Source organism: Oenanthe melanoleuca, chromosome 21 (assembly GCF_029582105.1).
Source record: "Oenanthe melanoleuca isolate GR-GAL-2019-014 chromosome 21, OMel1.0, whole genome shotgun sequence".
In the NCBI taxonomy this organism is placed as follows: Eukaryota; Metazoa; Chordata; class Aves; order Passeriformes; family Muscicapidae; genus Oenanthe; species Oenanthe melanoleuca.
In genome coordinates this window covers 865,244-929,220 of record NC_079354.1, presented here as the reverse complement: position 1 = coordinate 929,220, position 63,977 = coordinate 865,244, and the positions used below count along the sequence as shown (strand labels likewise).

The 63,977-nt window shown below is 53.6% G+C and overlaps 2 protein-coding genes across 2 annotated transcripts in view; both read right to left on the bottom strand.

Annotated features, from left to right (window-relative positions):
* Positions 1-4,165, bottom strand: part of KLHDC7A (kelch domain containing 7A) — a 4,887-nt gene extending 722 nt beyond the window's left edge. The window contains exon 1 of the mRNA XM_056508339.1: positions 1-4,165. This exon is cut by the window's left edge and continues 722 nt beyond it. Within this exon, the coding sequence (XP_056364314.1) occupies positions 1,144-3,723 (2,580 nt within the window). The 5' untranslated portion in view covers positions 3,724-4,165 and the 3' untranslated portion in view covers positions 1-1,143.
* A 5,204-nt stretch (positions 4,166-9,369) lies between these two features.
* Positions 9,370-51,085, bottom strand: IGSF21 (immunoglobin superfamily member 21). The gene is made up of 10 exons (XM_056508132.1): positions 50,762-51,085; positions 28,544-28,656; positions 22,005-22,126; positions 19,837-19,955; positions 18,925-19,040; positions 16,962-17,409; positions 12,494-12,579; positions 10,444-10,636; positions 10,323-10,361; positions 9,370-9,519 (listed from the first exon to the last, which is right to left on the bottom strand). Exons 1-10 carry the CDS (start codon positions 50,823-50,825, stop codon positions 9,446-9,448), a joined length of 1,374 nt encoding a protein of 457 aa, XP_056364107.1. The 5' UTR covers positions 50,826-51,085; the 3' UTR covers positions 9,370-9,445.
* Between the last annotated feature and the right edge of the window lie 12,892 nt (positions 51,086-63,977).

Below are 63,977 nucleotides of genomic sequence, written 5' to 3'. Positions count from 1 at the left end.
CGGAGAATAGAGCTCTGAGGAGGAGGGGAGAGATAACGAGATAAGGAGATGAGAGATAACGAGGCCAGCCCCGAACTCCGTCCCCAGAAAGGGCTGAGCCAGGTGAGGTGTCCCAGCGAGGCTTTGGGGACCCCACCTCCACCCTAAACCACCCCACCCGTGTCCGGGTCAAGGTTCAGCAGCTGGAGCCTAAGCCAGGTCTGAATCAGGTCCTAAATCAGGTCCCGGACAGCTGGAGCCCGCGGGGATCCGGGATTTGCTGCCACCCAAACAAACACGACCCGGTTTAAACTCCCCTGAGCAAACGAGTCCGCCCAGCCCCTCCCGGCTCTTCCTGGAGCCTCCGGGCTGCGGCTCCGGCAGCGACCGAGGGTTTGATCCATCCTGGATCCTGGGGAGTGGGAACGGGCCAAATCCAAGGGTTTGATCCATCCTGGATCCTGGGGAGTGGGAAGAGGCCAAATCCAAGGGTTTGATCCATCCTGGGGTGTGGGAATGGACCAAATCCAAGGGTTTGATCCATCCTGGATCCTGGGGTGTGGGAACGGGCCAAATCCAAGGGTTTGATCCATCCTGGATCCTGGGGAGTGGGAAGGGGCCAAATCCAAAGGTTTGATCCTTTCCTGCATCCTGGGGAGTGGGAAGAGGCCAAATCCAAGGGTTTGATCCATCCTGGATCCTGGGGAGTGGGAAGAGGCCAAATCCAAGGGTTTGATCCATCCTGGATCCTGGGGAGTGGGAACGGGCCAAATCCAAGGGTTTGATCCGTCCTGGGGAATGGGAAGGGGCCAAATCCAAGGGTTTGATCCATCCTGGATCCTGGGGAATGGGAAGGGGCCAAATCCAAGGGTTTGATCCTTTCCTGGATCCTGGGGAATGGGAAGGGGCCAAATCCAAGGGTTTGATCCTTTCCTGGATCCTGGGGAATGGGAAGAGGCCAAATCCAAGGGTTTGATCCATCCTGGATCCTGGGGAATGGGAAGGGGCCAAATCCAAGGGTTTGATCCTTTCCTGCATCCTGGGGAGTGGGAAGAGGCCTAACCCAAGGGTTTGGTCCTTTCCTGCATCAGGGGAATGGTAACAGGCTGGGTCTGTGGAGGGCTTGGATCGCACGGCCGGAGCTGGGGGCTCCCTGGGGACCCCTCAGAGCCTCGGGGGCTCCGCGCCCCGCTCGGGCAGCACCAGCACGGCGGGCAGGAGGCTGCCGTGGGGCGCCGGGAAGGGCCGCAGCTCCTTGGCCCCGAATCGCGGCGAGACGGGGTCGGCGAGGAAGCGCAGGTGGAAATCGCGGCCGAGGCAGTGGACGAGGCCGCCCAGGGCGGCTCCGCGCAGCGCGGCGGGCTCGGGCAGGGCGCGGCTGCCGCAGCGGTACCACAGCCCGGCGCTGGCGCTGCACCGCGACACGGCGACATCGGTGCCACCCGCGCCGCGCCGCAGCTGGAAGCGGTACAGGAAGCCGTGGGCGCTCAGCAGCTCCGCCGTCCCGTCCTGGTCGCCGACGGCCGGGCCGGTGGCCCAGCTGTCCCTGCGGGCGTCGTAGCGCAGCAGCAGCGAGCGCAGGGTGCCCCCGGTGACGTAGATGTCGCCGTCGCACGCGGTGGCCGCGTGGGCCACGGCGAAGGTGTCCCTGGGCAGGGCGGCGGCGAACGCCCAGCGGTCCCGCCGCGGCTCGTAGCGCTCCACGGTGGCCAAGCACTCGCCCCCGATGGCGTAGAGGTGGCCGTCCAGGGCCACCAGCCGGCAGCGCGGCCGCGCCTGGCGCAGGGGACAGATGTCGCGCCAGGTGTCGCGCAGGGGGTCGTAGCAGAGCACGCGGCGGGAGGGGCTCCTCGCCCGGCCCGCGCCCTCCCCGCCGGGCACCACGAACAGGTAATTGAACATGGGGCACACGGCGCAGCCCCGCCCGGCCACCTCTGCCGGCAGCGGGCACAGCTGGCGCCAGCCGTCCTCGTCCTCGTCGTAGTAGCAGAGGCGGCCGGGGCGGTGGCCGGGCTCGGCCGGGGGGACATCGGCCACCACCAGGCGCGGCCTCCCGCGGCCCCGGAGCCGCAGCAGCAGCTCCCGCTCGCCCGCGTTGAGGTGGCCGTAGATGTGCGGGGAGCGCAGCACCTGCAGCAGGTGCCGGCTCATCACCTGGAGAGCCTCGTCCTGCAGGGCCCGCAGCTGCCGCGCCTTGGCCCAGCGCAGAACCTCGGAGCAGTTCCCCAGGTGCACCCGGGAGGGCGGAGACCCTTGGGAGGGCTCAGGAGCCGCAGCTGGAGCCCCGCCGGGCAGCCGGGGCGCGATCCCGAGGGTGCTGCCGCTGCGGCCGGGGGAGGGCGGCTCGGGAGGTCTCTCCGTGGCCTCCTCTGCAGCTCTGGAGGAGTTGGGATCGGGAATTCCCAAAGCTGGATTGTCCCGCTGGGTTCCGGAGCCCTGCGGCTCGGCCTGGCCCCGGCTCTGGGATGTCCCCGCGGGGACGAAGGGCAGGGACGTCCTGGACACGGACTCGGAGACGGACTGCACGAAGTAATCGTAGACTTTGCCCCGCAGGCCAGGCCCGGGCGAGCTGCCCCTGTCCTTGTCGCGGCGCTCCGGGATGAAATTCTCCTCCACCTGGATCTTGGCCACCGAGGAGAAGCAGTAGGAGGTGTCCGAGCCCGCCTCGCCCGCCGCCAGCAGCAGCCCCAGGCTGGAGGTGACGCTGAGGCTCCGGGCTGTGCCCGTGCTGCCCTGGCCGCTCCTCCCGGCCCCGGCCGGGTCCTGCTCCGTGCTCTGGGCGCATCCATCCCCCGCAGTGCGGCCATCGCAAATCCCCGGGGAGCCCCCGGAGCTCGGGGCGGCCGCGTCCCTGTCCCTGTCCCTGTCCCTCCCCGCGGGGCTGCCCCGGGCTGCGGCCTCGGCCCCGGGGCCGTGGGAGCCCAGATCGCTTCCCAGCTTGTCTCCTGCCTTGCTTCCCACCTCGCTTTCCAGAGAAATTCCCGGCTCCCTTCCCACCTCCACTCCTGCCTTGCCTCCCAGCTCACTTCCCACTTTGCCTCCCGGTTCGCTTCCCTGCTCACTTCCCAGCTCCATTCCTGACTTCATTCCCAATTTATTTCCCAGCTCGATTCCCGGCTCATTTTCCTGCTCGCTTCCCGGCTCATTTCCTGGCTCCATTACCAATTTGCTTCCTGGCTTCCTTCCTGGATTATTTCCCGATTTGCTTCCCGGCTCTTTTCCCAGCTCGCTTCCCGTCCTGCTCCCGGGATCATTCCCCAGCTCAACCCCTGCTCCGCTTTCTGATTTAATTCCCAACTTCCATCCCAGTTTAGTTCCCACCTCCCTCCCTGTCCTGGTCTGTCCGAGCGGGGCTTTCCTGGGAATCATCACCAGCTCCGAACCCACCTCCTCTCCTTCCTCCTCCTCCTCCTCACTCCTTGGAAAACTCTTCTCCCCCCGGAGAGCCGCGTGCCGCATCCCGAGGCCATTCCCAGATTTGTCCCCACCGTCCCTTCTCCTCCTCAGAGCCCCATCCCGCTTTTCCCCATCCCCATCCCGCTTTTCCCCATCCCCATCCCGCTTTTCCCCGTCCCCATCCCGGCTTTCCCGCTGCTCTCCCGGCGGGATTTTTCCCGGGGGAGGGGAGCGGTTCCTGTAAAACCTGAAGGCCAGGGACAGGAGCAGCAGCGCGGCCGCCGACAGGAGCAGCTTCCCGGGCAGCTGCATGTCCGAGTGCCAGGCCGGGGGCACCCGCTGGGGCATTTTTCCACGCGGGAATGCCGAGGAGCCGATTAATGATTTGCCGGGAGAGGCCGGAGCGCGGCGGGTTGGGACAAGGTGACTTTGAGCGGGCAGAGCTGGCGGGAGGTTTCCGGAGGAGCCGCGAATGTTTGGGATGGGCCGGGCTCCAGGGAAAGGTGCAGCCCAGGGAAACCGCGAGAGAGAGAGGCTCGGGCAAAGAAAAACATCCCCGGGGAGCTGCTTCTCCTTCGCGGCGCTTGGAAAAGGGTCACGCAACGAAAAAGGAGGAGGAAGAAAAAAAAAAACAGTTGTTCTGCCCAGGAAAGTCTCCTCGTCCCTCGGTGCTCCCGGAAAAGGGAGGGAGCAGCGGCCCGGAGCCCTTTGGGCTGATGCCGAGCAGCTGCTCCGCCGCACGGCCGGGTGACGAATTCAGCGCTTGATTCAGTGATTAATTAATTCAGGGATTAATTAATTCGGCGGCCCTGTTTTGCCGCGCGCTGCCTAACGAGGGCTGACGGGAAAGAGCCCCGGAGCTTGTGGGGTCTCTCGGAGCTGGTGGGAAAGGGGGAAAATCCCTGGGCTGGGGGGAAATCGAGGCTGGAGCTCGGCTGCAGCTGCGGGCACGAGGAGAGGAGTAAAAGCAGGGAGAAATTCGGGACGGGAGTTGTCATTCCTGAGGGATGCCACAGGAATCGGTGTCACCGTGGGGAAACTGAGGCACGGCAGAGCTGCGTTCTCCCCCTGGGAAGGCGCTGGTGGTGGATCTGCTCCTGGCCTGAATTCTAAAAATTCCAGGGAATTCTTGTCCCCAAAGCTTGGACGGTGGTGGGGGAAAGGCGGGAGCCTGGGGAATGGCATCGATTCCCAGCGCTGCCAAGGGAGAGGAATTCAAAGGGATCCAACCCAGCTCCTGCTCCCCAAGGGAACACCCGAGAGAGGCAGAAAAAAAAAAAAAAAATCCAAAACGGGGAAAGAAAAAGCAAAAACGGGGGTGGGCGCTCAGGAGCTCGCTCCCTGCTGGCTCCATCCCAATCCTGTGGGATCTTCCCAAGGGATGAACCCGGGGGATGTGGGGGTGACGTGGGGATGTGGGGACGGGCCTTGCCAGGGGTCTGCAGTGGGGGGTGGGAGCCCCTCAACGTCCCAAACCTCATCCCAGCAGCGCAGCCGATCCCCAGCAGCCGCTTCCCGAGATTTTGGGATGGGTTGGAGCCTCTGAACCCCCTCGGGGCAGGTTCTGCGCCATCCCTGAGTGTTGAGCCCCTGCCCAGGCTGGGATGCTGAAATTCCCGTGGTGCAGGGGATGGGGCTGGGCCCTAAACACCAGAAATGTTTTTATATCCCTGAAGAGGATGGAAAAGGAGCACAGGAATGACTGGGCTGGTTCTGTCCCCTGTGCTCAACACACCGAGGGCTTTAGGGGAATATCTGGGATGCTGTCCCCTTGTGTGGGGAAATGCAGCAAAAAGGGGAATTAAGACATTTCGATTAAATCTGGGTTTTGGAGCTCCAAAACAGCTCCAGCCAAACCCACCCAGCCTCTCTCCTCCATCCTATTTGTGACAGAGCCCCAAAATCCATCCTTGGAGGGCTCGGTGTGGCCAAAATCTTGGGAAAAGGGGAATTTCTCCCGTCTGGGAAGTGCCGGAGCGGAGGGAGCGGGGCCGCGTGTGGAGTCTGGGCACGCGTTCAGGGCTCGGCTAATTGGGAGCGGGTCTGGCGGCCGCGACCTCCCGGGCCCTTCACCGCTCCCTGCCGGGGCTTTCATCCCGCGCCTGGATCTACAAAGATCGCGGCGCTCGGGAGTGCGGGAGGAGGAGGAGGATGAATTATTCATGCGCTCGGCAGAGCCGTGAACGCAGCCGGCACCGCGGGGGGAGAGGGGGAGGCACCGAGCGCGGCTCCCGCTGACTTTCCTGCGGGGCCGGAGCATCCCTGGCTGCCGCTATCCCAAAGAATCCATGGATTCCGCTGCATAAATCCCCATTTCTCCCTGCCTGCCGTGTGAGGGGAGCGGGAGAAGCAGCGCTGACGTCTCGCTGCTTGTGACTCTAATTGAGCGTAATTACCTCTTCCAAATCTGCTCAAACCTTTTTTTCCAAGTTCCCTGGAACTCGGGAACATCGATAACGCCGCTCCTTTGGGGTTTTCAGCTGCCTCGTGAAGGCGCTGCGGTTGTTTTTTTTCTTTCTTTCTTTTTTTTTTTTTTCCCGAGCTAATCAGATCTCCTCGGAAGGTTGTCAGGAGCGGATCTGTCAGCTCTCATCAATAATGGAACAACCGGAGCAGCTCCTCTCCCCTCCAGCCTCCTTCTGCATTATTCACTGCCAGCGCCTCAAACAACCGTCGGGAATGGGGGGAAAAGGGATAAATTGGGGTCCTGGAGGGGACAGGTGGGTCCAGCACAGCGTGGATGGTTCCCTCTGGTGGGGTTGTGGGATGGAATCCCTTTGTGTCCCTCCTTTTGGAGGGAATTTGGGAAAACAGGCAGCAGCTCTGATTTAAAACGAGGAGAATCTCCAAAATCCCCTCTCTCATCTGTCCGTGCCGGCTCTGGGGATGTCCCCACCTTTGGCCAATCCACCCACACCAGAATTCCTGGGAAAAGACCTGAGCATCCCAAATCGGGGTGGATTTGGGATTGAGGGCCCACCGAGCCCGGTGTTCATGTCCCAGCCACTGGATGGTTCCTTTTGATGGGATTTTGGGATGGAATCCCTTTGTGTCCCTCGTTTTGGAGGGAATTTGGGAAATCAGGCAGCAGGTCTCCTCCAAAATGAGGAGAAACTCCCAAATCCCCTCTCTCATCTCTCTGAAGGTCCCAACCTTTGGCCGATCCATCCACACCAGAATCCCTGGGAAAACGGATTTTCCCAGCGCATCCCAAATAGGGATTTGGGATGCAGACCCACCGCGCCTCTGGCTGGGGACATCCTGAGGTGGCACCGAGCGCAGCCCCGCCTCTGGAATCGCTCCTCTTTTCCAGGGTTCCGGGAACGCTCCTCATTTCCACGGTTCTGGGCTAAATCCGCCACATTTGCATTTAAATGGAGCTTCCGGCGGCTGGAAATGCTCGATTTTCCAAGCGAGGAGCGCTAATGGCTGTTTAATCCTGGCGGTTGTTTAATTAGGGCGGGATGAGGCCCCTGGAGCGGCTCCGATGCGTGAGGAAGGCGAGAAGGATCCACGGGAGAGCGTGGGGGGAAACCGAGGCAGGGAGAATTCCCGAAGAAACGGCGCTTCCTCTGAAAAAAACAAGATTTTCTGCTCATCCGTGGAGTGAAAGCGCAGATCAGGGCGCTTGGATTCGTTCCTTTGGGATGGAAGCCAAACATTCCAGCCAGTCCCGATCCCAATTGCTCGCAATCCGAAGGATAAAACTCCAGGATTTTTTATGGGAAGGAGCTCTGGAGCTGCCATGGGTTCGCTCAGCTCCTGAACGCTGAAATCTGCTTAATAATAATTAATCATCGCGGTAATAATGATGCTCAGTGCTCGTGCGGGGCTTTGGGAAGATGAGGCGCCGCACGGATAATCCTCCAGGATTACGAGTTCCCGGAGGAAAAGTTCTGTGAGTGCCCCATCCTTGGGGTCCTGTCCCCCCGGGACATCCTGGATGCTCCAAAACGAGGAGAAGCAGCCTGGAAAACCTCCAGGATCGGGGCAAAACCACCTGGATTCTGCCAAAACCACCCGGATTCTGCCAAAACCCACCTGGATTCTGCCAAAAAACAGCTGGATTCTGCCAAAACCCACCTGGATTCTGCCAAAAAACCACCTGGATTCTGCCAAAACATACGCGGATTCTGCTAAAAACCCTCCTGGATTCTGCCAAAAAACCACCTGGATTTTGTTTCAAAAACCACCTGGATTCTGCCAAAACCGCCTGGATTTTGCCAAAACCACCCGGATTCTGCCAAAAACCACCCGGATTCTGCCAAAAACCACCCGGATTCTGCCAAAAACCACCTGGATTCTGCCAAAAACCACCCGGATTCTGCCAAAACCCACCTGGATTCTGCCAAAACCCACCTGGATTCTGCCAAAACCCACCTGGATTTTTTTTCAAAAACCACCTGGATTCTGCCAAAACCCACCTGGATTCTGCCAAAAAACCACCTGGATTCTGCCAAAAAACCACCTGGATTCTGCCAAAAACCACCTGGATTTTGTTTCAAAAACCACCTGGATTCTGCCAGAACCGCCTGGATTTTGCCAAAACCCACCTGGATTCTGCCAAAAAACACCTGGATTTTGTGCCAAAGACCACCCGGATTTTGCCAAAAGCCACCTGGATTTTTGCAAAACCCACCTGGATTCTGACAAAACCCACATGGATTCTGACAAAACCCACATGGATTCTGACAAAAAAACACTTGGATTTTGCAAAAAACCACCTGGATTCAGCCAAGAACCGCCTGGATTTTGCCAAAAACCCACCCGGATTCTGCCAAAAACCACCTGGATTTTGTTTCAAAAACCATCCGGATTCTCCCAAAAGCCACCCGGATTCTCCCAAAACCCCCCGGATTCTCCCAAAACCCCCCGGATTCTGCCCGGAGCCATCGTGCCGCGGGACTGGCGCCTCCCCGGGCTGGGCAGGGTGGGATGGGCGGATCCAGCCCGTTTCCATGGCACAGCTGGCCACAGCTGGCCACAGCTGGCCGCGACCCCGGCTCGGTGTCACCGCTGTCACTTGTCCTTCCTCAGGCAGCGCCGTGCCCGGCCCCGACTCCCAGCGCAGCCAGAATCCCTCTGGATGATCCCAGGGATCCGGGGCTCGGGGGCTCCTGGCAGGGCTGGTCCTCGCCCTGGGGAGGTCTGGAGCACCTCAGGGAAGTGGGAATGCTGCACTTGGGTTTTTCCAGGGAAAATGTGGTCCTTGAATCCCGGAGTCCTTCTGCTCCCCTTTCCAAAACCTTGCAAAGCCCCAAGGATGGAGCTGGGAACCCCAGGATGGAGCTGGGAACCTCAAAATGGAACTGGGAACCTCAAAATGGAACTGGGAACCCCAAGATGGAGCTGGGAACACCAAGACAGAGCTGGGAACCCCGAGACAGAACTGGGAACCCCAGGATGGAGCTGGGAACCTCAAAATGGAACTGGGAACCCCGAGATGGTACTGGGAACCCCAAGACTATGCTGGGAACCCCAAGATGGGGCTGGGAACCCCGAGATGGGGCTGGGAACCCCAAGATGGAGCTGGGAACCCCGAGATGGAGCTGGGAACCTCAAAATGGAACTGGGAACCCCAAGATGGTGCTGGGAACCCCAGGATGGTGCTGGGAACCCCAAGATCGAGCTGGGAAGCCTGAGGCAGAGTTGGGAACCCTGAGACAGATTTGGGAACCCCAAGACAGTGCTGAGAATCCCAAGGCAGATCTGGGAACACTGACAAGGAGCTGGAAACCCCGAGATGGTGCTGGGGACCCCAAGACAGAACTGGGAACCTCAAGGTGGAGCTGGGAACCCCGAGATGGAGTTGGGAACCCCAAGACAGAACTGGGAACCCCAAGACGGAGCTGGGCATCCAAGCACAGGTAAAACACGAATTACGACCTTCTCCCAGGAGAGGTTTTCCTTTTTCCCTTTAATTCAATCATCTGAGGAAGCCAAGACACGGAAAGAGACCGAGACTGTCGAGAGTATAGAAAAAAAAACAGAGCAGGAGACCGGATGGCTGGAGGCAGGAACGGCAGGAGGAGCTGGCGGGGAGGAGGAGGAGGAGGAGAGTGGCGGAGCTTCACGTGAGCTCCAGGATCACTGTCAGGGTGAGCGCCAAAACGAATCTGAAGCCGCAGTGGCCGGGAAGTGAACCTGGAGAGGAGGAAAAAGGGATCAGGAGTTCCTGGAGCTGCATCCCAGAGCAAACGGGGGCACTGCTGGTTAGGAGAGGGACCCCCCCTCAAACCTGCCCTGGGGGTGGGTGGAGATGAGGGATGGGGTGGGAGGGTCTGTGGGGCTGCTTTTGGTGGGAGGGTATTCCTGAGGACACAGGGGAGGGCTGGGAATGAGGGAAGGAGAGATGGGAATGAGGGAAGGAGAGATGGGAATGAGGGAAGGAGAGATGGGAAAGGGCTGGGAATGAAGGAAGGAAAGATGGGAAAGGGATGGGAATGAGGGAAAGAGAGATGGGAAAGGACATGGAATGAGGCCAGGAGAGATGGGAAAGCGCTTGGAACAAGGGAAGAAGAAATGGGAAAGGGATGGGAATGAGGCAAGGAGATTGGAAAGGATATGGAATGAGGCAAGAAGAGATGGGAACAGGCTGGGAATGAGGGAAGGAGAGATGGGAAAGGGCTGGGAATGAGGGAAGGAGATGGGAAAGGGCTGGGAATGAGGCAAGGGGAGGTGGGAAAGGACATGGAATGAAGGAGGGAAGGAGAGGTGGGAAAGGGATGGGAATGAGGGAAGGAGAGGTGGGAAAGGACTCGGGACGAGGCAAGGACAGATCAGAAAGGGCTTGGGATGCGTCAAGGAAGGATGGGCAGGAGCTTGGGACACGGCAAGGAGAGACGCGCGAGGCTTTGGATGACCCCAGGCCAGCCCAGCCCCTGTAACCCGACCCTTCCCTCCCCGAGCCTTCCCACGGAACCCCAAACACCGCCAGCGCCGCTCACCATTGGAGTCCTCCGTTCCTCTGGGAATATTCGGGTTTTCTGCGGGGGGGACAAAGACCAGGGACAGTTTTAGGGGGGAGGGTCGGCGCGGGGGCGCGCGGGGGGCGCGGCGGGGCCGTACCGAAGACGATGAGGCGCGTGTGGGTGTCGGTGGAGCCCAGCGGGTTCTGGGCCGTGCAGCGGTACATGGAGCCGTTGAGCTCGGCCGGCACCCGCTCCAGCACCAGCTCCTTGCCGTCGTGCTCGGCGCTGCCGTCCAGCAGCCGGCTGCCCACGCGCGTCCAGGTGAAGAGCGGCTCCGGGAACACCTCGTTCTGCGGGGACAGGGCGGGAGGGGGAGCCGGCCCGGAGCGGGAATCATAGATCTGGTTTGGGGTGGGGCGGGGTGGGGTTGGGCTCGGGTTTGGGTTTGGGTTTGGGTCTGGGTCTGACTTTGGGATTGGGTTTGGGTTTGGGTTTGACTCTGGGATTGGGTTTGGGTTTGAGTTTGGTTTTGGGTTTGGGTTTGACTTTGGGTTTGAGTTGGGTTTGGGTCTGACTTTGGGATTGGATCTGACTTTGGGTTTGAGTTTGAGCTTGGGTTTGGGTTTGAGTTTGGGTTTGGGTCTGACTTTGGGATTGGATCTGACTTTGGGCTTGAGTTTCAGCTTGAGTTTGAGCTTGAGTTTGGGTTTGGGTTTGAGTTAGGGTTTGGGTCTGACTTTGGGATTGGGTTTGGGTTTGAGTTTAAGTTTGGGATTGGTTTTGGGTTTGGGTCTGATTCTGGGATTGGGTTTGAGTTTAAGTTTGGGTCTGACTCTGGGATTGGGTTTGGGTTTGAGTCTGGTTTTGGGTTTGGGTTTGACTTTGGGTTTGAGTTGGGTTTGGGACTGACTTTGGGATTGGATCTGACTTTGGGTTTGAGTTTGAGCTTGAGTTTGGGATTAGGGTTTGGGTCTGACTTTGGATTGGTTGTGGGTTTGGGTTTGAGTTTGGGTTTGGGTTTGAGTTTAGGTTTGGGTCTGGGTTTGGGTTTGAGTCTGGTTTTGGGTTTGGGTTTGACTTTGGGTTTGAGTTTGGGTTTGGGTCTGACTTTGGGATTTGGATTGGGTTTGGGTTTGGGTTTGAGTTTGGGTTTGGGTTTGGGTTTGAGTTTAAGTTTGGGTCTGACTCTGGGATTGGGTTTGGGTTTGAGTCTGGTTTTGGGTTTGAGTTTGGGTTTGGGTCTGACTTTGGGATTGGATCTGACTTTGGGCTTGAGTTTGAGCTTGAGTTTGGGCTTGAGTTTGAGCTTGAGTTTGGGCTTGAGTTTGAGCTTGAGTTTGGGTTTGGGTTTGAGTTTGGGTTTGGGTTTGGGTTTGAGTTTAGGTTTGGGTCTGATTCTGGGATTGGGTTTGGGTTTGGGTTTGGATCTGACTTTGGGTTTGAGTTTGAGGTTGAGTTTGGGTTTGAGCTTGAATTAGGGTTTGGGTTTGGGTCTGATATTGGGATTTGGATTGGGTTTGGGTTTGAGTTTGAGCTTGAGTCTGAGCTTGAGCTTGGGTTTGGGTTTGAGTCTGAGTTTGGGTTTAGGTTTGAGTTTGGATCTGATTTTGGAATTGGGTTTGGCTTTGAGTCTGCTTTTGGGCTTGGATCTGACTTTGGGCTCGGGTTTAGATTTGAGTTTGAACTTAAGTTTGGGTCTGAGCTTGAGTTTGGGTCTGGGTCTGAGTCTGAGTCTGGGTTTGAGTTTCAGTTTGGTTTTGGGTTTGAGTCTGCTTTAGGGTTTGAGTCTGAGTTTGGGTTTGAATTTGAGTTTAAATCTGCTTTTGAGTTTGGGTCTGACTTTGGGTCTGAGTTTGCTTTTGGGGTTAAGTTTTGGGTCTGAGCTTGAGTTTGGATCTGAATCTGTGTTTGGGTTTGGATTTGGGTTTGGGTTTGAATATGGTCTGAGTCTGAGTTTGGGCTTAGGTTTGAGTTTGGGTAAGAAAGGACCTTTAACCTCCTCCCATCCCACCCCTGCCATGGGCAGGGACACCTTTGCTATCCCAGGTTTCTCCAATCCCAACCCAACCCATCCTTGGACACTTCCACGATGGAACAGCCACAACTTTGGCCAACCCATCCCAGCTCAGGGGCTGTGACGCCACCGAGGCCACCAAGGCAGCCCCACAACCCTTGGATCCGCTGGCTGTGCCACCGTGTGAACCCACCTGGAATCCCTGCACCAGGATCCGCACCGTGTCCCCCACGCGCGCCCTCGTCGGCGTCATCGAGATCTTGGGACCCTTGGGAGCCACTGCAGGGGAGGAACAGGAGATGTCAGTGTCACCTCAGGGAGGGACAGGAGATGTCAGTGTCACCTCAGGGAGGGACAGGAGATGTCAGTGTCACCTCAGGGAGGGACAGGAGGAGATGTCAGTGTCACCTCAGGGAGGGACAGGAGGAGATGTCAGTGCCACTGCAGGGAGGGACAGCAGGAGATGTCAGTGTCACCTCAGGGAGGGACAGGAGGAGATGTCAGTGTCACCTCAGGGAGGGACAGGAGATGTCAGTGTCACCTCAGGGAGGGACAGGAGGAGATGTCAGTGCCACCGCAGGGAGGGACAGGAGGAGATGTCAGTGTCATCTCAGGGAGGGACAGGAGGATATGTCAGTGTCACCTCAGGGGAGGGACAGGAGATGTCAGTGTCACCTCAGGGAGGGACAGCAGGAGATGTCAGTGCCACCGCAGGGAGGGACAGGAGATGTCAGTGTCACCTCAGGGAGGGACAGGAGATGTCAGTGCCACTGCAGGGAGGGACAGGAGGAGATGTCAGTGCCACTGCAGGGGAGGGACAGGAGATGTCAGTGCCACCTCAGGAAGGGACAGGAGGAGATGTCAGTGTCACCTCAGGGAGGGACAGGAGGAGATGTCAGTGCCACTGCAGGGAGGGACAGGAGATGTCAGTGTCACTGCAGGGAGGGACAGCAGGAGATGTCAGTGCCACCTCAGGAAGGGACAGGAGATGTCAGTGTCACCTCAGGGAGGGACAGGAGCAGATGTCAGTGCCACACCTTTCCTCTCCCCAACACTTCCCCAACACCACGTGGAGTTCCCGGCACCGGGGCTGCCCTTGGTGGGTTAACAAAGGTTCTGAGCCCTTGGTGGGGTTAAGGAGGTTCTGAGCCCTTGGTTAATGAGGCTTTGGGCCCTTGGTGGGTTAACGAGTCTTTGAGCCCCTGGTAGGTTAACGAGGTTTTGAGCCCTTGGTGGGTTAACGAGGTTTTGAGCCCTTGGTGGGTTAAGGAGGTTCTGAGCTCTTGGTGGGGTTAAGGAGGTTCTGAGCTCTTGGTTAATGAGGTTTTGAGCCCCTGGTGGGTTAAAGACTCTGAGCCCTTGGTGGGTTAACGAGGTTTTGAGCCCTTGGTGGGTTAAGGAGGTTCTGAGCCCTTGGTGGGTTAACGAGGTTTTGAGCCCTTGGTGGGTTAATGAGGATTTGAGCCCTTGGTGGGTTAAGGAGGTTCTGATGGATGATCCCAGCGTGGAGGGGGGACAGCCTGGGGGGGTGACATCTTTGTGACTGATGGCTGGGCTGAGTGCCAGCGGAATGAGGGATGGACAGGGAGGGAAAGGAGCCCCCGGGCAGCAGGACATGAGGCTGGTGGATGGCTGGGATGGGCTGGGTTGAGGGCAAGGAGTTATTTCCCAGCATTCAGAAAAACGGCCAAGAGGGGTCAGGCTGGTTTGAAGCCACAGAGATGGACACTCAGAGGAGCATTCCCAAAAATTGTGGCTTTGATGAGTCTCACCCAGGTGCTGTTAGCACAGGAGGCAACCCCAAAGCCTGGGTGGTGCAAAATCCCAAGGACAGCGTGGAAAAACCAGGAATTCCTTTTGCCATGCCAGGCTGGGGATTTACTCTGCTGTGAGGGAGAGACACTCCACAGGATCTGCTGCTGCTTCCACCTGGGGTTCTCTGGATGTCCCTGCTGGGCCAGAAGGAGGATGGGACATCCCAGGAGCTTCCTGGACTTTATGGAAGGAGAAGCTGGATCGGGCAGGAGTGAGGTCGTGCTTTGTCCATCCAAGCTTTGTCATGGATGGGACAAAATGGACCTGGACACCAGCGTGGCAGGACACAGAGGGACAAAGAGGCAGCAGGGAGCTTTGTGGAGGGCACTGGAATGGCCTGAGCTGCTCTGCCTGGACACCCCACAGACCATGGATTGCTGTTCCCTCTGCAGCAGGACCGGGCAGGATGAGCTGAAGATGATCCCACCACGCCCTGGCTGGGACCAAAGGGCAGATTTTGGGTTGGTGTTGGGTTTAATTCAGCTTTTATTAGGAATATCTTCTGTTTCATTGGGAATCTGTATTTTATATCTATTTATGGTGTGTATTTATACTGTGGATGTGGGGAAGGGGTTAATGGGGATCTGATGGGATGGTGTCCAAAAAATGGGGGTGGGTGGGAACCCCAGGAGCTGCAGAGACACCTGAGGGGACGAGGAGAGCCCTGGATTTGGGGACAGGGGCAATGTGGGCTGAGCTTTGCCAATCCACATGGACCTCCTGGGCAGGAGCAGCAAAGCCACGAGGTGCTGGCCTTGGTGGATCTAAACCCAAAGAGCTCCAGGAAGTGGGAAAATGCAGGATTTCCGCAGGGTTTGGATTCTGGGGAGGAGATTTAACGCGAAGACGTGGGGAAGCCGAGGAGAAGCTCTCCAGGAGACGATGAGGAGCCAAGTGCTCCACTTGGTCCTGGAGCAAAGCCCAGGAGGCTCCACCTGGCTGGAGGCTGGGAGAGCCTTTCCAGAGGAGTCCTGAGGCTGGAAAACCCCGTGGAGGGCTCAGCCTCCCCCAGCTGGAGCCTCAGGAAAGGTGAAGGACCCGTGGATCCCCTGAGGAGCTTCTGCTCTTCCAGGAGCCTGGGAATGTGGGGAGCCAAATTCCTTCTTCAATCCCATCAACCTGTCACAGCTCCACGGGCAGGAGCCAACTCGGGAATTCCCTGCCTGGAAATTCCCACTGGGATGAGCTTTGTGGCAGCCAATAAAGGTCATGGGATGTCCTTGGATCTGCTGGGACTGGGGTGGATGTGACCCCCTTTCCTTCTCTGGTTCTCCAAAAATCCTCTTTATCCCAGCAAACCCCCTGGCTGGAGGGGCCATAAACCCCTGGAAAATCCCTTCTCCCGCCTGATGGACATCCCAGATTCCCTCTCCTCATCCCAAATTTTGTGGAGCCTTGGCAACACCACCTCTATCCCGATGCAGCCCCGTGGGAACCCCACACACGCCTGAAAACGCCCAAGAGAAAAGGAGAAGAAGAAAAGGAGAGAGAAAATGAATGCAAGGAAAGCAAAATTAATTAAAACCCCCCAAAACCCCTGGGGAAAAGCCTAGAAAAAACAGGGGGAAAAGAGCCAAAAAATGAAAAAAAAAAAAAAAGAAGGCAAAAAAATGAAAGAAATGCAGGAAAATGAGGGGAAAGAAGCAAAAAAATTGAAAAAAACCACCAAAAATTGAGAGAAGAGCCAAAAAATTAAAAGGAACAGCAAAAAAATGGGGAGAAAAGGCCAAAACTGGTAAGAAAGTTGAAAAAAAGTTTTAAAAGGCCAAAAATGGGGGGAAAATGGGGGAAAAAGCAAAAAATGGGAAAAATGACAAGAATAGAGAGAAAAGCAAAAAAATTAAAAGGAAAAGGAAAAAAAAATGAAGGGAGGAAAGGCCAAAAATTGTAAAAAGCTTAAAAAAACATTAGAAGGCAAAAAATGGGGGGAAAGAGGCAAAAATGGAGGGAAAGAGGCAAAAAATGGAGGGAAAGGCTAAAAAAATGAAGTGAAAAGCCAAAAAATGGAGAGGGGAAAAATAAAAAAGGAGAACAGGTGAAAAACAGTGAAAAGAAAAAACGCAAAAGGCCAAAAATGGGGGAAGAAGGGCAAAAAACAGGCGGGGGAAAGAAGGGCAAAAAACGGGAGGGGGAAAAGTTAAGAATGGAGAGGAAAGATTAAAAACTGGAGAAAAAATAAAAAATTGAAAGATAAAAGCCAAAATACGGAGAGAGGAAAAATAAAAAAGGAGAACAGGTGAAAAACAGTGAAAAGAAAAAACGCAAAAGGCCAAAAATGGGGGAAGAAGGGCAAAAAACAGGCGGGGGAAAGAAGGGCAAAAAACGGGAGGGGGAAAAGTTAAGAATGGAGAGGAAAGATTAAAAACTGGAGAAAAAGTAAAAAATTGAAAGAGAAAAGCCAAAAAATGGAAAGAGGAGAAATAAAAAAGGAGAACAGGTGAAAAACAGTGAAAAGAAAAAACGCAAAAGGCCAAAAATGGGGGAAGAAGTGCAAAAAACAGGCGGGGGAAAGAAGGGCAAAAAACGGGTGGGGGAAAGGGTTAAGAATGGAGAGAAAAATTAAAAACCAGACAAAAAATTTAAAAATTGAAAGAGAAAAGCCAAAAAACGGAGAGAGGAGAACAGGCGAAAAACAGTGAAAAGAAAAACCGCAAAAGGCCAAAAATGGGGGAAGAAGGGCAAAAAACGGGCGGGGGAAAAGGGTTAAGAATGGAGCAAAAAAAATTAAAAATGGAGAAAAAATAAAAAAAATTGAAAGAGAAAAGCCAAAAAAAAAAGAGGCAAAAAATTCCAAAAAACGGGCAAAGCGCTAAAAACCCTTAAAAAGCGGAAATTTGTCGGCTCACCCAGCGTGACCTCGGACTGCATGGGCATGGAGAGCGCCGGGTGCTTGACCTCGCAGCTGAAGAGCGCCTCGTTGTCGATCTGGGGGTTGAGGGTCCAGGTGAGGGTGGCCCTGGCCTCGACGGTGCCGTCGCTGGCGGGCGCGTGCGTGTGCCGGAAGTAGTAGATGGGCTCGGCCACGTGCACCCAGCGCGGGAACTCCCGGCTCACCACGGTCTCGGGAATGTTCTCGGTCACCGGGTCCCGCCCGGCCGCCAGCCCCCGCGGAGGATCCGCGGTGGGGAAGGGGTTCGGCTCGCCCGGCTCGCCGTCGCCGGCCGGGAATTTTGGCATCTTGGTGTCGTCCAGGTCGCGGTGCTGGAGGTTGAGCGGGGCCCAGCTGCTGGCGCCGGCCGGCGGCTCCGGCAGCGGGGTGGCCTCGATGGGCTCCCCGTCCCGCTTGAAGTACACCTGGAGGGGACAGAGGGGTGTAGGGAATCCTGCCTCCCCCCCCAAAACAGGAATTTTATCCCTTGGAACAAAGGAATTCCAAAGGAAGGGGAATTCCCTTTCCTTAGCTCCCGTTATCTTGTAGGATTTCTATTAAAGTGTTACAACAATTGGTTCTTTTCTAGAATTTAAAGATTACTTTGAAATGTGTAAATTCTATTGGGTAGAAGTTCAATCCTCCAGAAACCTCTAAATACCCTTTTGTTGTTTAATGTGACCAGACCCGTTGTTGGCAAATTCCCTTCGGAGAAATGAATCTGTTGCAACATGGTCCCAAGATTTCCTCCTTCCTAGGAGGGCTCTGAGGGCTCTGCTGCTGGAGCTCTGAGCTGTCTGAACTCTGTGTGGCTGCCCCAGGAGTTGGAGGGCATCCAGCTCCCCAAAAATCAGCTACAAATTGGACAGTGAGCGCGGCAGGGGCATCCCCACATGTCACATGTAGTAACGACAACAACTTCTTGAAATGTTGGGGAGGGAATAGAAAATGTGAGTGCCTGGCAAGTAGTTCTGAAACAAGAGATGAATTAGAGGTGTTGGCAATCTTTGATGTAGAGGGTGAAAATTGTCATGTGAAGGTTTGAGGCCTCTCCCTTTGTTTGGATGGTACCAAATACCAAAGAGCCAACAGACATCCTGTCCCCAGCCTGGCAGATCTTCCCAAGCCTGAAGATAAGGGTTAGAGATAAGAAAGCCATAAAACGTGGTAATTTAGTGGTTCCTATAGGTTGCATGCAAATATTAGGAAATTAGTATATTGTGTTAGGTTGGTTTATAGAAATTAGAATATTCATCATAGAAGAATAATTATTGTATTGTGAACGGGAAATCGCTCTCTGACCTCTCTCTCTAAGCTCTCTCTCAACCCCTTGCTGTTATCTCTCACTCTCTTACTCTCCATGCTCTACACTCTCTCCTACACCCACACCCTTATAATAAAATACAAACCTGAAGAACAGAAAACAGAGAGCTCCTGAGTCTGTCCAGTGACTGTCCGACCAGCAACCAAACCCCCAGAATTTGGCGCCCAACTTTATTAAAAACTCAAACCATATTTATAGAGGGGTTGGCAGGTCTCACACAGGACAGAAATTCATTGGGCAAGAGGAGAAAACATCTCCTGTAACACCAAAACTGTTTCCCAGTCAACAGCAGGTGTTAATCTCTGTTTATTAATTCTGTTTACCAGAAGGTTATCACCCTGGGAAAGGCCCAGGACAGAGCTGAGAAGTTGCCTCAGCCTGGGAAAAAATCTTCCCAGCCTGAGAAAAGAGAAAAAGAGCTCAGGACATGAAAAGGGCCTGGCAAGCTCAGCCTGGGCCTCCAGTGGTGTCCACGCCCAGAGACCCTTTGGGTGGAAATTCTCTGTGGAAAGGTGGGATGTGGGGAGCGGGATGGCCCTGTGGGTCTGGTGGAGTTCACAGAGGTGTGGGGTTGTTGCAGGTGTCGGTGGGAGGGAGGATCCCACCGGGAGCTCACCAGGGGCGCGGGCTTCCCGCCGGACACCACGCACACCAGCGTGAAGTTCTGCGCCTGGTAGCGGCTGAAGGGCGCCGGGGTGTCCGCGGCCAGCACCGAGATGGACGTGGGGGGAGCTGCCAGGGCAGGGCCGGGAGGTCAGCGTGGAGTCCTCAACAGCCCCATCCCATCCTCATCCTCATCCTCATCCTCATCCTCATCCTCATCCTCATCCTCATCCTCATCCTCATCCTCATCCCCATTCCCATCCCCATCCCCATCCCCATCCCATTCCCATCCTCATCCCCATCCCATCCCCATTCTCACCCTCATCCTCATCCACATCCTCATCCTCATCCTCATCCCCATCCCCATCCCCATCCCATTCCCATCCCCATCCCCATCCTCATCCTCATCCTCATCCTCATCCTCATCCTCATCCTCATCCTCATCCCCATCCCCATCCCCATCCTCATCCTCATCCTCATCCTCATCCCCATCCCCATCCCCATCCCCATCCCCATCCCCATTCCCATTCCCATTCCCATTCCCATTCCCATCCCCATCCCCATCCTCACCCTCACCCTCATCCCCATCCCCACCCCCATCCCATCCCATCCCATCCCATCCCATCCCATCCCATCCCATCCCATCCCATCCCATCCCATCCCATCCCATCCCATCCCATCCCATCCCCATTCCCATCCCATTCCCATCCCATCCCCATCCCCATCCCCATCCCCATCCCCATCCCCATCCCCATCCCCATCCCCATCCCCATCCCCATCCCCATCCCATTCCCATCCCCATCCCATCCCATCCCATCCCCGTTCCCATTCCTCCCCCCAGGATGGCACAGCAATCCCAGTCCCTGCTGTTCCCACACGCTCAGACCCCTCCGTGGTTTCCCTCAGTCCCGATCCCGGCGCTCACCCATCACGTTCAGGAACACATTCCCAGATGCCAGGACCACCTTTTCCCGCGTGGCTCGGTCGTAGATCCCCACGTGGCACTCGTAGGGACCGTTGTCCGAAATCCGGACCTCGGGAAGGCTGCGGGCAGGGACAGCGCTCACCAGCCCGCCCCCACCCCGATTTCCCGCGGGATCCATCCGTCAGCACCCGGATATGGCCTTGGACAGGGATCAATAACCTCTCAATAACTCCAGGGGCTGTGGGAGGAGCTCAGGGGTGTTCCAGCAGCCGGAGGTCCCGGTGCTGAGGGGATTGTTATTGAAGGAGGCGTGGATGGAGCACAGATCCACCACCACGGACATCGCCTGCCCACGGAGTGCCAGTGGGAAACCTTGGCACCGGCCCTGCCAGGCCAGCACAGCCAAGGGGGGAGAAAACTGCAAATCCCAAACTCTGGGTGAGCGCAGAGCGCTCGTGGATCTGCCTGTTCGTTATCCAGAGGCTTTAGCTGGGCTTGGGGAGAACGGGAGAGGAGGAGGAGCTGTGCCGAAGGATCGGGAGCTGGGAGCGCTCAGGAGGCTGCACAGGGGTCACTTCACTGATGGGCAGCAGCCCGGATGCCTGGCCAGAGGCATCCCACAGTTCTGCTCCTCTCCATCCCACAGTCCTGATCCTCTCCATCCCACAGTTCTGCTCCTCTCCATCCCACCTTCCTGCTCCTCTCCATCCCACAGTTCTGATCCTCTCCATCCCACAGTCCTGCTCCTCTCCATCCCACAGTTCTGATCCTCTCCATCCCACAGTCCTGCTCCTCTCCATCCCACAGTTCTGCTCCTCTCCATCCCACAGTCCTGCTCCTCTCCATCCCACAGTTCTGCCCCTCTCCATCCCACAGTTCTGCCCCTCTCCATCCCACAGTTCTGCCCCTCTCCATCCCACAGTCCTGCTCCTCTCCATCCCACAGTTCTGCCCCTCTCCATCCCACAGTTCTGCTCCTCTCCATCCCACCTTCCTGCTCCTCTCCATCCCACAGTTCTGATCCTCTCCATCCCACAGTTCTGATCCTCTCCATCCCACAGCTCTGCTCCTCTCCATCCCACAGTTCTGATCCTCTCCATCCCACAGTCCTGCTCCTCTCCATCCCACAGTTCTGCTCCTCTCCATCCCACAGTTCTGCTCCTCTCCATCCCACCTTCCTGCTCCTCTCCATCCCACCTTCCTGCTCCTCTCCATCCCACAGTTCTGATCCTCTCCATCCCACAGTCCTGCTCCTCTCCATCCCACCTTCCTGCTCCTCTCCATCCCACAGTCCTGCTCCTCTCCATCCCACAGTTCTGCTCCTCTCCATCCCACCTTCCTGATCCTCTCCATCCCACAGTTCTGCCCCTCTCCATCCCACAGTTCTGCTCCTCTCCATCCCACAGTTCTGATCCTCTCCATCCCACAGTCCTGATCCTCTCCATCCCACAGTTCTGCTCCTCTCCATCCCACCTTCCTGATCCTCTCCATCCCACAGTTCTGATCCTCTCCATCCCACATTTCTCCTCCTCACCATCCCACATTTCTCCTCCTCACTATCCCATATTACTGATCCTCAGTATCTCACTTTTCTGATCTTCACTATCCCACATTTCTGCTTCTCACTATCCCATATTTATGCTCCTCACCATCCCACCTTTCAGCTCCTCAGTATCCCATATTTCTGATCCCCAGAATCCCACATTTCTGCTCCTCACAATCCCACCTCTGGGCTCCTCACCATCCCACCTTTCAGGTCCTCAGCATCCCACATTTCTGCTCCTCAGAATCCCACTTTTCTAATCCCTACTATCCCACTTTTCTGATCCTCACCATCCCACTTTTCTGATCCTCACCATCCCACTTTTCTGATCCTCACCATCCCACTTTTCTGCTTCTCACCATCCCCATTTTTGGTCCATACCATCGCCCCTTTCTCATCCTCAGTGTCCCACTTTTGAGATTGTCCTTTATAACTGCATTTCTATTTTAATTTTCCTAGTAAAGAACTGTTATTCCTAATTCCCACATCTTTGCCTGAGAGCCCCTTAATTTCAAAATTATAATAATTTGGAGGGAGGGTGTTTACATTCTCCATTTCCAAGAGAATATTCTGCCTTTCTTGGCAGACACCTGTCCTTAAACCAGGACAAAGGAAAAAGGACTCACCGGACGGTGGATTGGTACACGAGGTCTTCCCGCTTCCGGTAGTTTTCCATCTGGGAAAAATTGGTGGAAAACATGGCATCGAAGGTGAAGATCTTCTGCTTGATGGTCCCACCATCAGTGACCTGCGGGAAACAATCCCAGAGTCCCAAATTTGGGAATTTCTAGAATATTTCAAAGGGTTTTTGTTCTGAGAATTTGAATAAATTTATTTTCGATTCGAATAGATTTGTTTCAATTTGAACGCGCTGATTTAGATTTGAATAGATGTCTCTGCGTTTTAATGTAATTTTTAATAATTTGATGTTTGTTTAGATTTGAATAAATCGATTTGTATTTTAATCTCTATTAATAAATGCTGTAAATACTTTTATTTTAATATTTTATGCCGTGCTCTTAATTACTTACATTAAAATTTTGGTTTTGTTTTTATATCATGATTTCCATATTGATCCAGAGAATTCCAGCGTCTTTCAGCTTGGAATTTATGGATTTCTGATGCCCCTGCTGAGATGAAACCAAAATCCACATTTCCCATCCTGTTATTCTATTTTCTTGCTGGGAATTGTCATTTTTAAATGGAAAATTGCTTTTTTTAGAACTCGTTTATTCCCTGTGTCTCCCAACTCTAGATTTATCTTCTCTACTTTTGAGGAGGAGTTTTAGTGGAAAAATAAGGAGGAAAATGGGAATTTTGGGGCTAAATCAGAGAGTGAAAATTCCCATTTTTAAAAATAAAGGAGCAGCAGAAGAAGATTTTGGAATTTAATCCTCAAATCCAACATTTCCTGAGGACAAAACCCCAAATCCCCACCCAACACTCGGCCAAAATTCCTGATTTTGTTCTTTTCTCACTTTTTTATGGGAAAAAGCAGCTGAAAAGGAGGTTAAAAAAAATCCGTCACTAAAAAAAAAAACCACTTTCAATTTATTATCCCAGGCTGAGGCTTTTATGGGAATGAAATTCCAGCCTGGCACGGATGTGGGATAAAGAAAAGCGGGGAAATGATGGGAGTTGTAAATCTCCAGCCTCGGGAAGTTTCCACGGATTTTTCCTGATTTTTCTTTGTGGTTGAGGAGAAACCTGGAAGCTGCTCCAGGGTGGAGAAGGGATCCTGATTTTAGGGATTTTAGTGATTCTTTTAGGGTGGGAAGCACTGGGGATGGTGGAAATGGTGGATCTGGAATTGGGATTTTCCCAGCACATCTGGACAGATGTGGTCCCAAATCCCGCCCCATCCAAGGGCAGGATGGATTCACCCTCCGGGAATCCTCACATTCCCTGAAGGTTGGGAGTGTGGGAAGAGCCCTGAGGGAATTCCAGGGGGTTCATGGCTCCCAGGAAAAGGCCCATCAGGAATTTCTCTCTCTCCAGGGATCAGCCCCAATTCCAGCCTTTTATCCGAGCCTGAGGGAAAATTTTGGGAAGAGAAACTCCACAGGAATTTGCAGCCCAACACTTCCTGCTGGGAATAAAAAAAGGAGGATATTTGGGCAGCATCCCATGGTTCCTGTCCCAAGGGATATCTCCACATCCAGGAATTTTAGGAACAGGGGCTCAGCAACACATTCCGGGCTCTGCTTCCTGCATTATCCATAAATCCCAGGAAAAATCTCATTCAAATCCCAGGAAAAATCTCATTCCTGACAAAATTTGGCTGTTGCAGAGCTCCTGCCTGCTGCTCTGCCCTCCACAGTGACCCCAAAAATTGAAAAAAAAATCCCAAAATCCATTAAAACCTTCGGAGCCTCCCATCAGGATGCCCAGAGGATCCAAAATCATCAGGAAGTGACGGATGGAGGATGAAGGGAATGAGCTGGGAGCGGCTGGAAAGGGCTGGAATTGGGATCTGATCCAGGCCCCGTGTCCTGAGGATGGATCAATGGATTCCCTTTCTCCAAGCAAACAGGAATTGCTCTGGAAAGAGGGAAAATTCCCTGGAGCGGCTGCAGCGCTCTGTGTGCACGTCAGCACCACTGGGAAGAGCTCGTTATCCTGGAAAACTCTGGATTTAGGATTTTCCTGCCCATTCCCTGGAGAATCAAACAGGAAAAATTCATTATCCTGGAAAATTCCAGATTTAGGCTTTTCCTGCCCATTCCCTGAGAATCAAACAGGAAAAAAAATAATTATCCTGGAAAACTCTGGATTTAGGATTTTTCTGCCCATTCCCTGGAGAATCAAACAGAAAAAACTCGTTATCCTGGAAAACTCCTGGTTTAGGATTTTTCTTCCCATTCCCTGAGAATCAAACAGGAAAAAAAATCATTATCCTGGAAAATTCCAGATTTAGGTTTTTTCCTGCCCATTCTCTGAGAATCAAACAGGAAAAAAATCGTTATCCTAGAAAATTCCAGATTTAGGCTTTTCCTGCCCATTCCCTGAGAATCAAACAGGAAAAAACTCATTATCCTGGAAAACTCCTGGTTTAGGATTTTTCTGCCCTTTCCCTGGAGGATCAAACAGGAAAAACTAATTATCCTGGAAAATTCCAGATTTAGGATTTTCCTGCCCATTCCCTGGAGAATCAACCAGGAAAAAAAATAATTATCCTGGAAAACTCTGGATTTAGTTTTTTTTCTGCCCATTCCCTGGAGAACTGACTGGGAAAAACTCGTTATGCTGGAGAACTCCAGGAGTTTTCCAGGATAATGAATTTTTCCTGATTGATTCTCCAGGGAATGGGCAGGAAAATCCTGAACCAGGAGTTTTCCAGGGCCGCGAGTTTTTTTCCGATCAGGAAAATCCTGGAGGCACCCGGAGCCAAGGAGCAGCTCCGGGTGTTCCCAGCCTCATCCCGAGCGGATTCCTCCACCCCCGCCTCCTGCCGAGGTTTTTTTGGGAGCTCTCCAGGTGCGGATCCGTGTTCACACCTGCTCCCGGGAGCATCGCACCTTCCGGAGGTGTGGGGATTGTTGGATGTTAATTAACGCCTCCGCCCATGGGATGTGCTCCTGTTTATTCCGGGGAAAATTCCCTTTGCTCATCCCGGGAATGCTGAAATCGGCGGCACTCCGGGGGCTGAGGGTTTCCCAGCCGGAGGCACCGATTGTCCCTGCCCGTCCCTCATCCCTGGGGAATCCGGGGGAACTGATGGAACTCTGGGTGCTGGGTGCACTGTGGGACTTCTCTGTGGGGTTTCACCCGTGGGATGAGGCTGCTCGGCCTCAGAGGGCACAGACCTGGATGGAATCACCCATCCAGGAGTTCTGGATCCATCCCAGGGGTTACAAATCCATCCCAGGGGTTCTGGATCCATCCCAACGGTTCTGGATCCATCCCATGGGTTTTGGATCCATCCCATGGGTTATGGATCCATTCCAGGGGTCATGGACCCATCCCAGGGATTCTGGATCCATCCCAGGGGTTATGGATTCATCCCATGGGTTATGGATCCATCCCAACGGTTCTGGATCCATCCCAGAGGTTCTGGATCCATCCCATGGGTTATGGATCCATCCCAGGGATTCTGGATCCATCCCAGGGGTTCTGGATCCATCCCAGAGGTTCTGGATCCATCCCATGGGTTATGGATCCATCCCAGGGGTTATGGATCCATCCCAGAGGTTCTGGATCCATCCCATGGGTTATGGATCCATCCCAGCGGTTATGGATCCATCCCAGGGGTTCTGGATCCATCCCAGGGGTTCTGGATCCATCCCAGAGGTTATGGATCCATCCCAGCGGTTATGGATCCATCCCATGGGTTCTGGATCCATCCCAGGGGTTATGGATCCATCCCAGGGGTTATGGATGTACTCTGTGGGTTCTGGATCCATCCCAGGGATTCTGGATCCATCCCAGGGGTTCTGGATCCATCCCAGGGGTTCTGGATGTACTCTGTGGGTTCTGGATCCATCCCAGGGGTTCTGGATGTGCTCTGTGGGTTCTGGATCCATCCCAGGGATTCTGGATCCATCCCAGGGGTTCTGGATCCATCCCAGGGGTTATGGATCCATCCCATGGGTTCTGGATCCATCCCAGGGGTTATGGATCCATCCCAGGGATTCTGGATCCATCCCAGGGGTTATGGATCCATCCCAGAGGTTCTGGATCCATCCCATGGGTTCTGGATCCATCCCAGAGGTTATGGATCCATCCCAGGGGTTCTGGATCCATCCCAGGGGTTATGGATCCATCCCAGAGGTTCTGGATCCATCCCATGGGTTCTGGATCCATCCCAGAGGTTATGGATCCATCCCAGGGGTTCTGGATCCATCCCAGGGGTTATGGATCCATCCCAGAGGTTATGGATCCATCCCATGGGTTCTGGATCCATCCCAGAGGTTATGGATCCATCCCAGGGGTTCTGGATGTACTCTGTGGGTTCTGGATCCATCCCAGGGGTTCTGGATCCATCCCAGGGGTTCTGGATGTACTCTGTGGGTTCTGGATCCATCCCAGAGGTTATGGATCCATCCCAGGGATTCTGGATCCATCCCAGGGGTTCTGGATGTACTCCGTGGGTTCTGGATCCATCCCAGGGTTATTCCCAACTCCATTCCCCACCAACGCGCCCCCATTGACTTTCCCACCTCTGTCCCACTTTTCCCTCCCCCTTCCCGCCCCCGGAGCAGCTCAGACCCCTCAGGCTCCAGGAGCTCCCTCTGCTCCCTGTCCAATAAATCCCGGGAAGAGGAGCCGGGCGTGGCCCCAGTCCCGCGCTCCGGAGCCACATTCCCGTGATTTACACGCGGAATGATCAGAATTCCACAGCTCCAGTGGCTCCGCCCCGGCTCTCCCGGATCCATCCATCACCTCCAACACCCGCAGCTCCACTGGAGCTTTGCAAAGCTGTGAAAGTCCGGGAGTGAGACAAAACAGTGGAAAAAAAACAGAAAAAAAAAAAAAAAAATCTTAAATCAGGAATGAATTTGGCAAATCCTGAGATGCTCCATGAATAACCCAACTTCCCAAAGTCGGGATGCTCGCTGAGAAAGGAGCAAGAGGGAAGGAGGGGTAAAAATCCCTGGAAGAAAGGGGGGATTTGTGGGATAAAAACAAAAGCTGGGATATTTCTGCCCTTGCCTTTCCCTCCGAGGGTTCTGGAGCATCATTTGCCCGGAGCAGCCGCTCCCTCACCCCTCCCGGCAGGGGGATTATGCAAATCCAGCCCCAGCTCCCGGGAAATTGGGTTAATCCAACATTACCGAGTGGAAAAGGGAAGGGAAAACCTGGTGGAGACGGCGCAGCCAGCAGAAAAAAAAATTCCTCCCTTAAAAAGAGGGGAGATAAAACCAATTCCAACTCGGAATTTCGAATTCGGGGCAGGTTTGGGGTTTATTCCCTGCCTGAAGCAGGATTTAGGGGCACATCCATAAATAATTATGGGAAAATCCATCTTGGATTCCATGGGAATGTTCCTGTGCACACATCACATTCCAACAGCTGGATTTGTCTCCATCCTTTCCCTGTTTATAAACCTGGAATGGAGAAGAGCATTTCCCTTTCCCAGTTAAAACCAGGCTCCAAATCCCCCTTTCCCAAATAAAACCAGGCTCCAAATCCTTCCTTTCCCAAATAAAACGAGCCTCAAAATTCACCTTTCCCAAATAAAACTGGCCTCCAAATTTTCCCTTTTCCAAATAAATCCGGCCTCCAAATTGCCACTTTTCCAAATAAAACCAACATCCAAATCCCCTTTTCCCAAATAAAACTGGCCTCCAAATCCTTCCTTTCCCGATTAAAACCAGGCTCCAAATCCCACTTTCCCAAATAAAATCAGCCTCAAAATTCACCTTCCCCAAATAAAGGCTCCAAATTTGGAGCTCTGGGCTCAAAATTCCCCTTCCCAAATAAATCTGGCCTCCAAATCCTTCCTTTCCCAAATAAAATCTGCCTCAAAATTCACCTTCCCCAAATAAAGGCTCCAAATTTGGAGCTCCGGGCTCCAAATTCCCCTTCCCAAATAAAACCGGGCTCTGGATTCACTCCTTTCCCAAATAAAACCGATCTCAAAATTCACCTTTTCAGATAAACCCGGCCTCCAAATTCTCTCATTTCCCGAATAAAACCAGGCTCTGAATTCACCCCTTTCCCAAATAAATCAGGAGCTTCCCTCCTGTTCAACATCCCAAATTATCAAAGATTTTGGGAACAGGGAAAGATTTTTTTTTTTTTAGAAACTTTACATGAATAACCCTAAACTTCTCCCCAAACCCCGGATATCCCAAATTTTCCTGATTCTTTCCTTTTCCTCATCATTTTCCACCCCCAAACCCTCAGCAGAGCGGTGCCAACCTCAGCTCCAACCCAGCACTGAGCTGAGCCATCCCTAAACCCACCCCAAAAAATCCACCCCAAAAAATCCACCCCAAAAAATCCACCCAAAAAATCCAACCCAAATCCCTCCTGGCCGCATTTTCCCAGGGCGGCCCAGCTCCCTGGAATTGATATTCCTGGAGTTGATATTCCTGGAATTGATATTCCTGGAATTGATATTCCCATCAGCTGGAGCTCCCTCCGCTTTTCCTGCCTCATCCAGCCTTGACCTTGACCTTGTGTTCCCGGGATTTTGGCATTCCCGAGGCGCGGCGCTCACCCGGTACCAGACGATCTCCCGCATTTTCCCGTCGGTTTTGAAGTTGCATTTCAGGGTCACGGCGTCTCCCACCACCACCGGAGGCAGGGGCTCGATGCTGACGGTCAGATAACCTGGAAAAACGGGAAGAAAAGTGGGAATAAAAGGCAGGAAAAGAGCGCTGAGCTTCAGGGGAGTTTGGATCCATCTGTTTTCCAGGAATTCCACGGATGAATGGCTCTGTTGGAAAGGGAACGCCCTGCCAAGTCCTGACCCCTCCCAAAAATCTCCAAATTGAGGGAAATCCTCCCTGGATTTGGGGAAATTCCAGCAGCCTCCGTTCCCGCTGCAAATTCCCGTCCTTCTATGGCTTTCCATCATCTCTCTCCATTCCCTGCCTTGTGCTTCCAGAAAACTTCCCAAAAACTTCCCAAATTCCTCGTTCCAGACGGGAATGGGTCCAGAGGATGCTCAATCCCCACCCCGCGGTTTTCCAGCTCCTTCCCCCTCTCCCCACAGCCGAATTCCAGCTCCATCCTCGCTCCGGAGGGAAATCGGAACCTGGAGCTCTGCCCGTCCCTTTTCTCCCTCTTTTCCCTCGATTTGTTGGGAAATCGGGAGCGGGGAGCAGGACAGGGAATTGCACTCCTGGTTCATTTTCCTGCCTTTCCTGCGGATGTTGGGAATTGATGGATTGACAGCCTGGCAAATCCCAGCCTTTCCTTCCCTGCTCGGCACCGGGACATCCCAAAAAAACCCCTCACCCACTCCAAATTCCCATTTTTTTAATCGCTCCTCACACCAGGTGGGAAAACAGCAGAGATAAAGTCCGGGAAACAGGAACAGGTTTGGAAAAGGGGCTGGAAATCAGAGATTCCTTCGTGGAAGATGCCCTGGGAGGGGCAAAGGTGAATTCCCAGGATTTATTTTGTGCCTCCCGGGCGGTGAACCGAAGCTCAGCATCCCCTGTAAAACAACTCGGAGGTGTTTGTGCCATAAATCCCAGGCACGACCTGCGGGAGAACACGCTCCGGGAACACGTGCGGGCTGCGGCAGCAGGGCAGCGTGGCCCGGAATATTGAACACCGGGAAAAAACCGGCAAATCCCGTTTTCTGCTGCTTTTGGGGGGCTGCGGGGACAGCTCCGCACCAGGAAATGCGGGGGGAAAAGGGGATTTTTGAGAGTGTTTGGGGGTAGGGCTGAGGGTTAATTCCTTTTTCAGCCGCAAATGATGCTTGGAAAGAGGGAATTTTGATGCTGCACCGCAGAATCCCAATTTTCCTCGCTGGGAACAACCCAGATCCTGGCCAGCATTCCCTGTCTGCCCGGGGCCGGCGCCTTTCCAGCCTCTCCCTGCCTGTCCAGGGTTTATTTCTGCTCCTAAAGCGGGGATTAAATCTCTGCGAGGCTGCACGAGGGCCCCTTGGATCCGGGGCTGCCGGATGGAAAAGGCAGGAATGGGAGGAGGAGGAGGAGGGAGGGAGGAAGGGCAGCCGAGGTCCCTCCTGCTGCCCCCATTCCCCTCGCTCGGCTTTTGACATTTCCGAGCGCCGGCATGAGCAACAGGCGGCGGGGATGAGCAAATCCTTGGCAGCGCGGCAGGATCCGCCCCAAGGAAACCGGGATGGAGGCTCTGCCTCCCCTCGGAGCCTCCCCGGGATCGCCGCTCCCGCGGCCCCCGGATCAGCCGCAGATTAACGGGAGCCGGGAGGAAGCGGCAAAGCTGGAGCCGAGATTGGATTTTCCCTCCTGTCCACGGGAGGTGGAGATCCAGGAGCTCACAGAGCCGCATTTCCAGATGTTTTCCAGCTCTCTTCCCGCGTTATTCCCTTCCAGACCGATGAACTTCCACGGGAAGAAAAACCAGCCCCATCCCAGTCCAGAGCAGAGACTGGGATTTCCCTCTGGTCCACGGGATCCAGGAATTCCCAGTGCAGCATTTCCAGAGGGTTTTCCATCCCTCTTTCCACATTATTCCCTTCCAGACTCACACACTTTCATGCAAAGAAAAACCACCTCCATCCCAGTCCAGAGCAAAGACTGGGATTTCCCTCTGGTCCACGGGATCCAGGAATTCCCAGTGCAGCATTTCCAGATGTTTTCCAGCCCTCTTTCCACATTATTCCCTTCCAGACCGATGAAATTCTTTGGGAAACAGAACAATGCCCATCCCAGTCCAGAGCTGAGACTGGATTTTCCCTCCTGTCCACGGGATCCAGGAATTCCCAGTGCAGCATTTCCAGATGTTTTCCAGCCCTCTTCCCACATTTTTCCCTTCCAGACCTGTGCACTGCCGTGGCAATGGGATCCATCCCCATCCCAGCCCAGCCAAGGCTTTTGGTGGTGTCGGGGCCATTCCCTGATTTTTGGTGGATTTTTAAAGTAAAAAAGAACCGAGTTTGGAACACTCAGCCACTCCCATGCAGCAAATCCATCCATCCATCCAAGCATTTTTCCAAGGAAATCCCCCTCCAAACCCATCCCTGACCTGCATCTTCTGGGTTGCCAAAAAAAAAAAAAAACAGAATGGGAATTTTTCCCCTCTCTGCTCCCTCAATGTGTTAGAAAACCACTCTGATCTGGCACTGGGAGCAGCTTCCACCTCTATTCCAGGGAATTCCGGCTTGGCTGAGCCTTAAATCCGGACGTTTGGTCCCTAAAAACACCAGGGTGGAACCACAGGACGCTCCTGAGCTTCTCCTGCATGGAAAAGGCAAAGCTCTGGAGCTCCAGGGTTTGCTGCTCTGGTGCTGTGGGATGGGGATCCCATGGAGAGACCCAGCCGGGCCTGGAAGGGGCAGGAAGGAGAAAATCCAAATGCTCCAAGAGCATTCCCTGCTCAAATCCAGAGCAAAACCAGCCCAGAAGTTGTGGGAAAGAAGGAGAGAAGAGGGAGAGGGGAACAGATGCCGAGTCCCCGCAGGAGCCGGCCAAGGATGCGCGGAGGGGAGGGGGAAAACTGGGAAAACAAAGGCAGGCACTGGAAAATAAAGCAGGAATCCAGATGGAGCCGTCCAGACCCCGCTGCTTGGCTGCGGCTGACGCGCGAATCCCATCCCTCATCCTCCCCTTCCCTTCACTTCCCGACAGGGAACAACTGCGAGGTGTCAGCGCTGCTCCGCAGCCTCCCCCGGCTCCGTTTTTTCGGGATTTGCCGAGGAGAACAAAGCAGCGGTGACGGGAGCGGCTGGGTGGGAAGAACTCTTCCGAAAGGGCTCCAAAGGAGGAGCCCATCCCAAATTTCTGTCGTTCCTCGCGTTATCAGCGTCCCTTTATCAGCGTCCCCTTCCCCGCCTCGCTCCGCTTCCCCTTTGCTCTTTTCAATCCGAGATTTTCCAGAGAAAGCCGGGCCGGGCCTCCCCCGGATCGGATTCAGCCCTCTGGAAATTCATCCCTCTGATTAGATGGCAACCCTGGGGAGGAGAGGATATTTTTGCTGGCAATCGCTGGGAATTCTGGCGCCATCCAGTTTGAGGGGGATTTTAAAAAAAGGGAAGAGGGAAGGGAGGGGAGGGGAGAGGGGGAAGGGAGGGATAAAGGAAATGTCCTTTGAAATCGGGAGTGACGCGCTCATAAAGGAGAACATCGGAACAAGCTCGGCGCTTCCAATTACAAAAGAGCTCCCAGGGATGAGGCAGGAATTGCTCCAGCTCTGGAAGTGTGGGACGCTGGATAAATCCCCGTTTCCAGCCCTTCCCAGCATCCCATGGGGATTTCTGCCCAAAAAGGCGGCCGGATATTCCATGGGAACGGCCAGGGATGAAGCACGAGGGGCTGGAATCCCTCAGAGGCTCCTGGGGAGGAGGGGAGGGAGGGAATGGATTGGGAATGTCGCAAGGAAAAGCCTCGGGGCGAGGGAGCCTTCCAAGGAATCCCAGCGCCACAGGGAGCCCCTTCCACATCTTCCCCGGCGCCTGATTCCTTCCAACCCACATGGAAATCCAAGATTTATTCTTGGAGGTCACCCAGGGCTCCCATTCCTGGATTTTTCATCTCCCAGTGCTTCCCAAAAAATCTGACTTCAAACCCATGGAATTCTGGAATCGGATTGGAAGGGACCTTAAAGCTGATCCCATTCCATTGTCAGGGACTCCTCCCGCCATCCCCGTCCAAGCTCGGACAAATCCTGGGATAGAGCAGCCCCAGCTGAGGATGGATTTTCCCCCTTTCCACGTCCCCAAAGTCCAACCCATCCCCATCCTTTTAGGAATGGTGCTTGGAAGCAGCTGGGGATGGAGCCAGAGGAGGGGATCCTTGGGATCCAGCAGCTCCATCCCCCTCTGGAATGTCCCCAGCATCATCAACACGAACACCTCATCATTTTAATTATCCAGTGATTAATGGGGCTCATCCATAATTCCCTCCCATTTCTCCACCTCCCTTTTCCAAGCCGGGGCCGGGATGGGAAAACCAGGAGGGAGCAGGAAGGATTCAGCACTCCCTGAACCGGCGGATTCCCAGGATTTAAGGAGAGCAGGAGACGTTTTACCCCTTGGGGTGGGATCTAAAGGGGTGCAAACCCCCCCTGGAAAAAGCTGGGAATGTTCCTGCAAATTCCTGAATATCCACGACCGTGGTGGATCTGGGGATGGCACCTCCGGATCCGCAGGCACCGAACGCGCCCTGACCGGCGGCAGCGTCGTGTCCATGAAAAATTCAGCAGCTCCGGTTGTTCCTGGGAACGCAGCAAATTCCTTCCCAGCTCCAGCCATGCCTTATTTATGACATTCCAGGACAATTTACAGTCGGAATTTGACGCTGCCTCTCCTTGTTAACCTGGGAGGGCTCGGAGGGCAAAGAATTCCCGGCTGGCCCCACCCGGAGCTGTGGAATTTTGCTGAATCCGGAGCTTTTCCACCTGGAAAGCTGAGCTGGGATTTTATGTTATATTGAAAGGGTGAGTGAGCATTCGGCACGGGTTTAACACCAGCCAGGGAATGGGATGCGACAGCCGCAGCCGGCGCCGCAATTCCCAGGAAAATGGGCCTTGGGAAGCGGGAAAAATGGATTGGGGTAGCTTTGTGCTGGGTTTTCCTTGGATATTCAGCTTTGCTTCCCAAAAATCCAGCTCAGAGCCAGCGGGGTTAAACCTCCTCAACCCCTCCACTGCCTTCCCAAAAGTCATCCCGGCTTTTGGAAAAGGGGCGTATTCCCTAAAATAAACCGGGAAAGTTGGCGTCACCCCCGGGCGAGGAGGAGCCCGGCTGGCAGGGAGCGAATGGCATCAATCCCGGGAAAATGGGATATTAACGGGCCGAGCCGACAATTAAGAGCCAGTAATTAAAATTCCTCTTCCCTCACAAACACCTCATTAGGCGCCGCTTCCCTCCCTCATTTCCATGAGTGGGAGGGAACGATTCCGCAGCTGGAGCTGGAATTATTCCTTAGGCGGGGCCGCCGGACCAAACCAGCTCCTAAATTTTTAGGGATCAGGAGAAAATGGATGGAATGAGCAGGGGCACGTCCAGCCCGTGCTTCGGGTCAGTTTTTCTCCAATTAACGGGATGTGGAGCCTGGACGGATCCCGTGGATGTATCCCGAGCCTCTTTGTGATGGGAATCAATGGTTTGGATCGATCCTTTGGATCGATCCATGGATTGAGCTCGGCCCCTTTGGCCTCTCAGCCCCTTTTAAATGAAGATGAAGTGAGGGAACCACTTCGTGTCGGGGACAGCCGGGCCCCGGGGGCGGCTTCCCATCACATTCCATGGGTAAAACGTGTCGGAATTCGGGAGCAATTGAATTTTATGGATCAATTTGGCCTGGAGAAGCCGAGGCTGCTCCATCCCTGGAAGTGGCCAAGGCCTCGTTGGGCTTGGAGCAACCTGGGGTAGGGGAAAGTGTCCCTGTCCATGGAAGGGAGCGGGATGGGATTTAAGGTCCCTCCCATCCAACCCATTCCATGATTCTGTATTTTTATAAAATATGGATAAAACCAACCCCCAAACCCAGCTTCCAAGGATTTCAACACCTAAGGCCCATCGAGATGGAATTTTAACCACTCTCCAGCTTCTCTTTTTCTCTTAAATCTCAGATTCCTCCTAAGCAAAATATCCCAAAGATATCCCAAAATATCCCAGTCCAAAGAAAAAGGATTAATTCCTGATTTGCTCCGTGCTGTGATTCCCAATATCCTTGTGTCCACGAAAAACATCTCCAATACCACCTGAGGGCTTCCCAAGGATTGATGCTGATGGATCTTCAGGAAAAATCAATTTTTGACTCGTTTTCTCCTCATGATGAGCTCTGGAGTCACTTTTATCTTCTGGAGGGGTGGGATTGGCTCTTATCAGCTCCGATATTCCAGCGGCTCCGGAGGCGGCAGAGAAATGAGGAATGAGATCCTGCCAGGATAAGAACGCTCCAAACATTCCAAGGCCACGGGATTTTCATCCCCATTGGCACAGCCTCAGCACAATACGGGATTTCAGATGGAAAGGGAGAGCTTGGGCACTTTGGGGGTGGAAAAGCCGCAGGAAATTTGGGATTTGGGATCCTCCCGGTGTTGCCGTGTCCGATTCCAATCCAAATTCCAACCTCCGTCCTCTTTCCATCTCCTCCTTCCCACATTTCCACCTTCCCCTGCCCATTTCCTTCCCACAGCGACTCAAGCCCAGCTCTCTCCATGCCCAGGAAAATTCCAGCGTTTTCCGCCTTTGCCGCGCGTCTCCCGACAAACAAATCCGGGCGGGATCGGCTCGGGCACGGGCTGGAATAAATCCTGGAACGTCTTCATCCGGCTTTTCCCAAGCTCCTGGGAGCTGTTCCGGCTCACTGGAGCACGGGATGAGGGAGCCCGTTCCCGGCTTGGCTTTGACTCGCGGCGTCGATTTCGTGCTTGTTCGACATCTCCGGCACAAATCCACCGGGAATGCGGCGTTCCAGGAGAAAGATGGATGCTTGGAGGGAAAACTGTGACAGCTTTGGCCCTGCCACAAAGCCCTGGAATGGCATTGGAATCATTGTTTGGATGTTCAGTGGGTCCCTCATCCTAAAAATCCGTGGATTTCCTGGATACTCAGAGGTGGAATTCCATGGGGGATCCAAGGGCCGCATCTCACCCATCCAGTGGCTACAAAACCAGGGATGCTGGAAAAGGATTTCAGGATGAATGCAGGAAAAACAGCCTTGGAGAAAAGGACAGCCACCAGAAAATCAGGATTAGCTGGATTTTGAAGTATGTCCCTGGGATAGATGGAACAAAACCAGGGGTGCTGGAAAAGTGAGGATTTGGGATTGATCACAAGAAAAACAGGATTGGAGGGAAGAAAACCAGGATCAGTCAGATTTGGGAAGTGTTTCCCTGGGATGGAGAGAATTCTCTTCTGTTTGGGACAAAATTCCAACACCCCCAAGACTGACACCCATCCCCCCCTTGAAGAGAATCCATCTCCATGAAAACACACAAAGAAGGATCCAAGATCCTTCCAAGACTCGGGAAACCCCTCCCAATCCCAAAACTCCTTAAATCAACCCCGTCAAGGTGCAGCTGGCTCAGAAAAGATGGATTTTCCCAGCCCACGCTGCTTATCAGCTGGAATGTGGTGGCTGCATTGATATTCCCGGTGATTTATTGGATTTTATCCCCCCTGTCCGCGCAGCCTGGGAATGCACGGCCGTAAATCACACATGGAATATTTATCTCTGCACGGGAAGGGTGTTTAGGAGCATTTACCAAAGTGCTGGGAAGTTTTATTTATAACTTCACCCCCCCTTCCCACTCCCAACGTTTCCATAAAATCCCGGCGGTGCTGGAGGGGGGAATATTTTATCTCCACATCTTCATCCCACTGATATTTCCATAAAATAAAATGTTGGGCATTTCCCACTGGAGCTCCCACAGCTGCTCAAATCTGTAAAGGGTTTTAGGGAATTTAGGGATTTAGGGAATTGGGGATTTAGGGATTTAGGGAAGAGCTTGGGATGGGTCGTTGGGTTGGAATTTTGGCAAGATGGGTCGTTGGGTTGGGACTTTGGGAAGAATTTGGGATTGGTCATGGGGTTGGGATTTTGGGAAGAGCTTGGAAGGGGTTGTTGAGATTTTGGGAAGAGCTCGGGATGGGTGGTTTGGATTTGGGAAAGGATGTGGGATTGGCCATTGGGTTGGGATTTTGGGAAGAGCTTAGAAGGAGCTGTGGATTTGGATTCTGGGAAGAGCTTGGGATGAGTCGTTGGGTTTGGATTTCGGAAAGAACTTGGGATTGGTCATTGGGTTGGGATTTTGTGAAGAACTTGGGATGGGTTGATGGATTGGGATTTTGGGAAGAGCTTGGGATCTGTCACTGAGTTTGGATTTTGGGAAGAGCTTGGGATGGGTTGTTGGGTGGGGATTTTGGGAAGAGCTCCTGGTGATTTTTAGACCAGGATTTTGGGAAGAGCCAGATGTTTGTCATCATTTCCCCTGTTCCTTTAACGCCTTTCCCTCATTATCTAAGGACTTTTACAGATTTTTAATTTTGTTTGGATCATTTTGGGCGCTGCCAGAATCCAAAACGCTGCCTCACCCAGGGAAAGGTGGGAAGGTGAATCCAGCAGAGCCAAATTCCCTCAAAATCCTGGCACCATCCCTAATCTGGAGTGATTCCTCCACTGGCACCTCGTGGCCTCTTCCCAGATGTTGGAGCAGCTGCCGGAGCCAAAATGGAGCTGAAAATTCCGCGGGGTCGGGCTGGGTCTGAGACGCCTCGTTTGATAAATGGAGATCGTGCCCCTCATTTGCATCTCTGCAAATATGCAAATCAGGGCTGATTGCCCGCTGCCAATCAACCCCCCCAGCTAATTAAGGCAGAATCCCCCAAATCAGTCGCTCCCCCATTTTATTCCCATTCCATGGGGTGAAGCCAATGGATTTTGGCCAAGCGAGGCCGGCCTTTCATCCCAAATTTTCCCTCTTCCCAATAAACGAACCCTGTGGGTTTCCTCCACCTCAGCTGGGTTTTCCTCTGAGTTTTCCACCCAGAAGTGATTCCACCCCCAGTCTGGGCTGCAGGGCAGGAATTCCCTCCTGATGATAAATCCCTTTTTCCAACAGATCCCAATGGAACCCGAGAATATGTGAAAAAAAATCCCAATTTTTCCTCCTTTCCCCCTGTTTTTTCCAGCTGCCCCCAATTGCCTCATGGATCACTCTCCAACCCATTTCCATGGATTTTCGTCTTTCTCCAGCAAATCCCAAGATCACCAGACAGGGAATTTTACTGCAATCCAAATTTTGCCAAGCAGGGGTGACCACCGACCCCCAAATTCAGTGGAATGCCTCTGGAATGGCTCAGCACTCCCTAAAATCCTCCCAGCAGGGCATGGCACCTCCTCAACACCTGGATTAACCTGGATTAACGCTCCAGGTGTTCCAGGGCTAAAAAAATCCCCCCTGCTCCACTTTTCCCTGATTTTTAATCAAGCAGCTCCACGGAAAACACTGTGGGATTTGATCTCCATGTGCAGATGTGGAATTAATCCCGAACTGAGTGTGGCAGGAGAAGGAGAGGCCGTATCCTAATCCTGCACTGGAGAAGATTGGAAATGGGATTTTTCTCCACACCAGCAAATTCCCAGCTCTCCTTTTCCCGTGGCTCAGCTCTGCATCCTGACAAGGAAGAGATTCCCGACCAGCCAGATGCTCCTGGAGTTTCCCAGGACCCTCCTTATGCTGCCCTGGGAACCAAGATCATGGAAAACCTCACCTGGGATAAGGATTTTATCCCCATCCCCATTTCATCCCAGGAATGCAATTCCAGAGTGAAAAAGGGAAATATTGAACCCAGTTTTCCTTTTCAGAGCCCCAAACCGGAGTTGAGAGATTGGAAAATTGGGAAAAAAAATCCCAAACATGTGGCAGAGTCCAGCTGGTGGCTCAAGAGGGATTTGCTGGCAGCAGCTGAGGATTTTCCCGCTGTTCCAGCTCCGGTGGGATGGGGATTATGGCACCAGCAGCCAATTCTGGGAAGCAGCAGCTCTGGCTGTTAATCCTGGCTGGAGTTAATCCCAGTGGGAATAATGAACGGAGCAGGAAGCAGCCAGGAGCTGCTCCCTATCCCTGGAAGTGCTCCAGGCAGGGGTGGAACAATGATCCATGGAAAACTTCCCTGTCCATGGCAGGGAGGAGCTCAGAGTCCATCCCAGCTCAAAGCATTCCATGATTCCAGGTCTTTCCATGCCTCAGTTTCCCCATTTGGGAAGGGCAAATCAAGGATTTTCCAGCTCATCCAAGATGCAGGGAAATCCCATCCTGGAATAACAGTGAGGGGTTTTTAGAGATCCCAGAAAATTCCATCCAAGAGTAACAAAAAGGGGTTAATGGAGATCCCAAAAAATCATGGAGTAACAGGAAGGGGTTATTGGAGATCCCAAAATATCGTGGAGTATCAACAAAGGGTTTTTGGAGATCCCAAAAAAATCCTGGAATAAAAAACAAGGGGTTATTGGAGATCCCAGAAAATCATGGAGTAACAACAAGAGTTATTTGAGATCCCAAAATATTCCAAACTGGAATAACAGCAGAGAGTTATTAGAAATCCCAAACGAATCCTGGAGTAAAAGCCAGGGGATATTTGAGATCCCAAAAAATCCCATCCCAGAATCGTAGCAAGCGGTTGCTGGAGATCCCAAAAAACCGTGGAGTAGGAGCAGGGGGTTTTTAGAGATCCCAAAAAAAAAATGGAATAACAGCAAGGAGTTATTTGAGATCCCAAAAAATCCCATCCTGGATTCATAGCAAGGGGTTGCTGGAGATCCCAAAAAAATCATGGAATAACAACAGGGGGTTATTGGAGTTTTCAAAAATCGTGGAGTAACAACAAGAGGTTTTTTGAGATCCCGAGAAATCCCATCCCAGAGAAAGAGCCAGGGGATATTGGAGATCCCAGAAAATCCTGGAATAACAGCAGGGGGTTATCAGAGGTGCTCCTGCTCCCAGAAATAACCCCAGGGAGGAATTTTCTCACCCCAAACTCCCAGTCCTCCCTAATACTCCGGTTTTTCCAGCTTTAGTGGGAGAAGCGCAGAATTGGGAAGGGAAAAAGAGGGAAAATCACGAATTCCATTAAGGAGAGTGGGAGGGTTTCAGGTTGGAAGCCCCCGTTGGGTTTCCCCCCAGTTCCAAGCAGGTTTTCCCAGGGTGGCCCCGGAGAAGGGGTGACCCCGACCCGGATGATGAATTCCCTGATTTATGTCTCCACTTGCAGGAAATCCAATTATCCCGGGTTTTGATTGGTGACAAATGAGGAGCCATCGATCCCCCTCCCCCCCAGCTCCGGGCTCTCCCCTCCTTCCATCGATTCCTGCTCGGAGGGGCTGGAAGGGATCATCCCTATTGATATTTTGGGATTTTTCCTTCTCTGAACTCCTTCACCAGAGGCACAACCTCAGGCAGAGGAAGAGGGAAAATAAACCCAGTCCATGCAGGAATCCCAGGAGCTCCAAAATCCGCTTTGGTTTTGTAATTCCGAGTGTGATGTGTGGCTTTTTTCCCCAAAAAAAATGACCTGGGGCACCTGGATCAGCTCCAAAGGGTCCTGGATCCACAGGGAGGGAGGGAAGGAAAAAAGGAAGGAGGGAATGAAGGGAAGGAATGAAGAAAGGGAAAGGGAAAAGGGAAAGGGAAAGGGAAAGGGAAAGGGAAAAGGAAAAGGAAAAGGAAAAGGAAAAGGAAAAGGAAAAGGAAAAGGAAAAGGAAAAGGAAAAGGAAAAGGAAAAGGAAAAGGAAAAGGAAAAGGAAAAGGAAAAGGAAAAGGAAAAGGAAAAGGAAAAGGAAAAGGAAAAGGAAAAGGAAAAGGAAAAGGAAAAGGAAAAAGGTTCAGTTTGCATTTACGTTTTTGGCACAGACTCCTCCAGACCCTCCATGGCAACAGCCAAAATTCCCACCAGAATTCTCTGGGATTCAGCCCTGGCTGGGAGATGCTTCTTCTGGAATCCCAAACTCTCCCTCATCCCTCGGGACAGCCGAGATCCCGTTCCTCAGGATCTCCCTGGTCCAGCCTCATCCAGCTCTGGTTCTCCCACCCTGCCCAGCCCCAGTCCCTGGACAAAGCAGGATTGTGATTATCACTCCCTCTCCTCCAGATTCACACTCTGGGATTGATAATCCCTCTGCTCTCCCGGTAATTCTGGATCCCTAATGGGATTAACGGACATCTCCCAATTCCAGCCCCGATTCCTGACACTTCCCCTCTCCCACGGAGAGGAACGTGGGGCTGTTCCCTTAATCCCGATCCGTCCCCACAGGCTGGGAAATCACGGATAATTAACACCTTCCCCTCTCCCGGCACTTCCAGAGCTGTCCCATTATCTATGTTTGGTTTTCCCGCTGATCCCAAAGGCTGATGGAGCAAAATCCCGGCCCTGATTCCTCCTTTAGCTCTGCTCGTGGAAGGTTGGCAGTTTTTGGGATCTTTTCCCTCAAATCCGACATTCCGGGGGTTCTCCCACCCCTGGCTTTGATTATCCTGAGATGGAGCAAAGCTGGAAAATCAGGAGGGGATTTTTCCATGGCTCCACAGGGTGTCTGTGACTCCACTTTCCCAAATCCATCCCCATCCCTGCTGCAAAATTCCCATCCCAAAGCCAACAGAGCATCCTCAGACAAACCAAATATTCCTATTTTTTATCCCAAATTTCCCTCCTCTTCCTGAAGAGTCCAGCCAGCCCAAGGTGTGGGATTGGGAACAACAGCAGCAGCCAGGCCTTGGAGAAGAGGGAAAAGCCCCCGGCAGAGCCTCAGAGCCCCTGGAGGTGCTGGGAGGCCGAGGCTCTGCGTTAATAAAACATAACCAAGCGTGGGATCGTCCAATATTCCTTTAATTCACTGCTCCCAGAGGGGCGGGGAGAGAGGCCGGGAATGAGGGAGGTTTTCTGCTCCCGGGGTGGAGAGGAGCAGCCAGGACATAAAACAGCTGGAAAAGCCCTCCCTTCCCTTCCCATTCCCATTCCCAATCCCATTCCCATTCCCATTTCCATTTTACAGGCTGGAAGTGCTCTCTGTTCCCATCCCAATTCCCATTCTCCAGGCTGGAAGTGTTATCCATTCCCATTCCCATTCCCATTCCAATTTCCATTTCCATTCCCATTCTCCAGGCTGGATGTATCCTCCCTTCCTATTCCCATTCCCATTTTCCAGGCTGGAATTGCTCTCCCTATCCTCATTCCCATTCCCATTCCCATTTTCCAGGCTGGAATTGCTCTCCCTATCCTCATTCCCATTCCCATTCCCATTTTCCAGGCTGGAATTGCTCTCCATCTTCATCCTCATCCTCATTCCCTTTCCCATTCCCATTTCCATTCCCGTTCCCATTTCCATTCCCATTCCCATCGTCCAAGCTGGAAGTGCTCTCCATCCTCATCCCCATTCCCATTTCCTCCCTCCCCCCAAGATAAAATCATTCCAATCAAATCCTTTCAGCCCAAAACTCCAGGATTTTTTCCTCCCTTTTTTACTCCTGGCAGGAAGCACGGAGCAGATCCATGAAAACCAAAAAGCAGCAGGAGCATCCCGACCATCCCATTGTCCCAATCCTCTCTTTCCTGCCGTGGAATTTCCCAGATTTTCCTGCCCTAAATAAAAACAACCTGGCGAATTCCAAGCAATGGGAATGTTTAATTTGGGAAGCGTTTCCCAGAGCCCCTCCCCACCTAATCACAGCGGAAATTCGGGAGGAATCCCAACGATCCCCACTCCTCACAGAGCACTTCCCTAGGAAAAAAGGCTGGAATAACGCAGAGAGACACAAACAGAACTTCAGAAGAGTCACTGGGAGCTGCGTTTATGGAAAACATCCCATTATCCCAAAGCAAAGGGAACCGAGCGGGGCCGGAGCGCCCCGGGGGCTTTCCATGCGGGAGGGGCTCGCTGGGTGGGAATTGCATCCTTGGGATCTTTCCCATCGCCTGGTGCTTTTCCAGCAGCACATCCAGCCTCATACCCCACATGGAAAATCCCTCTCACCAGCACATCCAGAGATTCCATCCCCCATGGAAAATCCCTCTCACCAGCAGATCCAGAGATTCCATCCCCCATGGAAAATCCCTCTCTGCAGCAAATCCAGAGATTCCATCCCCCAAGGAAAATCCCACTCCCCAGCACATCCAGAGATTCCATCCCCCATGGAAAATCCCACTCCCCAGCAGATCCCTGGGAATATTTTGGGCTCCTTGGCTTTTCCCAGCCCCCCAAACCCTCCCACCCCTCTCCGAATCACAGGGTCTTCCCGCAACCCAACATTCCCAGGTTTATTTTTAGGAGGAAATCCAGGAAAGCAGCCAAATTCCACCCCCGGTCCTCGGGATGCTCCTGGAGATGGGGAGGGTGGGATGGCAGAGCCCGGGCACGTGGATCCCGTGTTCCCACGTGGATCCCAAATTCCCACAAGGATCCCAAATTCCCACACAGATCCTGTGTTCCTACATGGATCCCAAATTCCCACATGGATCCTGTGTTCCTACATGGATCCTGTGTTCCCACATGGATCCCACATTCCCACACTGATCCCACATTCCCACATTGTTCCCATGTTTTCATGTGGATCCCACATTCCCACGTGGATCCCATGTTCCCACACGGATCCCACATTCCCACACTGATCCCGTATTCCCACGTGGATCCCAAATTCCCACAAGGATCCCAAATTCCCACACAGATCCTGTGTTCCTACATGGATCCCGTGTTCCCATGTGGATCCCAAATTCCCACATGGATCCTGTGTTCCTACATGGATCCCGTGTTCCCACACGGATCCCACATTCCCACACGGATCCCACATTCCCACACGGGCGTGGCTGGGCCTAATAAAAGGAGGAAGATTCTCCTTGGAGCAGCAGGAGGATCCCAAATCCTGGCCCAGGAATGCAGGCTTGGAATCTTCCAAAGCCTTGGAGCCAGATCTTTGGAATGCTCCCTCCAGAGGGGCAAAGCTGGGCTGGGAATTTCAGTCCCATCAAAATCCCTTCCCAGGCAATTCCCACCCAATCCATGGGGTTTTCCACAGGGAAAACGCAGCCACGGGAACATCTCCACAAGAGGCTCCCAGGGAGCTCATCCACGTCCCCCTATCCCAAAATCGGGATGATCCCAAGGATTTTGCTGGAATTTGTGAGATCCTTTGTGCCCCTCTCCTGCTGTCCCCAAACCCGTGCCAGGACATCCCATGGTGACAATCACTGGCCACAAACGTCCCTCCTGTCACTTCCCTCTTTTCCAGGTCCCAGCTCCAGGAGCAAATCCCATTTTGGGACCAGCCTGGCATGAGCAGCCTCCAAAGCAACCCAGTCCATAAATCCAGGTTTGTCCACGGGATTATTCCCAAAAGAAAAGCACCTCCAGGGATGGGAGACCACCAGGAAGCAGATCCCTCATCCCCCTTCATCCACCCATCCCTCTGACCCCAAATTCCCCCCACGGAGCCTCTCCCTGGATCCAGCCCTTCCCTGGGGCTGCAGATCCTTGGAAAAGGAGCAAAGAGGTGGAAAAGCAGGAGGGGGATCCCAAAGGAAGGTTCCCAGCTCCCGGCTGGATCGGAAGCAGCTCCAGGATTTGTCCATGAGCGCAGGGAGTTGGGGAGGGGCTTTTAATCCTCTCTGCCTGGAGAATATTGACCAAGGAATTACAGAAATGGGAAATTATTCCGGAGACAAACGAATTCCCTGCCTGCCCTGCTCCAGACGGGATTTTCCAGATGGGGAAGTGCTCCTGGCACCAGAGGAGCCAAAATGTGTGGCCTGGAGGCCGGGAGGGGCTCGGTGGAGCCACATTCCCACCTCCATTCCCTCCCCCGGGAATTTTGGGGTTTCCTGGCGTTTCCCCAACCTCCTCAGAGCTGAATCCAAGACAGGAGCGGGAACGAGGCACCTTCCCTGATCCAAAGGCTTTGGAGAGCCCCCAGCCCCTAATTTGATAAACCCAACAATTCCAAAGAGGGAACGACAGCCACGGGTGATTATCCTGCCTTTGGAATCCGCCCTTGGCATTCCCGCCGGATCCGGGCTCCAGCGCGCCGAAAACAAGCCCGTGATTGATGGGTTATTTTGGGGAAAAGTGGGAAGCAGAGAATGGAATGGGAGCGCCAGCCGGGAGTTTGGAAGGAGCCGCAAGCAGGAAAACAAAAGGGCACAGAGAGCAGCTGGGGCGGGAACGGCTCCAGCCCCGGCTCAGCTGCTTCCCCCGCCGGATCGCCAGCAGGAGCTCGCACAGCCGGAGCTGCCTCCCAAAATTTGGGGTCTGGGGGCTCCTTCGTTTCGGTCTCTGTGGGGTCTGAGGGCAGAGGTGGGTGTGGTGTGGCTGAAGTCAAGGATTTGTCTTGGAGAACTGGGAGAAGTCGCAAAAATCCCATCACTGGGAGGTGTGAGGGTGGTGCTGCTCCATCCCCTCACACGTCCCAGGGAGGAATTTGTGACAGTTCCCACCTTCCAGGCTGAGCTCCCGGCTCCATCCCAGCTCCATCCCGGCCCCATCCCAGTTCTATGCCTGTTCTATCCCTGCTCCATCCCAGCCCCATCCCGGCTCCATCCCTGTTCCCATCCCAGCTCCATCCCAGCTCCATCCCTGTTCTATCCCTGCTCCATCCCAGCCCCATCCCGGCTCCATCCCTGTTCCCATCCCAGCTCCATCCCAGCTCCATCCCAGCTCCATCCCTGTTCTATCCCAGCTCCATCCCTGCTCCATCCCTGTTCTATCCCAGCTCCATCCCAGCTCCATCCCTGTTCCATCCCGGCTCCATCCCTGCTCCATCCCGGCTCCATCCCTGTTCCCATCCCGGCTCCATCCCTGTTCCCATCCCGGCTCCATCCCTGTTCCCATCCCGGCTCCATCCCTGTTCCCATCCCGGCTCCATCCCTGTTCCCATCCCGGCTCCATCCCTGTTCCCATCCCGGCTCCATCCCTGTTCCCATCCCGGCTCCATCCCTGTTCCCATCCCGGCTCCATCCCTGTTCCATCCCTGTTCCCATCCCGGCTCCATCCCTGTTCCATCCCAGCTCCATCCCGGCTCCATCCCAGCTCCATCCCTGTTCCATCCCAGCTCCATCCCAGCTCCATCCTGGCTCCATCCCTGTTCTATCCCTGTTCCATCCCGGCTCCCTGCCCAGCTCCATCCCGGATTCCCCAGAGCACGAGGGGAGGGCTGGTCAAGCATTCCCAAGCCAAGGAATTCCCAGCAGGAAAGAGAATTTTAGGAAGGAAAAAACATCGTGGGAAACATCTGGCTGGTGGGATCACCTGGGTGCTCCAGGACCAGCCATGGATTTGGGATGCAAGGTCTGAAATGTTTGGAGGCACCTGAGAAGTTTTTCCAGACCTGGAAAAGTCCCAGAGTGGCCCACAGGAATCTCCTGAGGTTTAAAAAGAGCAGGAGAGAGGCAAGCAATCCCTGGCATGGATCCAGGCTGGGATGAGCACATGGAAAAATCTCTGGGAGAAGGACCTGGAACATGGAAATCCATCCCTGGGATGGATCCAGGCTGGGATGAGCACATGGAGCAGCTCTGGGAGAAGGACCTGGAACATGGAAATCCATCCCTGGGATGATCCAGGCTGGGATGAGCACATGGAGAATCTCTGGGAGAAGGACCTGGAGCATGGAAATCCATCCCTGGGATGATCCAGGCTGGGATGAGCACATGGAGAATCTCTGGGAGAAGGACCTGGAACATGGAAATCCATCCCTGGGATGGATCCAGGCTGGGATGAGCACATGGAAAAATCTCTGGGAGAAGGACCTGGAGCATGGAAATCCATCCCTGGGATGATCCAGGCTGGGATGAGCACATGGAGCAGCTCTGGGAGAAGGACCTGTAGCATGGAAATCAATCCCTGGGATGGATCCAGGCTGGGATGAGCACATGGAGAATCTCTGGGAGAAGGACCTGGAGCATGGAAATCAATCCCTGGGATGGATCCAGGCTGGGATGAGCACATGGAAAAATCTCTGGGAGAAGGGCCTGGGGGTGCTGGACCTGGAAACCTCCAGAGCCCATGGCTGACCCCAGAGCAGGAAAATGGGGAATTTTGCCCTCTGGAGCTGCTGGAGTGAGCCCAGAGGAGGCTCCAGGATGATCCAGTGAAACACTGGGAGAGTTGGGAATGTCCAGCCTGGAGAAAAGAGCAGCTTTGTGTTGACCCAGTTTTGGCCTTCCAGGACCTGAAGGAGCCGACACAAAAGGTGGAAAAATCTCTCCAGAGGGGCCTGGAGTGACAGGACTCAGGGAATGGCTCCACAATTCCAGAGGGGGAATTGAAATGAGTTACTGGGAAGGAATTCCTGGCTGTGAGGGGGGTGAGGCCCTGGCACAGCATTCCCAGAGCAGCTGAGGCTGCCCCTGGATCCCTGGGAATGTCCAGGCTGGGCAGGGCTGGGAGCACCTGGGACAGTGGGATCTGTCCCTGCCCGTGGGATTCCCACCCAAAGCATCCCAGGATTCCAAGGCTGAGCCCGTGGAAGGACTCAGGAATATTTAACAGCCTGCCAGGCTCAGCTCCAGGCTCCCAGCCCCTGGATCAGAATTCCTTACCCCAGGCCAAAGGGAGCTGACATTCCCAAGCCAAACCCTACAGCATTCCCTGGATTCGGTTTTGGGGGATGCCAGTAATCCCAAGGGAATTTGGGGGGGTTGAACTCCCCCAAATTGAGGTTGGGGCACTTTGGAAATGCTCTGGGAGCAGCCACAGGAGCTTTTTCCAGAGAAATAAAACCAGGAATATCTCCCCCCTCCGAAGATTATCCTGGGAAGGCACAAGCAGAGTAACAGCTTTCCCTGAGTCAGGATTGGGATTGGTGGCTCCAAAACACAGCTGGGAAAAGGGAAATTGGGCTAATTGGGAAAGGGCAATTAGCACAGCCAGGGGGATTTTCCAAGGGGCTGCTTGGCCTGGATTTACCCGGAGAGGCTCCGTGGGAACTCAGGGTTGGTGGGAATGGGAGGGAAAACTTCCAGAAAAGAGCTGAATGCAGGATGGGAAAAGCGTTAATGGCAAAGGACAGCAGGAATGTGGGAAGGATTTTGGGCATCTGCAGGTGAATTAAAGCAGGATTTCATCCCTGCTCCTCCTTTTCCCCCATTCCCCCAGGACACAATTCCCACCAAATTCCTCCTTCCATTAAAAAGAGACACGAGCAGCTTCTCCCACCACTCTGAGGAAAGTCCCACTCTGGGTTTTCCCTCCAAAAACGAGGGAAAATTCGCTTTTCCAGGTTGGAAAACGATCCACACGGGGGGCACCCTGTCAGCCGGGAAAACTCCTGCCAGCAAAACCTCGGGGGGGAACGGAGAGAGGAGAGAATTCCAGGTAAAATCCCAACTGCAAAGGGCTTTTTCCAGGCTGGATTTTTCAGGAATATCCCCAAGGACAGCTCCCTGCGAAGCCCAGGAGCTTCAAACACTTGAATTTTCCTTTTTTTTTTTTTTTTTTTAATTTCTCATTTTTCCCCGGCTGGGGGTGGGAAGCAGAAGCCAAAGCAAATCCCACCGGGGTAAAGCCACTGGAAATCTGCAGGAACGCGACACTTTCATCCCTCCCACGGCCCTAAAACATCCCCCGAGGAGCCCTTTATGGGGCCCTGATCCCAGAATCCATGGATCGGGGGGAAATGGGCGCTTTTCCAGCTTTCCCAGTCCCTTTTCCATGGTCCAGCGCTGCCTCCTCCGCGTGGCCTCGTTTTTCCCTCCTTAACCCACTTAGCCCCGGCCGCGGCGGCTTTTTTTGGCCGAAGAAAGAGGTTGAGCCGGGGACAAAGGGGAAATAAAAGGCTGGAAGACCCGGCGTGGTGATCCCAGAGGGCTGGAAAACACCTCGGGAATGACCCCGGTGCCGCTCGGGGGTCACAAAAGGGATTTCCTGACCGGGTGGGGGATGCGGAGCAGGGCTGGAAACCTCCCCCCCAAATAAAACTTCCCACGGATTTGTGGGGTGGGAAGCGATTCCTGCCGGTTCCTGGGGATGCCGATGGATGAGGGGACAATAAAAACAGGCAAAATTCCCCCCAAAAAGGGGTTTGGGGGGCACACGGCAAATGCAAAAGAGCAAAAACAGCAAAAACCGGGGACGTGCCCACCTGGGTCTTGCCGGGTCTGGATCCCTCGGATTCATCCCCAGCCGGGATCGCGGGGGGAGGGCTCGGCACGGCCAGGGACGCCGTCAGCCAGGAAAAAGCCATCTGCCCTCGGAAATTCGGGAATGGCGAGCGCTCTGCCCCCTCCCCGAAACTCGGGAACAGCGCTCTGCCCCCCGAAATTCGGGAGCAGCTCCGGCGCCGCTGCCCCGAGCACGGGGAGGCGCCCCCGGACCGGGATTTGTGGCTGGCTGATGGAAAAACAGAGCTCGGAATGGGATTTTTGGGACAGCTGAGGGTGGGGGTGAGATCACGGAATTCAAGGGAGGTTCGGGTTGGAATCCCAAAATTACCACAGGGACAGGAGATGCCGAACGCGGCGGATCCGCGGGATGCTGCCAAGTTCCAGCGGGGTTTAGGAGCCCGAGCCCAGCTCGGGGATGCCCAAACCCAAACAATTCACTGTGCCCGATCCATCACCTCCTAACCCAAACCCCTCCGGGCTCCCCGAGCTCCTCCAGCCCCTCCACAAACCAACTTTGATCCCGTTTTTTCCCCCCCCTCCACGAAACAAAACCCCGTCACAACCAGAGATTTCCCCGCAGCCGCTCTCGGGAAATCAACAGCACGAGAGCGACCGCCCGATCTGCGGCGAGAAAAAGCAGGAGCGAGGCAGGAAAAATGATCCCTGCGCCAGTGACAGACAGCTGGAGCTACGGGAGAGCCGGGGGGATGCGTCGTTCCTTGGAAATTGTCTATCCGTGACCTTAAAGCGGCGGCGGAGGAGAGCGGGGAGGGGGAGGGAGGGGAGGCAGCCGGGGCCGGGTTTGGCACAAGTTCCCCCCTTTTCCCAGCGGGTTTTATTCCCGGCGCTGGGATGGTGGGATGCTCGGGGAGGGGGCTCGGAGCGGCGGCCGCAGCCCGCTAGGAGCCGAACCCGCTGCGAAAGGAGAGGAGGGATCCAGGGAATTCTTCCCCGGCTCTGCCGTGCCCGGGGGATGGATGGGGAGCAGGCGGGGAAGAATCGGCTCCTTTGTGTGGAGCTGGCCCCGCGCAGCCCCGCAGAGCCGCGGCTCCCCCTCCCCGCGCCCTGCAGCGCCCGCCGCCGCTTCCCGGAGAGCAAAAAGTCCATTAAAAAAAAAAAATCCAAAAAAAATAAATTGAATGGGAGATGCGGAGCAGGCTCCGCTCGCGCCTCCATCTCCCGGCGCCTGGAAAAGCTCCCGGTTTCCCGGGGGTTGGGGAAGGAGCGGCCACCTGAGACCCCCCGAGAGGGAATTGGGGGAAAAAAACCAGGGAATTCGCCTCAAATGGACACGGAATGAAAATCCACGGGTGGCCCCGAGGCTGTGGGATGCGAGGAGAGGAAAGTTTCCTTCCCCAGGCGGTTTTCCCTCCCTGGAGCCCCCGGTTTGGGAGAGGAGTCCCGGGGATTTTGGGAGCTCGGGAGCTGCAATCCCCCAGGACAGGCGGAATTTGGGGGATGCTGCTCCGTGCTCGGGGTTTGGGGATCCCAGAGGGGCGGAGGGGCTGTGATCCCCCAAAAACTGCGCTCGCGGGGGTCCCCAAAGCACAGCCCCCCCCTCAGTCTGGAGCAGGGCTGGGATGCGCAGCGGGAAAAGGGGACGGGGGGTGACCCCATGGATGAGACCCCCCCGCCTGTCGCACCCCATTAACGGTGCCCCATTATCAGCTCCCGCCCCAGCGCCCCGTTCATGGTTAACATCAGGGGGTGACCCATTAAAACCGCCTGTTTTGGGAGGTGCCCTATTAAACCCTCTCTTTAGGGGGTGCCCCATTAACGGATCCCACACCGGTTCCCGGTTATGGGGTGCCCCATTAACGGATCCCAAACCAGTTACCGGTTATGGGGTGCCCCATTAACGGATCCCACACCTGTACCGGGTTATGGGGTGCCCCATTAACGGATCCCAAACCAGTTACCGGTTATGGGGTGCCCCATTAATGGATCCCACACCGGTTCCCGGTTATGGGGTGCCCCACTAACACCGCCAGACCTCATCCCCCAGCACCAAACCCCAATTCCCCCACTCCGAACCCGTTCTCCTCTCCCCCACCATCACCCCAAACCCCAGGGCGGGGGCTCCGAGCCCCGAGCCCGCCCCGTGACCGGCGGGATTCGGGGCTCGCCCCGTTCCTGCCGCGGCCCCGGGGTGTCCCCGTCCCCTCGGGGGTGCCACTCACCCAGCGCCAGGTGCCGCAGGTGCCAGAGCAGGAGGCAGAGGGGCAGGGGGCTCATGGCGAGCATGGTGCCCGCGGGGGGCTCAGCGGGGCCCCCGCGCCGGGGGGCGGGCGGGCATCGCGCCGGGAGCGGGGCGGGGGCTCGGCCGGGTCCGGTCCGGGGGCTCCGGGGCTCGGGAGGGGCGGGGGCTCGGCCGGGTCCGGTCCGGGGGCTCCGGGGCTCGGGGCCCCGGCTCGGCTCGGGAGGGGAGGGGGCTCTGCCGGGCCCGGCCCGGTTCGGCGCTGCCCCCCCGGTGCAGCCGCAGCTCCGCCGCCGCCGCTGCCGCCCTTAAGCCGATTTGGAGCAGCCGGAGCCGAGCGGGGCTGGAGCGGCCGCCCCCGGCCCCCCCCGGGCTGAGCCCGCCCCCCGCCCGCCCCCGGGAGGGGCTGAGCGGGCGGGGAGGGAGCGGGGGGGGATTCACGGAGGGATGCGGGGGGATGGATCCGGGCGGGAATGCAGGGTGGGATGGATCTGGGGGGAACCCGGGGGGGATACGGGGGAGGGATCGGGGGGGTCGCAGCGGGATGCGGGGGGGGGGTTCACGGAGGGATGGGGGGATGGATTGAGGGGGGATTGAGGGGGATGGATTGAGGGGGGACAGGAGGGGGATGGATCCAGGGGGAAATGCAAACGGGGATTCACGGAGGGATCGGGGGATGGATTGAGGTGGGGGGATGCAGTGGGGAGAAGGATTTGGGGGGGATGGATTTGGGGGGGATGGATTTGGGGGGGATGGATTGAGGGGGGATGGATTTGGGGGGGATGGATTGCAGGAGCAGGGAGGATGCAGGGATGGATTTTGGGGGGCAGGGGGATACTGGGGGCTGTGGGGGCTGGAAGTGGGCGCTGGGGTGTTGGGGAGGGGACACAGGACAGGGATGGAGGGTGACACGGATGCAGGAGGCGTTGGATGCAGGCAGGGATGTGGGATGCAGGGTTGGGATGCAGGATTGGGATACAGGATTGGGATGCAGGCAGGGATGTGGGATGCAGGATTGGGATGCAGGCAGGGATTTGGGATGCAGGGTTGGGATGCAGGGTTGGGATGCAGGATGCAGACAGGGATGTGGAGCCCAGGATGGGGTTGGGATGCCAGCAGGAATGTGGGATGCAGGGTTGGGATGCAGGCTGGGATTTGGGATACAGGATTGGGATGCAGGAATGTGGGATGCAGGATTGGGATGCAGGCAGGGATTTGGGATGCAGGATTGGGATGCAGGAATGTGGGATGCAGGATTGGGATGCAGGCAGGGATTTGGGATGCAGGATCTGTGAGCAGGAATGTGGGATGCAGGATTGGGATGCAGGCTGGGATTTGGGATACAGGATTGGGATGCAGGAATGTGGGATGCAGGATTGGGATGCAGGCTGGGATTTGGGATGCAGGATTGGGGTGCAGGCTGGGATTTGGGATGCAGGATTGGGATGCAGGAATGTGGGATGCAGGACTGGGATGCAGGCTGGGATTTGGGGTGCAGTCAGGAATCTGGGATGCAGGGTTGGGATAGGGCCAGGGATGTGGGACACAGGATAGGGAGCAAAATCCCAGCAGGGATTTGGAATGCAGGTTTTGGGAATCCAGGCCTTGTCCTGGCTTTCCCAGGAATATGAGGGAGAGGAAAACATGGCTCTCCTGGGGTTGCATCCCAGAAAATCCAAAAAAATCCCAATAAACCTCAGCCTAAGGAGGCGGCCCTGGGATAAAACCAGGCCCAGCCAGGCTGTCAGTGCTCCTGGCAAGGCAATGTCTCCGGGGGGATCCATCAAATCCAGCCCCAAATAAACTGGGATTTGATTCCCAGAATCTCTGGGACTGGGGATTTTCCCAAAAGATTGGAGGCAGGGGAAGAAGGGAGGGAAAATCCAGGAATTCCAGCAGTTCCTGGATTTAACTGGATTCTGCAGAGCCTGGTTCCTGTCAGGGAGGTTTTTTTGGGAATCAAATCTCACCAGTTTGGATCAGACTGGTGATACTGGTTGGGCTGGAATTCCAGTTATTCCCAAAATCCCTGAAAGCCAATTCCATGGAAAACCCCCAGAAATCCCACCAGGATCTTCTTTTGTTTGGGGAAAAACCACCAGGACTGAGTTTTGGAGAATCCATCCCTCAATGCCTGGAAATCTGGGATAAAACCAAACCAAATCCCAGATTCCCAAGATTCTTTGTTTTCCTCCTCACGAGGAGTTTTCCATGAAAAATGAAAACACCGGGAGTCAAAAATTCCCAAATCCATCTCCACGGGATGATCCAATCCTGGAATTTTCCCCGTGGCTGCTGGAGCCCAAAGTTTGGATCTTCCCGCCCATTTTTCCATGGAAAAACGTGACAACCACATTCCCAAAATTCACATTTGCAACATTCCTGCTTCCCACGGCTGGAACTTCCCTTTGGATGGGAGTCACCTCAGGATGAGGCAGGTGAAGATTTTTGGGAAGCTGGGAATTGTTTCCCAAAAATCCAACAGCTCCGATACCTCCTTGGAAAACAAAAATAAATCAGGATTTACAAAATTCCCAGATTTCCACACCTTCCCTGAGGGAATTTCAGCCTTTTTTTGCAGAGCCAAATCCACAATCCGGTGCTAAGTCCCAAATTAGCGAAGAAAATCCCAAATTTAGCATGAAAGTCTCAATTTTTGGGGATAAATTCCCAGATTTAGGGAGAAACTCCCAAATTTAGGGAGAAAGGGCCGTGGCCCTTTGGAGTTTTTGCAGGACACGCAGCTTTGGGAATGTTTCCCCCATGGAATAAATCCCAAATTTCCCTCCAGGGCAGCCAGGAAAATTTCTTGGTTTTTCAACAGGACCTCCAGAAGGAATTTCTCCATCCTGGGAATGTTTGGCTGTCAGAAAGCTCCAGAGTCGTTATCTCCACACAATTTAATTAAAGTCTGGCGTTAATGACACAATGGCCACTAATTAATTTAATTAATTTAATTAATTTAATTAATTTAATTGATATTATTAATTTAATTGATATTATTAATTTAATTGATATTATTAATTTAATTAATTCTTGCTCCTCTGCAGAAGATTTGGGGAGGGGTTGGGGGATTTGATTTTGTTGGGAAGCAAAATTGAATTCCAGCCCTGGGAAACAAAAGGATTTGGGAATGCATGGAGAGCACCCAGGCCTTCCCAGTGAGGACTGGGAATATTTCTGGGAATATTGGCTGGGAACTGGGAATGTTGGCTGGAAATACTGACTGGGAACTGGGAATGTTGGATGGGAATTTGGGGTATTGGCTGGAAATATTGACTGGGAACTGGGAATGTTGGCTGGGAACTGGGAATATTGACTGGGGATTTGGAATATTGATTGGGAACTGGGAATATTGATGGGAAACCAGGAATATTGGATGGGATTTGGAATATTGGCTGGAAATACTGACTGGGAACTTGGAATGTTGGATGGGAATTTGGGATATTGATTGGGAACTGGGAATAATGGCCAGGAACTGGGAATATTGGCTGGGGATTGGGAATATTGGATGGGAATTGGGAATATTGGATGGGAATATTGACTGGGAACTGGGAATGTTGACTGGGAATCAGGAATATTGGCTGGGGATTGGGAATATTGATTGAGAACTGGGAATATTGGATGGGAATTTGGGATATTGGCTGGAAATATTGACTGGGAATTGGGAATGTTGACTGGGAACTGGGAATGTTGGCTGGGAACTGGGAATGTTGGTGGGAAATCAGGAATATTGGATGGGAATTGGGAATATTGACTGAAAATACTGACTGGGAACTGGGAATGTTGATTGGGAAGCGGGAATATTGGATGGGAATTTGGGATATTGGCTGGGAACTGGGAATATTGGCTGGAAATACTGACTGGGAACCGGGAATACTGACTGGGAACCGGGAATGCTGACTGGGAACCGGGAATGTTGGATGGGAACCGGGAATGTTGGCTGGGAACCGGGAATACTGACTGGGAACCGGGAATACTGACCGGCTGCGACGAATCCGGAATTTTCAGGACGGGCTGGGAGGGACCTGGAAGTTGATCCCGTTCCAGTTCCAACCCACTTCCCCCAGTCCCAGGTTGCTCCAGGTCCCATCCAGCCGGTCCTTGGACACTTCCAGCCCCAGATTCCCGGGATAAGCCGGGCCAGGGCCTCCCCATCCCAGTTTTTCCAGGAATTTTGGGATGAAGAACTGCGGGACGGAGTTTGTGAGGATGAACCTCCCGGGAACCACACCCAGATCCACCTTTGCCCCAAAATAACTTCCCACACCCAGCCAAGCTCTGAGCTGCCACTTTTTTTTTGGGAGATTTCCCAGATTTCAGCCTCAGCTTCCCTGGAATTCGGGGACAACCAGCCCAAATTCCTCTGATCTCTTGAATCTCCTCCTAAATCCACATATGGGGAATTAAACATGGAATTTTCTCATCCCAGGGTGAAGTCTGGAAGTTTTCAGGGCTCCAGGGAAGTTTTGCAGATTTGAAAAAAATCCCTGGAATTTTTAATGGATTTCCTCCTTCTGAATAAATCTCCACATTCCAAAGGGATTCCTGCAGGGAATCTCCAGCAGATCCCGTTTTCCCACAAGCCAACCCGAAAACCGGGAATGGGAATTTCCTGGAGATGCCAGAAACAGGAATTCCAGCTGCTCCAAACCCAGAACTGTGATCCAGCATCCAGGAGATCCCTAAAAATCCAGGTTTGTCTCAGCTGATGGATGAGGTGATTGAAAAGCTTCAAAAATCCACAAAACACCCCAAAATTCGGGGGGTTTGGGGAAACCTGCAGGATGATTTTCCCAGCAGCACAACCTTGACTGGGGATGTTGCAAAGACATCCCAGAATTTGCAAAGACACGAATTTCCTCCTCCTCAGCCATCTGCTCCCCTGGAATGGCTCCTGCTCCTCAGGGAGGAGATTTCCAGGGCTGGAAGGAGCAGGAAAAGCCCTGGGAGGGGTTTTGGAGAAAAGACAAAAAAAAAATAGGAGGGGGAAAGGAGAAAAAAAAAAAAAATGGTGGGGAGGGGAAGGAGGAAAAAAAAGGGGGAAGAAAAAGGAGGAAACAAAAGAAAAAAATAGGAGGGAAAAAGGAAAAATGGAGGGGGGAAAAAGGAGAGGGGAAAAGGGAGAAAAAAGGATAAAAAGGGGGAGGAAAAAGGAGGAAAAACATGAAAAAAAAGAGGGAGAAATAGAAGAAAAAAAGAGGAGAAAGTGAGGAGGGAGGAAAATAAGAGGGGGAAAGGAGGACAAAAAGAGGAAACAAGAGGAAAAATGAGGGGAAAAGTAGTAGAAATGGAGGAAAAATGAGGAGGAGAAAACAGGAAAAAAGGAGGAGGAAAAAAGAGGGAAAATGGAAGAAAAAAAGGAGGGGAAAAGAGGAGAAAACGGAGGAAGGAAGGAGGAACAAACAGGAAAAAAGAGGTGGGAAAAGGGAGAAAAAAATGTGGATAAAAGAGGGAAAATGAGGGGGGAAAAGGAGGAAAAAGGAGGAAAAACAAAGGAGGAGGAAAAAGGGAAGAAGAAAAAGGGAAGAAATAAGGAGGGAAAAAAGAGGTAGAAAAAGAGGAACAAAGGGAGGAAAAGGCTCAAAATGGATTTTTTAAAAGGGGAAAAAAAGGAAGCCAGGGAAGGAAAGATCCTTGGAAAAGCAAGAAAGGTTTTCCTTGGAATTGGAGTTTTCCTTTGCCTGGAAAATCCCGATTTCCAGCAGAAATTCCCTGGTTTTTTCCTCCAGTTCTGCATCCCACAGCAGATTCCTCAGCTGAGTTTTTCCATAAAATCCAAGATAAGGAAAAATTTGGGCTGAAAGGGACTTTAAATCCAATTTAATCCAACCTGCACTGATCAGGAATATTTTCAGTGGGAGCCCCTGGGATGATTCCAGGGATGGAGCAGCTCCACCAGTCCAGGTGAACTCCCCACCCAATTCCCACTGGAATATTTCCTGGGAGAATTATTGAAAGAATCATCTCCAGTTCCATGTTTCCCCTGGAAATAATCAGGAGAACTTTCCTTGGGAGCCAGGAATTCTCCTGGACTGGAATTCTTTGGTGTTTGGGGGGAATTTGGAGGCCAGGGCCTCATCCAGAAGTGAGGGATTATTGCACATTCCAGGGATTTTTTCCAGCTCTTGGGAAGCTCCATGAAAAATCGAAACACTCAGGAAAAAATTAAAATAAAAAGGAGAAAAAAAAAAAAAAAATCCCAATTGGATTGGAACTTCCTGAGGGTTGGAAGTGAAGTCATCCCCAAATCCATCCCTTGGAGTTTTCCTTCTCCTCTGGAGCTTTGGGAATTCAGGAAAAGGGGCCCCGGGGGTGGCTGAGAGATCCCTCGGAGTCATTCCCAGCCGGATTCAGCTGCTCTCCCACCTGGAATTGTCCCCGTCCCGCTGAGCCGGGAGCGCTCCCAGCCCCCCGGGATTCCCTGGAAAATCCAGGGATGCTCCCAGCCCCTCCCCGGCTGCATCCCGTGGGGTTTTCCCACCGGTTCCCACCGGCACAGAACGAGCCCGGAATTCCCAGGAACGGGAATCCTGCTCATCCCAGGACAACATCCCAGCAACCCCTTTGCTCCTGCAAAATCCTAAAAAATCCTAAATCCTAAAATCCTAAATCCTAAAAAAAAACCAAATTCCCAGGGACACAAATCCCATTGTCCTCCCAGCACAACGTTTCCTGATTTGCTCCTGCAAAATCCCAAAATTCCCAGGAACACAGATCCCACCATCCTCCCAGCACAGCTTCCAAGTTTTGTCCTGCAAAATCCCAAAAAAACTCCCAAATTCACAAGAATACGAATCCCATCGTCCTCCCAGCACAACTTCACTCTTTTCCTCCTGCAAAATCTAAAAAATCCCCAGAATTCCCAGGAACATCAATCCCATCGTCTTCCCAGCTTCACTTCACCGTTTTCCTCCAACAAATCCCAAAAAAAACCCCAAATTCCCACCAAATCCTCTCCTCTCCTGCTTTTCCAGCCTCTCCTTCCTTTGGCTTGGCCAAAGATCCAACGGGATCGTCCCAGGCTGGGAAAACCAACCTGACCCCACAGGAGGCCCGGAATCTGCAGAAATTTCCCCCAAAATCCCTTTTTGTCACATTCCAGCTGCTCCCGGGATCTTCCCACTCCCAACACGAGTCCCTGGCACCGGTGGGTGCAGCTGTTCCCAAAAAAACTCTGGAATTACATAATCCCACAAAACTGAGGGGTTTTTTTTTTTCCAGCCACAGTAGGATCCTAGAAATAAAAAAAAAAAAAAAAAAAAAATAAAAATAAAAAAAAAAAGTTGGTGATGGAAAAATCCACCCCCGGCTCCCATTCCCAGGGGAAAATCCTCCTTCAGCTGGGAGGATCCCGCCAGGAATTCACAGCCCTGGGTTGGGAAAGGAGCAGCTCCCAAAATTCTGGGGAGTCTGGGGGAGCTGCTGCTCTGCTTCCCGCCCCTCCTGATCCCAAAAAAATCCGTGGGGAGAAGTCAGGGGAGGTTTCCTTAAAAATTCAGTTTTTCTGGTGCTGGTGCCTCTGAGGTTTTTCCTGGGAAAAGGGAGCTCAAGAAAATAACGGGGGAAAGGGAAAAAAGGGGAAAAAGGGGGAAGGGGAAAAAGAGGGAAAGAGGGGAAAAGGGAAAAAGGTAAAAAAGAGGGAAAGAGGGAAAAAAGGGGTGGAAGAGTGGAAAAAAAGGGGAAAAAATGGGGAAAAGAGGAAAAATAGGGGAAAAGGGTGGGGGGGAAAAAAAGGGAAAACAAGAAGGCAAAGGGAAAAAAGGAAAAAAAGCTCAGAGAAAAAAGGGAAAAATCATCCACGGCCCCGGATCAACAGGCAATGGAAAATTCCTGGGGAAGGAAGAAAATCAAGGCTGGAAAGCCAAAGGGAAGGGGGAAAATGCTTCAGTTTTCCCCAAAATGCCACAGAGGAAGAGACAATCCAAGGGAAAAAACCCTCTGGAAATATTCCAGCCCTTATTCCCAAAGGACATCCTGCTAAAGTGGGATGGGGAAGGGCTGGGAGATCCAAGTTGGCTCCCAAATTCCCAGGAAGGGCCTGACCAGGCAGCAAAGCCCCAATTCCAGGGATTTGTCTTTGCCCGAGGTCATTCCAGACAAGAAAATGGAATTTCCACGGAATTGAACCAAGAGTTGGCTCGGATGGGACACGAAATCGACTTCCCGGGAATTTCTCTTTCTCCAGGATGAGCAGATTGACTCCAACAAGAACTCCTCAAACCCAGGAATTGATTCCAGCTCTTTTCCACCTTCTCCATCCTCAAAACCGGCTGGAATGCAGAAACCAGGATTTAGGAATCGTTGGTTAAATCCTGGATTTAATTCTGACTCCAGGACGATCCCGATCCCGGAGCCCGGGCTGGGATCCAGTGGGATCTCCCTTCTCTGCCACCCTCCAGAATTCCATAAATCATCCATGATTCCCTCAATTCTCAGGATGGGATCTCCCACCTGGATGATGCTCCCGTGGCTCAGCCTTTCCTTAAATCCCAAGAAAAGCCAATCCCGAAGAAAAAGGAGCTTCCAAACCCCGGAGTTTATCCCATCCCACCCTCCAAGCTCAGAGGTTCCAAAGCCTTTCCCTCACCTGGCAGCTCACAGCCGGCACTTCCAGGGTGGAAAAGCCGGAAAATTCCGGATCCTTCCCAGAAAAACCACAAAAACCCCGGAATTAGGGGATCTGCCCTGCAGATTCTGTTTTAGAGCTCAGGATAAACCGGGAATTCTGGCTCCCTGCCAAGCTTGGGAAAGCTTTTCTCTCCCAAAGAAAACAGGGAATGGGCAAACTCTAAAAATCCAGGATCTTTCCCAGCCCTTTTCCCTCCTCCAGCCTGGGCTCCTTTCTTCAGAGCGAGCTCAGCGCTGGAAAATCTCATTTTTCCAGCTTTTTTTCCCTCCCCTCCTCCTTTCTCCCCCCAATTCCTGATGCAAATTTATGGAAATCAGGCGGCGCCAGCTCCCAGCCAGGGATAATAAAGGAGAGGGATGAAAAGAGGGAGGAATCCCGGTACGGGAGGGCTGGAAAAATCCATTGTTCCATGGAAAAGGGCGGATTTATTTTCCTGGTAAAGGCAAGGTTGGCTTTAATTAAATTTGTGTTTTCCACACTTTTAATGAGCTCCGTTGTTGGGTGGCTCCTTCCCAAGGGATCGTGGTGGGAATGGGGAAAGGAGGAGCAGCGGCTGGATCTGGCTGAGGATGGGAAAGGGCCAAGCTGGGGGGAAATCCACTGGAAATGCATTTTTCCCTGGGAAATTCGGCTGTGAACCCCACCTGACCTTGGATTCCCAAACACGGAGCGTTTGGAGGATGCAAACGTTCCCAAATCCCTCATATTCCCAAAAAAAAAAACATATTTGGGGGATTCCGACATTCCCAAATTCCTCATATTCCCAAAAAAACACATTTGGTGGATTCCGACATTCCCAAATCCCTCATCTTGCCAAAAAACTACATTTGGTTGATTCCAACATTCCCAAATCCCTCATATTCCTAAAAACCATCATGTTTGGAGGATGCAAACCTTCCCATATCCCTCATATTCCCCAAAACGCCTCGTTTGGACGATTCCAACATTCCAATATCCCTCAGATTCCCAAAAATCGTGATTTGGAGGATGCAATGCCCTGGGATCTCTTGGAGAGGAGCACAGAGCCAAATCCAGCTGGGAATTGGAGTAAAATCTCCTTTGCAGAGGAGCCAGACCCAGGAACGGGATCAGGATGGAATCGGGGGAATCCCGTTCCCGGATCCCATTCCCGCTCCATCGGATCCCGTCCCTCCCCTCCCGCTGGATCCGGCTCTGGGAAGCGTTTCCATCCTTTATCCCGCTCCAGGGAATGCGGCCGAGGCCAGCGGATCGTTCCCCTCTCCAGTAATCCCGAGCTAATTCTCCGACGCTTCATCAGGGAGCGTGAGCGGCATCTCATTATCCCCACCCCGCCGCCACTCCCGGAAAATTCCCTGTGGAAAAACCCAAAGTCCGAGCAGGATTTGCCGTCCCGGCCATCCCGTGGGACGGGGGATCCCAAATCCATCCCGGCTCATCCTTTGGGATCGCCCAGGCTGGGCTCAGGTTTAGCTGTCCCCAAAAATTCAGGTGTTTCCATTGGGATGGTTTTGACTTTTTGGAGCTCTGTGCTCATCCCAACCCTGGAATTATTTCTGGAATTCCACACTGCCATGGGCTGAGGGTCCCTGCTCCAAATCCACGTGCGGCCATTCCCTCCCAGCCCATTCCAGCCCCGTCGTGCACAAAAAAGGCTGGGAAGCATCACCACCAACATTTTCCCTGAGGAAATTAGAGGATTTAGGGATATTTTTGGGGTGGAAACTCAGTGGCGTGGTCGGGGGAAATTTTTAGGGAGCGGCTGCCTGGATTTGGGACCATCAGGAAGGATAAAAGGAAATTCAGGAATTAATTATGAGGGAATTGGGGAGGAAACTGAGGGGGAGCTTTTGCACAAATCCAATGAAAAATTCCCCACGTGCAGCAGATTTCAGGAATGAGGGGGACACGGGTGAGCTCAACCCCCACTCCTGGATTTTCTGGCGGCTCCTCCCAGCAGGAGAAGGGACAGACAAGGAGAAAGGAAGAGAGATCGGAGGGAAGGAGGGAGGGGGAGCGACACGAGCCGCGGTTATTTATAGGAGCTGCGTTTGTGCCGGAGGAGGGAGCGCTGCCAAAAAGGGATGGGAAAAATAATCCCGGAGCCAGGTGCCACCGCCTCGGGAAGAGCCGGGGGGGAGCTCAAGGTGAGGCAGAAAGGGAGGAAAAGAAGGGAAAAGTGATAAAAATCGGGATTTGTTCGGGTTCCTCTGTCGGTTCTCACCTGGCTGGGAGCAGCTCCGGCCTCTGCCACCCCCACGTGCCACAGAATTGGAGGCTGGACATGGAGGATTTTGGTTCTGGCTGGAAATTTGGGATGTGGCCACACCTCTGGGTCGGGGTTTGGGGAGAGGAGATCCCCAAAATCCAAAGGAAGGGCCTGGGATGAGCCACGGCTGACAACAATTCCCAAGGGAGCCGTAGGGAACACAACCCTGGATCCCACCGTGAATCCTCACCCCAAAATCCTGCACCCCAAAAACCCTTTTCCACAGCTGGGCTGGGGCCCAAACTGTGCACGAATTAAAAATTAATGAACTCAGCCTGTAAAGGTCTTACCCTCACCTTGGAGGAAAAAAGAGGAAAACTCCACGTTATTTTGGGGAGAAGACCCGTTTTGCCTCAATTTCAGAGCTCTCCTGGAGCTCTCTGTGCTCCAGGCTGGACGTGGGAAGGGACAACCCCAGCTCCACGTGGGTCCCCACACATGGCAGAGCGCTGGGATGGCTCCTGATTTATTTATGGAAAAGTATAAATATAAAATATATAAAATATATAAAAATAACCCGGGGAAAAGCCAGGGGAAGCGGGGGAGGAGACGGATCCCATCTCGCAGGGAAGGGGGAGGTGGATCCGAGGGGATAATCACGGCGAGCAGAGCAGGGGGGTGGGATCTCCTCCTTCCTCCCTCCTCTCCCCTGGTTTCCCCCTCCCCTGCACAAATCCATCACCTCCCCCTCCTTCCAGAGCCGCTGTCATCACGTTGTCACCCGGAGATGCCGAGTTGGGCTCTGAGTGAGATGGAAAAAAAATCCAGAGGGAAAAGAAGGAGAAAAAAAAAACCATCAGAATGTTCCAAACCAACCCCCAAATTCGATTTGTCATCCTGGTAACACAAAACTCGGGGATTTATTCCTAAACCAGAGGTGTTTTCAGGGAAAACAGCAAAGGGAAGGAGGATCATGGAACTGGGGAGGTTGGGAAAGATCTCCAAGGCTGGAGTCCAACCATGAACCCAGCACTGGACACGACCCCAAACATCCACAGGGTCTGAACAATTCCAGGGATGGAATTCCAGAGTTTCATTGGGAAAACAAGGAGAAGGAAGCAAGGAGATGGGCCAGCCCTTACTGGGGGCTTTGGGAAGGAAAGGACAAGCTGGGTTTTGGGAAGGAGAAGGCCAAGCCAGGCTTTAGGAAAGAAAAGTTGGGCTTTAGGAAGACAAGGCCAAGTCAGATTTTAGGAAGGAAAAGGCCAAGTCAAGCTTTGGAAAGAGAGCTGAGCTGGGTTTGGGAAAGAAAAACCCAAGTTTCCTTCAGGAAGGAAAGGTTAAATCTGGCTCTGGAAAGAAAAAGCCAAGCTGGGCCCTGGATAGGAAAAGCCAAATGGAGATTGAGAAAGGAAGAAAAAGCCAGTCAGGGCTTTAGGAAGAAAACCCAGTGAGGCTTTAGGCCAAGTCAGGCTTTGGAAAGAAAAAGCCAAGTTGGGCTTTAGGAGGAAAAGGCCAAGTCAGGCTTTGGAAAGGAAGAACCAAATGGGATTTAAGAAAGAAAGAAGGAGCCAAGCCAGGCTTTAGGAAGGAAGGGCACGTTGGGCTTCAGGAAGAGCCAAGTGGGGATTAAGAAAGAAAAAGCCAAGTCAGGCTCTAGGAGGAAAAGGTCAAGTCGGGCTTTAGGAAGGAGAAGGCCGAGTCAGGCTCTGGAAATGAAGAGGCAAAGGGGATTTAAAAAGGAAGAAAGAGCCAAGCCAGGATTTGGGAAGGAAAGGCCAAACTGGGCTCTGGGAAAAAAGGCCAAGTCAGGATTTAGGAAGGAATATCCAAACGGGGCCCAGGATAAAAAAGGCAAAGTCAGGGCCTAGGAGTGGAGAGCCAAGCCAGGCTTTAGCCCGAGCTGGGCTGGGGTTAAATCCCTTTGCAAAGCAAGGACAGCCCCTCGGTTCTGTGGCTTCCCTCGCCTTCCCTCTTTCCGCAGGAGGAGGAGGAGAGGGATCTCCCCGGGCCGGGCTGACACGGGCAGGACAAATGAGAGCGTTTAGGCGCTAATTAGGCACTAATGACCGGCCCGGAGGTCTCGGGAATCAGCGCAGCCGGGCTCAGCTCAGCAATTTGTCAGTTCCTGCCAAGCCCGGGGGAAGCGCGGCCCAGTCGCTGACCCCATTACGGACTCGGCTGGGAATAAAAACCCGCTTTATTCCCGAGCTTTTTCCAAACCGAGCTCCTGGAGGCTCTCGGAGCAGAGCCAAGAGGATTTTCTGGGGTGCTTGAGGGTGCGGCGCTGCCTCTGCTGAGTCAATATGGGGAAGAAAAAGGAGTTTAGCCCCAATTTGCCAGCTTTTCTTTCCCCAGAAGAGCCTTTGGAAACGTTAA

Bases quoted from the DNA above. Each gene is read 5' to 3' on its own strand.
- IGSF21 (XM_056508132.1), bottom strand. From the start codon at position 50,825: ATGCTCGCCATGAGCCCCCTGCCCCTCTGCCTCCTGCTCTGGCACCTG. The intron at 17,410-18,924 runs GTGAGCTCCCGG...TGTCCCCTCCAG, and splicing joins GCGGGAAGCCCGCGCCCCTG to GTGTACTTCAAGCGGGACGG. The intron at 10,362-10,443 runs GTACGGCCCCGC...TCCCCCCCGCAG, and splicing joins CACGCGCCTCATCGTCTTCG to AAAACCCGAATATTCCCAGA.